General features: G+C 41.9%; 1 protein-coding gene across 4 annotated transcripts; it reads right to left on the reverse strand.

The window, feature by feature from the left end:
- Positions 1-1,460: 1,460 nt before the first annotated feature.
- Positions 1,461-59,230, reverse strand: PHF10 (PHD finger protein 10). 4 transcript variants are annotated; one of them, XM_040351042.1, is made up of 13 exons: positions 59,064-59,228; positions 56,994-57,121; positions 53,050-53,180; positions 50,778-50,861; positions 47,057-47,190; positions 41,475-41,528; positions 41,237-41,404; positions 34,853-34,962; positions 32,045-32,204; positions 29,794-29,946; positions 16,437-16,545; positions 10,691-10,879; positions 1,461-2,334 (listed from the first exon to the last, which is right to left on the reverse strand). In XM_040351042.1, the coding sequence occupies exons 1-13, from the start codon at positions 59,136-59,138 to the stop codon at positions 2,249-2,251; spliced, it is 1,581 nt and encodes a 526-aa protein (XP_040206976.1). In that variant the 5' UTR covers positions 59,139-59,228; the 3' UTR covers positions 1,461-2,248. The 4 variants fall into 4 exon arrangements, with proteins under 4 accessions (XP_040206976.1, XP_040206978.1, XP_040206979.1 ...); XM_040351044.1 differs by having other exon boundaries at positions 41,237-41,386; positions 59,064-59,227; XM_040351045.1 differs by lacking the exon at positions 41,475-41,528 and having other exon boundaries at positions 41,237-41,386; positions 59,064-59,227.
- Between the last annotated feature and the right edge of the window lie 12,859 nt (positions 59,231-72,089).

Here is a 72,089-nt window from a genome sequence, read left to right on the forward strand (position 1 = left end):
CGTCCGTTTTCCAGGTGTGTAAGGTGGCGACTTTGTCGTCCGTTCACACTTTCACTAAATTTTACAAGGTTGATGCGAGTGCATCTGCAGATGCTTCCTTCCGCCGCAAGGTGTAATTTATGTCCCTAGAAAACCTGATGGTGCTTCCTGCGTGATGGGCCTCTGTATATGGCCAGGCTGTGTAAAAGTCTCACACATGTGGTGTCGCCATACTCGGGAGTGGTAGAATGTGTGTTGGGATGTAGTTGCAAGTATGCATATGCCGTGTGTGAGAAATAATCGTTAATATGACAAATTTGTGGAAAAAAAATAAACAAAATCTTTATTTTGCAAAGAATTGTGGGGAAAAAATTACAACTGCAAAAATAAAAAAAACTTGCCACACCTCTTACTAAATACCTTGGGATGTCTACTTTCCAAAAAGTATTTGTAATTTTCTGGCTCGTTCGTGTCTCAAGAAATTAGATAGGCTATCAGTACACCAGGTGTGATCAATTTTCAGGAGATGGGCACCAAAGCTTGGTGATTTCGGTTATTTTTGCCAAAGAGATGTAGCAATATAAATTTGGGCCAAAATTTATGAAGAAAAATTACAACATTTGCAAAATGTTATAAACAAAGAAAAGTGCATATTTTTTTTTTTTTTTTAACAACATTTTCTGTCTTTTTATTTATAATCACAAAAAAAAAAGGAAAGAAAAAAAAAACAGTGGTGATTAAATACCACCAAAGCTCTGTGTGAGAAAAAATAAATAAATAAATAAATTTCATATGGGTACAATGTTGCATGACTGAGCAATTGTCATTCAAAATGTGAGAGCACTGAAAGCTAAAAATTGGTCTGGTTAGGAAGGGGATTTAAGTGCCCAGTGGGTAAGTGGTTAAACACACAGCCCCATGTAATCCAAAGCCAAGTTTTGAAGGCAAGACAACCTAACTACTTGTGGGTTTTTGGAGAAACTACGATTCTGAATTATGTGTATCCATTTGCTCTTCAGGAAGTCATGCGGTTGACGAACCCAGCCAGTTTGTATTAATGACCTGCATGCATCCATATTGCAAGTCAGCATGCACATATTTAGGATCATCAATTGCCAGAAATAATCAGATTTGCTCCTCTCTGGCTAGGCTTGCTAAATTACAGGATCCCTAAAGGGTTTGAACCTAATGTATAGTTATAATGCCTCAATAACCAGGGTAAAAAGTCAAGCGTATCTAGTGACTGCTCAATATTACTACTTGTTAAGCTCAAACTAGAGCTTTTGAGGTTTCCAATCTGAGAGGGCAGCCTGAACTCTCACTAGACCGTTATGCTGGAAAAAAAAAAACCTAAGCAGTATATGTGCCTTTTTATCAAGTGTTTGCCATGTGTTAGCACCCAAGATCCTATATCCAATTAGCTGGATCTGTACAATTTGACAACCACAAATAAATAATAAAAAAATAAAACTCAAGACAGCTTAGTATTTAAAATGTATCACTTTAGTTATGGTTTTAAAAGTTATCGTTGACTTTCAAGCAGCAGAAATTGATAGAATTGATTGACTGAAAAAAATCAAATAAAGAAAAAAAGATGGTTCCATTGAGTCCATATATAAAAGCCCTTGATTTCACAACATTCACACCTCTTAAAACTCCTGTGGTCATATTTTGTCACAGTGTAATGCTTCTGGGCTTTAAGCAGCTTTGAGGTTTCACTATATCTACAACAGCTCCCACAAATGCAAGGTAAGCACAGCACAGTACTTGCAGTTGACAACACCGTATTCAAAAAGTCAAACATACAAGAATAAAAAAATTCAATGACATACAAACATGGTCTACCAATACATCACATATGGATTCGTCTGTGTGACCATTAACTCCCAAAACTAGTTGTAAAGAAAGTTAACAAGTGAATTACAGAGAAAAGGCCAACATTTAAAAAGGGAATAATATTTAACATTTGCAGCACATGGGTATTATTCAGTGCATGTGTATAGTTCCTTTCTTCCCAAGCTCATTGGTATGAGGTATATATTTATATATGCATTTGTATTTTTTGTTAAAATGTTGAATAAAAAAAGCAAACTTTACAAAAATGATGTATTCATCAAGTCCCAGGACAGTAAGAAAGATTAATTAAATTCCAATCTGTGTTTTTATTTAGTTTATAAATATGAAAAAGTGTCATGTAATTGAGATTTTAAGATAATTTTGTTGCGTAGCACCATTTTCAAAGGTTTTGTACAATATGAATACACGTAGTTTATCCTTCTTTACTGTTTTTTCCTCTTTTAACTCCTTTTTTTGGCGTGGGAGGAACATTCTGACAGCAGTCACATATCCAGGGACCTTTAAAATGAAAACAAGAATGTTAATTTATTAAAAAATATATAATAATCAAAAGCAGTGTTCTTATATACACATATTCGTAATCAAAAAACTGTCACCAGTTCTCTGCTCAGGGAGAACTGAGAACCAAGTGATCGGCGGTGTTTGATCACTTGGTTCTCAGTCCAAGACCCCTTTCACACTGAGGCGGTTTTCAAGCGTTTTAGCAGTAGAAATGGCCTCTAAATAGCACCTGAAAACCACCTCCCATTCATTTCAGCACGCTTGTGGGAAGTTAGGAAAAGTCCTGCAAGCAGCATCTTTGGGGCAGTTTGGGAGCGCTGTATTTAGTGCTCCCAAAACGCCCTGCCCATTGAAAATGAATGGGTAGCTTTTCTTTAGGCTGCATTCACACCTAAGCGACAAAACGCCCGACGCGGGACGCTTCTGTCGCTAGAGGGGAGAATTCCCATTGCCGTCTATGGAGATGGTTCACATCTCATAGACGCGCAACGCCTGTCGCCTGAAAAAAAGTCCCGGACCCTTTTTTTCACGCGACAGGCGCGTTTTCCCATAGACAGCAATGGGAATACTTTAGAAAAAAAAAAGATACATTTGTAATCGCGGCAAATCTGCCGCTACACGCGTACGCGGCTGTCGCTTAGGTGTGAATGCAGCCTTAGGGTTAAAAGCCCCCGGCTAGCAGCTGGAGCGTGCTGCTTAAACAGCGGTAAAGTGCCTCTAAACAGAGCGCTTTAGCGCCAACACCGATCCTGCTGGAAGGGGCCTTAGAGCCGGTGCGATTACAGATGCAGCATCAAACTGATGCTGCATCCATCTAGGCAAGTAGGGACTATAAGTAGAAAAAAAGGCAAAAAAAAAATTAAAACAAAAGACAATTCTCATACTTCTCTTTTAAGCTAACCTGGCTACTGCTCCCTTATTTTAATTACTATATATATATATATATATATATATATATATATATATATATATATATATATATATATATATATATATATATATATATATATATATATATATATATACTGTCAAACGATTAAAATTTTTAATCGCGATTAATCGCATTAATGTCATAGTTAACTCACGATTAATCGCTCTAATTTATGACGAATTTCCCCACAAATATCGCACAATTCTGCAAGTGATTATAATTTATTATCGCTGTTTTCTAGCTGATCTAAAACCATTTTTGACATAAAGGGACACTTTTGGACAATCTACAGTTTTTCAGGCAGTAAGAATAGTTTTTATTTTATAAAAGAACATGTAGGACACTGGGCAGACCACTAGGGACAAGGGGGGTGTGTATTTTTTACATACATTACAGTATACTGTGTGTCGTAACGTCGCAGGGAACGGAGCTCGGCGGCACACAGGCACTGTGAATCGAGCGAGGAGGACCCGCCGAGCGAGGAGGACCCGCCAAGCAAGGAGGACCCGCCAAGCAAGGAGGACCCGCCAAGCAAGGAGGACCCGCCAAGCAAGGAGGACCCGCCAAGCAAGGAGGACCCGCCAAGCAAGGAGGACCCGCCAAGCAAGGAGGACCCGCCAAGCAAGGAGGACCCGCCAAGCAAGGAGGACCCGCCAAGCAAGGAGGACCCGCTCGATCACACAGCGGGGTGGCATCGCTGGATCCAGGGACAAGGTGAGTAACTTGCCTGTGAATCCAGCGAGAAGGTAAGCCGCGCCGCTGCACACTCTGCATGTCCACCCCGAGGCTCCTGCGTTAATCGCGCGATAAAAATATTGACGGCGTTAACATGGGTTTGCGTTAACGCCATTAATATCGCGTTTAACGCACAGCCATATATATATATATATATATATATATATATATATATATATATATATATATATATATATATATATATATATATATTATATATATATATATATATATATATATATAAAAACATTGCTAAATTAATTTAATACTTCAGTCCCCAAAGCTTCCTAAAAAGAGAATACATTTTTAAATTGTGAACCCTATATCACACACCATGCCTCCATGTAATGACCCCTAAACAGTAGGCACCCTAGACTAATAAGGACTGCAGCCTATACAGAGTTGGATGCTCCTCCATACCCACTACCAAGCTTGATGTTCTGCATACATGTGGCCACAGACCTACCAGAAAGGGATGGCAAAGGTTTTATTGAGAAAACAAAATCAGTATGCTGGCAGCCCACTGGAGATTAGGACAAAGCCAAGACCCACATGAACCCTGTGACCCCCTGCAGGGGCCTATTGATATGAGGAGTTTAGTTGGCACTATAGTTGGCATGGGGAGGGTGAGGGGGAGCAGTCAGGCTCATGTTTTAGGTCCCATTCACACTTTGACGTTACTTGAAGCAATGCCCGTGTAATCGTAAGGTCTATGGACCTGAAGTCGCATCAAAGTCGGACCAAAATCATGAGGTACGCAGGACAAGTCGCCCGAGTGTGAATGGGGCGTTATAAAAAAAAAACAAAAGTATGGTTACCTTTTAATCTTAGCTTCTCTTAAGCAAGCAATATATAATTATCAGTGATCTATTGCTGAAGATGTGACAATTGGATCAGGTCCTTCCTACCTGTTCTACCCCTCCCTCTCCCATTGAAAAAAGGAAAAAAGTGAAAATGTGGAAAAACAAAACCTACATAAAAACAGAATACCCCTCTTAACAAATATGAGAAATTACTATTACCGTTTCCTCAAAATACTGACCGACCCTTTCTCTTCAGTATTTGGAGTCATTGACTAAAAAAATGTGTGTGCTGATCTGCATGAACACCAAGCAACTAGTATTTTCAGGAGAGGTCATCAACTGCAGCCTCTGTTCTTCTCTTTTAAGCAACACAGAACCTGCAGTCACAAAGCTATGGAAATTTGTCCAGTGCATTTTTAAAATAAGTCAGCAATGTGAGCCCACATATTACTACCCTTCTTTTTAAAAGGGTCTGGATGCAGTTTTGCTGAAACCAAAAATAACGGCATTTACTAAAAGTGTACACAAATTTAGTAGTATAAAAGTAAAATTTCAGTACTAAATCACACCATACAATAATATGTGACATTGTATGCAACTGTCTGGGATGGGCAATGAACATTGTGCTGGGTTTTCCAGGAAATCCCCCTGCTGTCAAGCAACATATGTAATGCAAAAGATATACTCTGTGTATATAAAGGGTTGATAAAATGTATATAAAAGGTTGATAAAATGGAGCCAAAAACACATTTATGGACTGGGTATTACCCCACTTTCCCCCCCAATCATAAAATGTAGTAATCAACTCCTAGTAGCTCTGAACAGGATTGGGCCTCAAAAAGAATGTCTAAAATGATTTGGGGCAAGATGATTCCTAAAAGGTGCCATTTTCTTAAAGAGGAGGTCCAGCCCCCACCAAGAAAAAAAAAATAAAAGTCAGCAGGTACAAATACTGTAGCTGCCGACTTTAAGATCCCTTTTAAACTGGGGTGCTTTTCAGGCATTTTAGTGCTATAAATACAGCCTGTAAAGCACCTCTTAAGCCACCCCAGTGTCAAAGGGGCGGACAGGCAAAAAAGTCCTGCAAGCAGCGTCTTTGAGGTGGTGTCGAAGTGCGACAACACAGGCGCTATTAACCCTTTCTTCAGCCACTAGTGGGGTTAAAAACACCTTGCTAGTGGTCGAAAAAGTGCCGCTATAACCAACAGCAGCGCTTTACCGCTGACGCCTGGACCGCCCCAGTGTGAAAGGGGTCTTAATTTTAGGACACTCGCCTGTCCTGAGTTCCAGCAGTGTCTGCACTCCAGCCAATGTTTCCATTGGCTCTCAGGTGCTGGCGCCACCACTGTCTGTAAGGTTCCGGTTCCCTACTGCGCATGTGCAAAGTGCGCTGCCCTTTGTGAATGGCCCAGCAGCAGGGGAAGGATGAGAGGGGTTGAACTTACGGGGGAACTCACCGCAGCCAGGTCTCGCGGAAGTGGGGACGGATACCTGTCAAACCTCCTTTAGTTTGTTGGGATGTCTACACCAACTTTGCTCATATAGACTTTGCAATATTTGCCCTCTGCTCAAGTTCAGTTAAATTTGATGGTGACCATTTGTAGACTGCAGTCTTCAAGTCATTCAACCGATTTTCAATGGGGTTTAAGTCTGGGCTCTGACTAGGCCGTGCAAGGACATTCACCTTTTTCCTCCAAGCTGTGTGCTTTGGGTCATTGTCATGTTGGAAGGAAAACAGTCTTCCCATTGACAACTGTCTGGCAGAGGGCAGCAGATATTCCTCAAGAATCTGACGGTATTTTGACCCGTTTGTTTTTCCTTCTATCCTGACAAGTGCTCCAGTCCCTGCTGCAGAGAAACAGAACAGCATATTATCACCTCCATGCTTGACTGTAGGAATGGTGTTATTTGGATGGTGAACTGTATTGTATTTACACCAGACATATTGTTTGTTGTTGAGGCCAAAAAATCTATTTTAGTCTCATCTAACCAGATTATCTTTTTTCATGAGGTTTTAGAATCTTCAAGGTGCTTTTTGGCAAAGCTCAGTGGCAACTGCATGTGACCTTTGAGTGGCTTTTTTCTTGCAACCCTCCCATACAAGCCACATTTGTGGATAATTTATGATATTGTTGTCACCTGCACACAATGACCACTCTTTGCCAAAGTCCTGCAACCGCTTCAGATTCCAGTAGGCCTCTTGGTAGCCTCTGACCAGTTTCTTCCTGGTTCTTTCATCCAGTTTGAAGAGACGTCCTGATCCAGCAATACCTCCCACTTCAAAAAATACTTCACTTGTGCTTTTAGGCATTGATAAAAGCCTTTGATGTTTTTTGTATCCATCTCCTGACTTGTGCCTGTACACAGCTTTATCCCGGAGATCTTTTGAGAGTGCCTTGCCAACCATACTTAGTCAATTGCTTCAGTTGCACTACCAGGGACTGAAATGCCCCAGGAAAGCTCTTTTCATGCTGGAGCTAATCAAATGTCATTAGGAAGGTGATCAGCTACACCTGATTGAGTTTACAAGTCATTTTTAGGAGGGGGGTGATCCAGTTTTTGAAGTTTTTCTGACATGTTGGTGTTATATTTTTCACTTGAATGACTTTCCTAATGGGTTCAAAAGATGATTTCTGCAGGGCAGAGAGCCAAAATGTAAACCCCAAAGCAGCATATGGGTTGAAAAGCCTTGGTTTCACGAATTGCCTTTTTTTGACTCAGTAAGTTGGAACCCCCCGTCCTTCATGACCTGGGTTTCAACAGCAATGGCGTCTAAACCATGGCTGAGAACCTGAATGGAACAGGTGGCATTGAGACAGTAAGCCTGGCCTGTCAAGAGGCCTGGGGATGTCTCCTAAAAGTTTGAGTATAACAGTGTACCAGGGACTTTTGAGCCAGTTTAGTGCAATGAGTCATTGATTTATTCTCCCCTATTTTGCAGAGCAGGCCAGGAACAATCTGCACTGGAGAAATGGGATATTAACCTGAAAAGAGGTCAGAGGATTACCAGGGCACCGAATCCTAGTGCTTGATCAATGGCACTGGCCACAAAAAAAAAAAAGTGGGGGGTAACTTGTTGAACCCAGACACCATGATGTCCACATTTCTGAAATAGTAGATTGAAAATGTCGGGAGATAGGTACTAGAGCTGCATGATACTGGCCAAAATGAGAATCACAATTTTTTTGCTTAGAATAAAGATCACGATTCTCACGGCGTAAAATCTTTTACAATTATACAAAATAAAATGGAGGCAACTTTACTGGTTCGTTTTTTTAAATTCATTTAAAAGTATTTTTTTCCCCAAAAAAAAGCATTTGAAAGACCGCTGCGCAAATACACTGCGACGTAAAATATTGCAACAACCGCCATTTTATTCTCTAAGGTCTCTACTAAAAATATATATATATAATGTTTGGGGGTTCCAAGTAATTTTCTAGCAAAAAAAAAGAGATTTTAACTTAAAAGGAGCTGTCAGAAAAAGGCTTGGTGTTTAACCACTTAACCCCCGGACCATATTGCTGGTCAAAGACCAGAGCACTTTTTGCGATTCGGCACTGTGTCGCTTTAACTGACAATTGCGCGGTCGTGCGATGTGGCTCCCAAACAAAATTGGCGTCCTTTTTTCCCCACAAATAGAGCTTTCTTTTGGTGGTATTTGATCACCTCTGCGGTTTTTAGTTTTTGCGCTGTAAACAAAAATATAGCGACAATTTCAAAAAAAATTATATTTTTTTAGTTTTTGCTATAATAAATATCCCCCAAAAATATATATATAAAAAAAAAAAAATGTTCCTCAGTTTAGGCCGATACGTATTCTTCTACATATGTTTCATAAAAAAATAAATCGCAATAAGCGTTTATTGATTGGTTTGCGCAAAAGTTATAGCGTTTACAAAATAGGGGGTATTTTTTGGCATTTTTATTAATATATATATATTTTTTTTTTTTTTACTAGTAATGGCGGCGATCAGCGATTTTTTTTTCAGTATTGCAACATTATGGCGGACACTTGACACATTTTTGGGCCCATTGGCATTTTTATAGCGATCAGTGCTATAAAAATGCATTGGATTACTATAAAAATGCCACTGGCAGTGAAGGGGTTAACACTAGGGGGTGGGGAAGGGGTTAAGTATGTTACCTGGGTGTGTTCTAACTGTGGGGGGGTGGACTGACTGGGGGAAATGACTGATCTCTGTTCATACATTGTATGAACAGAAGATCAGCTTTTCTTTCCCTGACAGGACCGGGAGCTGTGTGTTTACACACACACAGCTCCCGGTCCTCACTCTGTAACGAGCGATCGCGTGTGCCCGGCGGCAGTCTATTCCAGAAGTCTATTCCCTTGATGTAAAGTCAAATTGATACAATGTTTAGACTTAACATTCCACTGATAAAGAATGTTTTCAAAACTTGGCAGACTGCCCAGACTTTGACTTTGGGCTGAGAGGAAATTATTTGCATACCAAAGTGCAAAGAGAAAATTTTTTGCATACCCTGTGAAACCCTGTGTCAAGATCGCAATGGAAAAAAAATCACGACAACGATTCTTGATTAATCGTGCAGCTCTAATAGGTATCATTCCACCTAGTCCAGGTGGGGACAACTGAGGAAATCTGCCTGCCAGAATAGCAGGAGGCTGCTTGACAGTGGTTCTGAAACCATTAGAGAATGAGGTTGCCCGACTCCTAGCACTCCCTAATGTCTGATAGGCCATTTGTGTAGAACTGTCTGACTGCAACCTGATCGGGTGTCCCTGAAGGATGGGAATTGAGTGACTCGTATTTTTGCTCCAAGTTCCAGGACATTGATAGGGAGCCTTGTTTTCATTGGGGCCCAGTTCCTTCTATCATGAGAGATGGAATACTCCTCCCCAGCCTGTGAAGCTGACATCTTACCACCCTTCATCAGTATTGCAGAAAATACTTTCCACACATCCAAGGCTGGAGCTCCTTGCTTGACTGGAGAGAAACAAAAGAGCAAGAGTAATAACATGTTTGTTCAGGCCAACAGAATGTGTTGTAGAACCCTTAAGTGGAACTGAGTGAAAAGATTAGACTTGAATGAGACTACCAAAAAAGGGACAGGACCCTCATGAAGAATTTTACTGTGACATGTCTGATCTTAAGGTCTTAGCATTGGATTGTAAGGAGGAAAGTTTGTTTGCTGGAAGGAAATTTTTTGTCTGGGACATGTCTAGAATGGGGACCAGAGCTGGTAGATCTACTGATGAGGGTAGAGAAAGAGGGCACAGAAAAAGCCTGGTGCTTTTGAGCTCTAAACAGTGATGGTTTTATTAAGGCCGTTAGCTGTCATCATTGTAGAGAAATCTGCATTTGTCAGATAGGTTCCTTTTTGCGTTTCTGAGATATAGCTAGAATCAGATGCAGAGACTGATGTTAAAATAGGGTCTGGCTCTGGTGCAAGGAAACATCATCACTCTGGGCAGTTTGAGTGTCTTGTGAACCGTGTTTGAGTTTTGCTACGGGTTCCTTTTGCACGGTTACTACCGCTAAGGGTGTTGCCCTGTGGGGTATCCACTAAGTAGGGTGCAGAAATGGGGTAAGAGTGTCTGTAGAAAGCAACAGAAAACCAGACGTACATCATCCTGTAGAGAAGTCCTGGTGGAAAAAGGGTGGGAGGAAGTGCTATGGGAAACTTTTACTGCCAGTTATGAAAGTTGAATACTTTATAAGTGAATAAACTCAAAACACATTCCCTGCTTGTCTCACATCACACTTCAGTAAATCAGGCTCACGATTTCCAAAAATTGTGAAGTTACCATTCACATTTTCATGTATCCTGTGCATGGTACAAAGTTTGTTTACATAATTGTCATGTAATGTGTTTTATACGACTTTGCACACATCAGTAAACATACCTGATGGAAGAACACCAAGTCCGACACAAAAAGTATGATAGCCACGGTCACAGTGGTCACAGAACATCATATCCTCTTCATGGTGAGGCTGGCTACATATGATACATGTTTTGCACTCCATACATTGCCAGGGGTATTTTTTTATTACTGCAATCAATTCTGGTACCATATCCAAGCATGAAGGATGACCTAAAGAGATACAATATACAGAAAATAATCAACCATTATTCTTACTGCTGTCAAAGTAGTAATATGTAACCATATCACATGCAAAAAAGTTTTAACCCGTTTATCACTACACATTATGGGTTTCTGATAGAGAGCACAGCAGAATCTGCTTGTTTTCAGACTCCCTCTTATTGAAGCTACCTATGGTCCCCTCTGCAGTGAGGGAGTTACTACAGTGACTCATTCAACTGTGTACAAATTTCAGCTTAGGCTATGGATTCATAAAAAAGAAAAAAAAATAGTAAAAAATGTACCTAGAGCTCCATATACTGGATGAATATTGAAATGTAAAATATTTAGGCTTACACGACTGATTAGAAGAAAAAAAAAAAAAGTGCATCAGTCCCCTAGAAAAAAAAAATGTGCTGCTCTCTAGGCGTAGGAATGCTACAAAATCAGTGCAAGGGCATTCCATACCATCCTTTAAAAAGTACTCACAGAGTGATAAGCCAAGGACATGCAGCCAACTATTTTACTAGATAGCATCTGTGTCTACCATCAAACGAAATACGCAACATACAAGTCTTCTTTCTAATGGGCGCTGGCATCCATATTACATACAGGAGGAGTTTGTTATGGCGCCTGCATCAGTCTCCAGCTGCGCGAATGCAACCTATAGTAGTGGGTGCAGAGAGAGTAACTGCACAAACAACTGCATGTGAAAAATGTAAACACCAGCACAAACCGGGCGCTGGATTCAGATTTTCTTTAAGGGTCGCTGAAATTGGAACTGGGCAGTTCGGCAGCACATAAAGCGGAGCTCCACCCAAAAGGAGAAGCTCTGCTTATTTGCCTACCAAACCCCCCCCCCCCCCAACCCAACGCCACATCTGGCACCTTTCAGGGGGAGTTGGTAACTGGTTTTGACAGGTACCCGCTCCCAATTACAGCTGACTTTGCAGCAGCAAACTCATCCGGAAGTTCGGCCCCCTCCCTCTGCCACTGGGCCATTCACAGAGCGCCGCAGGGCTTCACTTCCAGTTTCCCTTAGTCGAGATGGCGGTGGCAGCAGCACCAGAGAGCCGACTGAAAAATTGGCTTGGGTGAAGACTGGATTCAGGGACAGGTAAGTGTCCTTATATTAAAAGTCAGCAGCTACAGTATGTGGAGCTGCTGGCAAAATAATTTCTGAAGGAGCCTGGAGCTCCGCTTTAACAAAAAAATGGGGAAAACCCTCAGGAATAGGGAAAGAACCCAGAGTTTAGAATCCACACAAACAAAACGTCCAAGAGGCCAAAAGGTAATTTAATGATAAAATAGATTTATAGCAGAATAAAAGCCAAAGCATTTCGGGGGCATTGGCTTTATTGAGGGTTAATGGCTAACCTCTGAAGGTTCAGCATCCAACTAACTCTTTCCAGGATCAGCACCATCAGACAGATATTTGATGTCAAGGTTTGAGAAAAATGCTCCTGGAGAATCAGGTCATCTAGATACCCGACTATAAGAATACTTTAGGTCTTTAACAAGCTAAGAAACAAAGCTGGCATCTTGGTCTGCCTCACGCCCCCCCCCCCCAACTCTACTCAGTGCCATGGCTTGCTGAGGTAATAGACCTGTATCCCACCCACTATGGGAGCGGTCCTCAGCTAGGAAGTGTGTCTGAGAAGACCAAAGATGACACATATGGCGCCACGCAAAACCTCCTGTATACCATCCCACCAGCTCTTTCTCTATTTCAGGTGCTGGTCCTTCAAGGAGCATGTCCTGCTTCATCCATCACAATACAAAGCCTGGGGTGGGTACACTCTGAATATATCAACCATGTCTCAAAGTGAAAGCAAAAGCTTCAGCTGCAGTCCCTGCCTATTGGCTACGCCCTACTGACACATTTTACCCCAATTGTGTTCAGTTGTGGAAGTCTTTGAAACTTTCTGAATACACGTGTATTTCAATCTGCCAGACTTAAGCCAGTGCCAGATGCCCCACACGCATTGAGCATCCAGGTCCCGCATTTCTCAAACACCACTACTGCTGTAAAGCACACATATTGGCAGTGAAGCACAGCCACCCCACAACAGATTAGCATATACTGGCTAGCACACAGGGGGCATCCAGGGATTACCAGAATTACACTCAACATTTGGTTGCAAAACTTCACACATCACGGTGGGCACACTCAAAAGTCACTTCCCCACAGGACATCACTACCCTGGACCTGTACAGCACCCTACCAGCAAGCCCGGATGGTCCAGTGCTGAACAGCAACCTTACAGACTGTCCCAACTTTCTATAGCGGGGTCCAGGTACCGTCTATCTAGGCCCCCAGCACCATAGGCAACTGATGTGAATAATGTCCTTCCCTTGCAGAGTAGGTAGGAAAAAGACCAGGTAAAAACATCCCAGAAAGGAATCTTCATAAGGACTTCAGAAGCATGCATCAGCTAAGGACATTAGCACAAAACTGAGACCTGTTGATGTGGGAAGAATTACACCTGGGTGGGAAAACCGGCTTTTTATTTTTGGGTGAAGAAAAGCTGTGCCAATGCTTAAATTGAATACTTGCCCTTTTCTCATAAGACATTTGGTAATATAAAAAGTTTTTGTTAAATAATGCTGTCTTTAACACTTTTTTTGTTAGAAATTATTAGGGTGGGCAGTTGTTAAAGGCCTATGTTGTCCATTTGTCCCAGAGACATGACAAGACCTAGAAATCTGCCCAAAGAATCAGAAAATACTTACTGTCATTCGAGATCCTCTCGAACCCTCTTTTGGGAACAACTACAACATTTTAGATTTACTTTCTGTATGGGTGATACTTGGCACTGCAGCATATCTGAGGAGATCTCTGCAATGGGAATTCACAGCAAAAAAAAAAACCTAAGAGGTTCTAACCTTCTTACACTACCCAAATGATGAAAAGCAGTTGTACTTTAACCACTTCAGCTCCGTAAAGGCTTTACCGACTTCCTGACCAGGCATTTTTTTTGTGACACGGCACTGCATCAATTTAACTGACAATTGCACGGTCGTGCGATGCTGTACCCAAATAAAATTGATGTCCACACACACACACACACACACACACACACACAGCTTTCTTTTGGTGGCATTAGATCGCTTCTACACTTTTTTTTTTGCTATAATACACACACACACACACAATATATATATATATATATATATATATATATATATATATATATATATATATATATATATATATATATATAAAAATTATATATTGATTGATTTGCACAAAAGTTATATAGAGTCTACAAACTAGGGGATAAATTTAGGGACTTTTTTTTTTACTGGTAATGGTGGCGATCTGCGATTTTAAGCGAAACTGCGACATTGCATCCGACAAATCTGACACGAGTGACACTTTTTGGGGACCAGTGACACGTGCTATAAAAATGCACCGATTACTGTATAAATGGCACTGGCAGGGAAGGGGTTAACACTAGGGGTGATCAAAGGGTTAAATGTTCCCCAGGGAGGAGCATATTGTGTGGGGCAGTGTCACACTGAAGGAAGAGAGATCTGTGAATCAGCTTGGCCGAGTCACAAGATCTCTTTCCCTTCCTGACACATCCGCTGTTTGCCTTGTTTACGAACGATTTGCGGTTTGCCGCGTTTGGCTCCCGCTGTGTCCAATTACAGCGGGAGAGGCGCGCCCCCTAAACCGAGTGCACAAAATCACGTAAAGGTATGCTATTTTGCGCACCCGGGCTGTCCTGCCGCGGTAAATGTACGTGTGGTGGTCTGAAAGTGGTTTAAGCTGGAACCAAATTTAAAAGAAACATTCATTCAAAAATAAAAAAAAATATACCCAAATATACAAACCTAAAAATGATTGTGAAGTTGATTTTTTTTTTAAAACCACAAACATATTTATATATTTACCTGCTCTGTGCAATGGTTTTGCACAGAACAGCCCTGATCCTCCTCTTCTCAGATCCCCCACTGGTGATCATGTGCCATCATAAGAAAAGCCTCTATAGACATACACAGCAAGGCTTGATTCCACCCTAGCTCCCTTTTCACAGGATTTAATTGACAGCAATAGGAGCCAATAGCTCCTGCTGCCTCCATGTTCAACGAGGAGATAAAGAAGCTTAGCTGCTCTCGGGCGCAGTGCTTAATTGAGATCGGGCTCAGGTAAGTATTTAGGGGGACTGGGAGGGAGATGAACATAGGAAAAGAGAATGGCATTAGGGTAAAAACCTTAAGCCTTTACGAACACTTTGACCACTTCCAGCCCAAGGCCATCATATGACGTCCTTGACTTTCAGTGGGAATATCTGAATGATGCCTGCAGCTACAGGCATCATTCAGATATCCTTGTTTTCAGCCGGCAAATCTGTGCACCATAAGAATGATCATAGCGGCAGTTCTGCCGCTTGATCGTTCTTACAGGCGACGGGAGGGGACACCCCCCTCCTGCCACCATCTGGTGCTTCTCCGGGCTCTCCCGTGCAATCAGGGACCCGGAGAAAGAATCCGCTGCCGCCAAATGACGACCGCAGAGATGTTTGGTGACCAGATGGTTGCCAGTCATCTCTATGACCCTCGGAGGCCTGGGTGTGACGTTATGACATCACGTCCGAGCCACGGATGTAAACAAAGATCGTGGCTGGCAAGCATGAGATCATTGACTTTTTTTCACAATCTCATGCTTTCCAGCCTGGAGAGATGCGGGGTCTTATTGACTTTGCATCTCTCCATAAAGAGGACCTGTCACAAACCATTCCTATTACAATTTTTGTTGTAACAAAAATTGTTACGTAAATACCGTGCAAGATAAAAAGTTGCAACGACTGCCATTTTATTCCCTAGGGTGTCTGCTAAAAAACATATATAATATTTGAGGGTTCTGAGTAATTTTCTACCAAAATAAATAATGATTTTTACATGTAGGGAGTGGAGTGCCAGAATAGGCCTGGTATGGAAGTGGTTAAATTAAGAAGGTCTCAAAAAGCAGGTCTACTCACAGCAAAGAGTATATTCTGAACTAAAAGGGGAAGCTGGGTATGCCTGATCACAAAGGCAAAATACATTTTTGTGTCCAAAATAAGCACATCAATTTTAACAGCCCTTGATTTACAAGAAATCTTTAGGCAATTGCTCACAAACTTTTCTGATTCGCCTAACCAATACCAGTAACACTGAAAGGATTGTTAACATAAAAAAAGATTAAAGTGTATCCAAACCCAAGAACATAAATGCATATATTGCATCTTGCAATGCTTTAGCTAGGAAAAAAGCAGCATAGTCACCCTAGAGGAGGAGGAAGTGTTTTAGGATTACAGAACTCCTCATCTCCATAACATGGGGGGTAATTTGTAGATCAGAGAGAAAACTGTGAACAATGCCAACATAATAGTCAGCAGAGGAAAACAGCAAAGATTATTGGCTCACTAGACTTTTAGCACCATCAACCGGTATTTTATTTGCAATTACTGAAAAGATAAAACACTTTAACCATATATGTAACAGACCAAAAAGGAAGCAAAAACAAGAAAAATTGTGAGGGTTTATATGCATTTAAAAATCTGCGAAATTAATAACTTACCACTATTCTCACACTGGGAGCAGTGTATAAGCTTCTCGGCTCTTCCCTTCTTGTTGACATCCTTACCCTTCAGACAAATTCCACAAACAGCATTTGGGACGGACTTTGGCTAGAAGGGTAGAAAAGGGCAGCAATGTCATGTCATAAGAACCCAATGTGTGGGCTCATTCAAAAAAAATTCTAACATGCATCTAGCAAGGCCGACAAAAAGTAATGAAAATTGAAACATTGATACATGTTACCGAAACCTAGACCCGACCTCAAATAAAAAAAAACAAACAAACACAAGAAGAAATCAAAACCACCATTCAGCCTCCATGTTTGCTGTACCATTAAACATTTGGTTATTGGCAACTGCATTTACCATTAGCTGTGGAAAATAAATTGCTTGCAGCAGATATTAAAAACCATAACACAAGAAACCTCATAAAGCTTTTCAAAGCCCAGATACCATCATGGCCAAGATTAAGAATAACTTTGCCTGCGAGTTAGAGCTGCACAATTAATCGTCAAGAATCGTTATCGCAATCTTTTTCCCGTTGCAATTCTTGACACAGGGTTCCGCAATCTTTGACATGAAAATAATTTTCTCTCTGCACTTCGGTATGCAAAGAATTTCCTGTCTGCTCTCAGCCAAAAGTCAAAGTCTGGGCAATCTGCCAAGTCTGGGCAATCTGCCAAGTCTGGGCAATCTGCCAAGTTTTAAAAACATTCTTTATCAGTGGAAAGTTAAATATAAACATTGTATCATTTCATAGGAATAAACTTCTGTATGTAAATTAGGGAAGTTTAACCACTTAAACACTAAACCTTTTTCTGACAGCTCTTTTCAAGTTAAAATCACTATTTTTTTTTGCTAGAAAATTACTTAGAACCCCCAAACATTATATATTTTTTTAGTAGAGACCCTAGAGCAGGGATATGCAATTAGCGGACCTCCAGCTGTTGCCAAACTACAAGTCCCATGAGGCATAGCGAGACTCTGACAGCATCAAGCATGACACCCAGAGGCAGAGGCATGATGGGACTTGTAGTTTGGCAACAGCTGGAGGTCCGCTAATTGCATATCCCTGCCCTAGAGAATAAAATGGCGGTTGTTGCAATATTTTATGTTGCACTGTATTTGCGCAGCAGTCTTTTTAAATGCTATTTTTTTGGAAAAAATTACTTTAATGAATTAAAAAAAAAATAGCCAGTAAAGTTGGCCCATTTTTTTTTTTTTTTTTTTGTATAAATGTAAAAGATTTTACGCCGTGAGAATCGTGAGAGAATCGTGATCTTCATTCCAAGCAAAAAAATCGTGATTCTCTATTTGGCCAGAATCGTGCAGCTCTACTGCGAGTCCATTTTAGCCATAAAAGTTGAAATCCTCCATCAAGGCTTGTCCACAACAGCCATGGCATTGACACAACTGCTGGTGTATCGTGCAATCTGGCCAGACTAGCATTGTACTGTCTACTTTTAACAAACTTTATGGAAATGTCAGTGCCATTTCATAGAGCTCTATAAGCCGGGGGGTATTGTCCCACACTGCACTGGATAAAAGTACTGCATGCGGTCTTTTTTACCAGCGCACACAGTCTGTACACCACCGCCATGCAAGGGTGTGAACCAGCTGCATAACCTAAAAAAAGACACCCATTGTACCACATCTATCATTTCTAAACCAACCCTGATAGAACATTTCTGCTGCTGAAAAAAAAAAAAAAAAAAAGAAGAAGTACTACCACAAGGCCGATACATTTCCCATTAAAACCAATAACCATTTTTTTAAGATAAGCATAGGCAGCTTTAAAAAGGGAAGAACGCCCTGTTATTTATCTTAAGACATAACCAGAATATTGTAAAAAAATAAATTTAAATAAAAAAATAATGGTCGATTATTGGTTTCCCTGAGGTGTTCAATCCCAAAATTATGAACGTTGTACATTTGTTCTATATAGGATTGTACATGTCTTTAGCCCGCTTAGGGGTCCTATATGGATTTAAAAAAAATCTCTCTCTATCCATCTCTTTATGGGGAGGTTATCGGCCTCATGGTGTAACCTTAAAATCGGATGCTGTAGAGCAGTGGTCTCCAAACTGCAGCCCGAGGGCCCTTTGCTTGCCTTTATCTGGCCCTCAGGGCAGTGTTCCCTTCACTTGTACAAGACACTATCACCCACTGACACCAACAATAGGGCACCATTCCTCCCACTGACACAAATGATGGGGTGCGATTCCTCCCACCACCATTGACGGGACACCATTACCCCCACTGACACCAACAATGGTGTACTATTCCTCCCACTGACACCAATGATGGGGTGCGATTCCTCCCACCACCATTGACGGGACACCATTCCTCCCACTGACACCAAGGATGGGGTACCATTCCTCCCACTGACACCAAGGATGGGGTACCATTCCTCCCACTGACACCAACCATTAGGCATTATTCCTCCCACCGACACTGATGTCCGTCCCCAATAAAGTCTGAAGAACAGTAAACTGGCCCTTTGTTTAGAAAGTTTAGAGACTCCTGCTGTAGAGCAACAGACATGTTTCTCTGTTTGAGGGTTGGCTGTAATCCGGCCGCACTGAAGACAACCTTGTTTTTCAGTGGAGGTACATGACACTGTGCTGTAATACCCACCCAATACAGTCCCACCAAGCCTGGTGTGAATGGACCCTCGGTTCCATTTTGAAAAAAAAATTGCCTTGTAAAAGGGGTGCTATACTGTATATTTACAAATGACAAGTCAGTGTTTTGTATTAAGTTATACTTGTACTGCTCAACTGTACATGGAACGATCCAGTCTCTATTCTTTGAGCAAGAGGCAACTAAATGCTTTAGTATGAATACGAAAGTGTGCTTTAAAATCGCTCTATCCTGCAAGTCAAGAAAGTGACGCATGTATAAATGCTTTGGTGACCATATAGATAAATTTACCAATACAGTATAAAAATAAGACAATATGTTCAGTGAGCAATTATACCATTATTAGACCAACATAGGCAATGTTTTATCGGTTAAGAACAGTTTTCATTTTTGACAATAAAAATTGTTTATAAATATATATGTGTTGAATTTTATTACTACAGGTAAACCCCAGGTCTTTCCGGTGGTATTCTTTAACTACATGGTTTCACCGTAGCTAAAAAGCTGAAAGCAAAAATTGTTCCTAAAGCCACCTTCTCAATCAAATAAGGCTGCAGCTATATAAACCTAACCTTACTGTTCCTGCCCTATCCTGACCACATTTTCTGCCTCCAAGGAGTCCGTGGCCACTGTAATAGTGCACATGTACTCACACCAAACCACTCACCTAGTGGAAGATTTCCCCTCTCGTGCTGATGACAACTTTAAAATGTTGAATTTCTCATCACTTCTGGCCCAGTGACCACGACCTGTGGCACTGAGCGTAGTTGATCAAGCAGCAGGGTTCATATGCATATACAGTACAGTAAAGAGGCAAAGCTAAAGCTCAAGACCAAAATGTGGGCTGAGAGAATGAGAAACAGTGGAACTTTAGCCAAAGAGCTAAATACAGAACTCCCTTTAAATATCTGCAAGTTAGTTTATTGGGCCACTCTTGTGATTTACAATCTCCTGACACACCACAAAGACAGAAGGTGAAACTAGTACTTTGATCTTAAAGCTCTTCTCTTCCCTGGGTAGGTAGTCTCCAGCCTCCTCACCCTATTGGAGACTGTGCTTCCTCACCCCTTCAGCAAACCATGACTTGCACCTCTAGTTCCTAATTCTTGAAACATGTCAGGGTGCCAACAATAGGCAAAAGGACTTTACTGGCTGGATTTGGCAATACCTTTCTTAGACTGGTTTCCGGTGGGGGTTATGGGAATTTGCTATAAAGATAGATGACAGGTAATTACACCAGGTGTATTAAAATACATCTTAACTATATCAACATCTTAGGGTCCATTCATACGCATGTTGCAGTGATGCACCATATGTATGTTAATTCATCTCCACTATGTGAAGACTGCAATGTTAGCCATTCAAATTTGAATGTACTACAGTGCTAAAATCTAAACTTAAACATGTTTACAAGAGACACTAGTGCAAAAAGAGATAGATCTAATCTTCTAAGCAGCAGGCTGGTGTTCGTACTTGGTCAAGTTGTACTGCTTTATCTGCATTAAAAGTGGACTGAGGTCAAGAACCTGGTTATGCTACATAAGCTGGCCATAGATAGGGAGAAATTCGAATAAAAATTCTTAGGAAAATAAAAATTTATAATATTAATGGGTAAAATTAACATTCATTTTCAACGGCAACAATGAGAAAATTTAAAGGAGTGAGATCGAAAAAAATCTTGAACAGTTTTAAGTTTGTGGTTGTCATTTGGTAAAGTCCATTTATTCCAAAATCAAACGCTAAAAGAAAATAGAAGGTTTTGAATATTAAAATGTTCTGGAGAATTTTTGTATACATTTTCCTAAGACTTTTCGTTTGAAATTCTATACATCTATGGCCAGCTTTAGCAAAGATGCTTGGATCACAAGAGTGGATTAGATGCTTGGATCACAAGAGTGGATTAGAACTACCGGTATGTTAGCATTAAGGCCACTTTCACACTGGAAAGATGCTTTACAAGCGCTATAGCACTAAAAATAGTACCTGTAAAGCGCCTCGGCTTTCACACTGGAGCGGTGCCGCTTGCAGGATGTTGAAGGAAAAAAAATAAATGCAAGCAGCATCGTTGAGACGCTTTAGGAGCGGTGTATTCACCGCTCCTAAAGCGCCCCTGCCCATTGCCATCGTTTTCAGCCAGAGGCGGGGGTTAAAAACATTCCGCTAGCAGCAGGAAAAAAGCACTGCTAAAAATAGCGCCACTTTACTGCCAATGCCCCAACACCCCAGTGTGAAAGTGCCCTAAAAACAGTTCACATCTGTTTATTTTCATAAATTTGTATTTAGCCTTTTAGTGATCATCATCATCATCTATAAATGGTATTTGGGTGAATATCAGTGGGTTCAACCAAACACTAGATGCACAAGTGAAGAGTTCTGCATATTAGGGTTCCCAGCCCCGCCCATTATGCAGCCTGCAAAAACGTTAAAAATGTAAAACAGAACATTCAGAACCAATGACTTTTCACAATGCATGCGATAGGGGAGCAGAACTTAAAAACACTGATGCAAAGATCTTCCCATTGAAACCATAGTCGCTAAAAGGTCGATACACTTTGTCTGTTAATCTTTAAAAGATGACAGAAGCTTTTATGACATTTTTGCCATTTATTTAAAAATAAAAGCATGGTAAACCTCTTATATACACAATAAAAACAGACATAAATGTGAAGTATTCACGTCTACAAAATAAATATAGCTGTATTAAATTGAACAATACATTACACAAGACAAATTTGTCTATAACAAGCAGTATTTACACTTCTAAAAATCTATCATCTCTGTAGAATATATTTTATCTGAAGAAGGAACCTTTGGCTTACTATGCTAACTGATAGGTGGACTTTTAAATACTGATCTCTGGTTCAAAGTGAAACATGTGAAATTCAAGAATAAACTTAAACCATTCAACAGTTGTACAATTCTGAGTTTAATATCTTGTGAAACACATTTCAAATATCAAACCTAACCTAAATCCAAAACCAGCAATGAATACATTTAAAAGTAAACCCGTCATAGTAGAAATATGGTGGCAGACGCTGGTTTCCCGTTTCTAAAAGGGTCTCATTATGCTAGTCAGCATGAGGACCAAAAGGCAAAGGTTCAAACCATAAAAATACAGAAAGGAGTGCCAGACCAAACATCGGATATAATTTGCATGGACTCAAAACGGTGACTTCACAGATCTATATCAGAACCAGTATAAAGCTCTCCCCGCATGGAAGAAAAACTTGACAGTAGTTGCCAGATCTGTAAAGTCGCCATTTTCTCTGAGTCCATCCAAGTTTTATCCTGTGTTGAGCCCTGACGAAGGGGGTGGTGTTCCCCCCAAAATGCATTTTTGCATTTTTTATCAGGATTTGGTCTGGCACTCCTTTCTGTAGTTTCAGCTACTGTTGGGTGCCCATCAAGGGAAGCCTTGCGGTGTGGGAGCAAGTTTACCAGTGCTATTAAGCTTGTTTGAAGTTCTTTTAACAGACTACACTTGCAAAGCTAAATGTTCCAAGTGCCTCAGAGTGTGTTCTGAAGAAGCAAAGGATTCCAGATCAATGACGCAATGGTTGAAGAGAGTCAGCATGACACCATGCAATCAGCGCTTTTAGGAGAAGAAAAGCAATGGCAACCTACATGTTGCTCTTGTAACCATTTCTTTCAAAGTGGAAATACAGCCAAAATATTTTTAGTATATGATAGTGAAAAGATGGACTAGAATTTGAGGTTATTGTTAGGTTGCTGTTTGCTAAAAAAAACTTCTAAGCCTTCCTCACATGGTTATTGCTGTTTGTATCCCAGTTGGCAAAATTATCCCTTCACTTTACCATCAGAACAGGAAGCAAGAGAAAACCTCCCTAAAGCCGGGTACACAGGGGCCAAATGTCAGTTTATAAACAAAAACACACCAGCGTGTATGTTGGACTGTCCGAAAGAAGACGGCCGTTTGGCCAACTTCTGACGTGAAGAAAAAAAGAAACGGCTGCACATCCAGAGGTACCAATTGCCTTTTTATTGATCAACGCAGAAAAACACCAAAACAAAGTCAAATAGACGCGTTTCACACATTCATCCTTTAGATTCTGTCAGACGTGCATGCCAAAAAAACAGCAGCCGTCCGACTCCCGATCAGTGCTCTCAGCCAACGCCAAAGTTGGAGTGTTCTAACAGGGGGCCGGCCCCCTGTCAGAACACAAAAGCTCAGCAGGGGAGATCGCTGAACTAACCTTGCATGGTTAGTACAATGGCTCTGACCGGAGTGTGTACCTGGCTTTATACACATACAGTACCAAAACCCAGTATTTCCCCATCTTAAAATGAAAACAAAATCTAATAAAAAAGTGTATTTAATTAAGAAAATATGCAATTAGCAATGTTTTTGGAAGACTTTCTTAAAGGGATTTTCAATAAATATTTGTAGGGGCCCATTTGTGTAGCAAGACTGGTGCTCTTCTCCCCGAAGTGCATCTATATGCAAAACTGAGACCCAAGCCTCACCGTCATACTGCCTCTATACTGGACCAATACTGCCTAAAACGCAAGGTAATTTTCTAACAATTTCAGCCACTTAACTAGCTTTTTAATGCTATAATATTTGAAAAGTCAAAGCAAACTACCCCCCAACAGTTTATATAGTCATAAAATAGTTAGGCCACCTTAATACGTTACAATAAAAATCCATCTAAAATTTGTAGAAAATTGCACACATATATGGCCAAGTATTAAGCCAGCCAAGCTATAAAATCTAAACATACTTGATATATTTTACCTGCGGATGGGGACAGATGTACATTGAAAAAGTTAAATACTTTATCAATAACCCTTGTGGAACGTTAAAAAGATCTGCAACTGCGATACATAGCATGCTATATACAGTAACAAGGGGTACATATGTTCCGTTGAGCTGATGCTGAATGAGCAAGAACAGCCCAAAATTAGAACCATGTATGGGCAGGCTGATTGTATGATTGATTTATCAACTTGGGTACCACAAGCCTTCTGTATTTTACATGCGATTATTGCAAGCGGTTGTTATAGCCCTAGCAATAATCACTGTGTTCTGCTGGTGGGAGGGATTTCCCTGTCAACTGTCCCTGATAATGTGGGAATCAAGTCACAATTCTCTCCATCTATAGCCGGCCTAAGAACGTGCATGAGTATGCACTTTGCAGATTCCATCGACAATGCTGTTAGATTAGCAATCGTCTAGGAAAATCCAAGGTGCATTTTAATAATAAAAAAATAAAAAAATCTTATATTTGTTTTTCGTCCATTGAGGGACATAGGAAGTCCTTCACCTTCGGGACATTCATAATCAATCCGCCCGAAGACTGGGCAACACAGCAAACAAAATCTAACCGGATGAATAAAAACAGAGGACTGTGGACTGCCTGCAGCTCAAAGAGTGGTTTTAAGGACCTTACACCCGAAGCTGGCATCAGATAAGGCCACAACAATCACCTGGTAGTACTTTGAGAACATGTGAACAGAAGACTAGGTGGCAGTTGTTGATGCCAAAAACCCCAAGAAGCATTCACAGATGTAGTAGAGAATGCCTTGGTAAGAAAGGGGTTGAGACAAAATGCTTAAATGATGGTCTGTCTGAGCCATCTAGAAACGGTGCAACAGGAAGTTTGTGTACCCTTAAGGTGATAATCAACACAGAAATTTAGGGTGGACATATCTCACAGCTCCAATCACATAGACAATTGTCCTTTAGGTAAGCCAAACAAAGGAACAGAAAAACAATGGATGAGCTAAAGAAAGTAGTTAACCTGGGCTGACCTACAGTTTTTTTTTGCAAAAAAAAAAAAAAAAAAAAACCCACAGGATTGGGAAACCCAGCCAAGAATAATCTAAACCTATACTCCTCTGGTGCCCATCCTGCCACCTTTTGTGGCACCTCAGGGTTCCCTGCAGACACATATCTTTTTCCCTATTGTCCCGTTATAGTAGTGATTTCTAGCAGTCTCACAATGTATCACCAGTCAACGACTGTCTCAGAAATTCTAAGCATGTTCACAGTCTGACTATCTCTTGTAGACTGTTTAGTCTTGGACCATCACTTGCATCAGGTCTGTGGTTTCTGATCATCTCTTGTATAATATCCACAGTCTCTGACCATCTCCTATAGTATGTTTGCAATCTCTGACAATTTCCTGTATCATGCCATTAGTCTTTGACTAAATCCTTTTGGGTCTGTTATCTCCAACACTCATATTAAATATTAATATTCATTGAATGTTATGTGCGGCCCTTGGCAATGTCGGGGGCCATACTTGAGGCATCATTTTAATAAATTTGACCAGTACTGCTCTACTCTCACAAGTTAAAGTTTAGAGCAAGGCTGCATAAGGAGGTAAAAATAAGCTACACAATTTGTATAGCGAATAAACTGCCCATCATGACACCTCCCCATTTCAAATTAGAAAATATATTGAAAACGAGCTGCCCGAGTTAAAGCTGAACGCCAGACAAGAAGCTGAATACACATTAAATATGCACATATTGGAACAGTTTTACCTGCATTTCTGTGCAGCTACTCTTGCGATTCGGGTACCTGTCAGTTCTTCAACCTCCACTGTAACCGGTCGGCTTGGGCAAGAAGACTGGGCCAAACCACACTCCTTACTGTCAGCTTGGCATTAGTTCATCAGCATATGAATAAGGTACTCTACTCTCCTGTTCACTGACAGAACATGCACCATACATGCAGCAGGCCCTGACTGGTTCAAAGTGCCTGTTCTCCCGTCTGATTGCTGCTGGGGATATATATTTCCAAACGACTATACAGCCACGTTACTTGCTGCATATTTTATATAACTGGACTGTTAGAGGGGAGATTTCCTCCCTCTCTGTGCTTGGGGTTAAAATAGTTTTTTGTAAAAAGTGTGAAAACCCTTATGCATGGGCAGCCCCTTTAGTGTTTTAATACTTAACTTTTATTATATTTATATTAATAAAACACTCATTTCAAAAAAACTGTTTTTTTACTTTACACTTCGACAATCAGAGCCTACTGTTATCTCAAAAAAATATTAGGGGTGCATCATATATCAAATTTTACTATTTGCCATCTATTTCTGCCTTTATACTTTAAAGATATACTCCAGGAAGATATAGAAAAAAACATTAAATGCTGCAGTTAAGTGGTCTTTGAAATGTCAAACTAATGTATGTTTAAATGCAGCTTGTGTAAACACCTAAACTGCCTTTGTATCATTCTCCTGTTATCTCCTTTACAGAAGCACTTAGACTGCAAAACAAAGAGGCAGTGCTCTAAGCCAAATCATCAGTATTCATCAGTATTCTGTTGCTCTTTTATTATTCAATTGCAGGCTGGAGGAGGGCAATTAACCTGTTGGATTACTTAACCTCAGCAGAGAAAAATCAGGGCCCAAGTCTATGTGGTTGGGTTTTGTACATTTCAGAACTGAATGGACAGACAAATTACATACTTTGCAGGTTAAAACAGCAATTTTTTTCATATTTCAAATTATGTATTTTTTTTTTCCATCCTAAAAAGCTGATTCTATTGAACAGCGTGGTACACACAGATCGAAATATGGACAGTTCGTGCTGGTTCACACAGGAGCAACTTCAAAGTCGTCCGACTCTGAAGTCGCCCCGTACAGCGCGACTTCAGCATGGCTTGCAAAATTACTTCTGTATAGAAGTTAATGCAAGCTGCTCTGAAGTTGCCCCAAAGTAGTACAGAAAACTTTTTCTAAGTCGGAGCGACTTGAGTTGCTCCTATTAGAATGGTTCCATTGCAATGCATGGATGCATGCATTTCCTTCTGCACTCATGCAACTCGTTTTTAGCCAATGGAGGGCTAAAAGTCCGCTGTCAGACAATTTCGGGATCCACCCAAATGCTTGGACTGATGTTGGCGCAGCGAGACAGAGCTAGCCGCTGCCACCACCACAGCACTCCAGCGAGTGCAAGAGGGGCAGAACAGAGAGCCAGTAACTGACAGTCTCCTATTTGCTTAGAGGGGAGAACCGAGTGATCAGTGGTGTTTGATTGCTTAGTTCTCAGTGCAGAGCCGGCGGGAGACAGATGCAGCATTGGAGCAATGCTGTATCCACATAGGCGAATATAAATTATACCCCATACTTCTCTTTTCAATGTTTACTCAGGCATTAACATTTATCCAGAAAGCAGGACATGGTTGAACAATGCATGTATGTCTACCCACCCTCTGAAATCTATATATTAAAAAAAAAAAAAACCCACACACTAAAAGAATGTCAACATCCTAACAATACAATCTCCGTTTATTACCAAATAAAAAAAATAAGATGAAAGTAAACAGCTATGATAAATTAAACAATACAATTCTGAGTTTAAATGTTGCAGTTAACAAATAAAGTCAGTATTTTTCACACCAAATAAATAAAACAAAAAGGGGAGACAATTGGTACATAATAATACAGACTAGCTCCTTACAACAGTACAACTGTACAACTTACCAAAGGTTTTCCTGTACCAAGTCAGTAGGGATGAGCTCGGATTTGGCTCTTACTTGGGTTGGACCAAACCCAGAAAGAAGTGGTCATTCCCACAGGAAATTGCTGGCTGCTGTTGAGTGGCAGTGGTTGGGAGCGACAGCTTCCTTTTAGGTTTGGCCTGAACCCAAGTTCAAACCAAACTGAATTCCATCCCCATTTGTCAGCCAATTTGACCCCCTAAGGTTTTGCAACATGTAGGAGTCACAACCTTGGATTCTTTGGAAATGGAACCACCTGCTGGAGGAACCTGCCATCACTGTTCCTAAAGCCAGATAATCATTTACCAGTAGAAAGGAAGAGGAAAAAAAAAAAAAAAAAAAAAACACAAACCCGATGGAGATTATCAAAGGCTAAAAAAATAAAAATAAAAAATAAAAGAGACCTCTGCAGGCTCTGAAATAAACTGGACTGTGGTTATATAACGGAACAGAATCTTGTTTTCCTAACGGAAATAACTAGAAAGTGCCAACGTAAAAAATACAAGAACAGCAACCTAGGCAATACAAAAAGTTACAAAAATTTGTTTTCCTATTCTTACATTTCAGCTCTCCATCTTACAATTCTTAAAGCTTCACACTGTTTCAATGCGTTACCAAATGTGTTACATTACGGCAGCGTATGCATTTTAAATGGTCTGCCAAGCACCACAATAGGCATTTAAAACAGAAATGCTATTTTTTTGCAGCACACCACAACAAATGACTTCTATCTGTGCATTTTGGTATGTCGACAAAAAAATTACAGCATCAGAGCCAATACCTTGCATTTTTGTAAAATGTGTATTTACCACACATTAACACAATTACACAGATGTGAATCCAGCCTAAGAATTATGCAAAACAGACATGTTTCCTTTCAAAAATTTTGTATCATGCCATCATGAAGAGCATACGCATCACTAGATGCAAGCTTTTTTCATTTTCTTTTAAAGGTGCATTTGTGCTCAAGGTCAGTTCCTTGAAGCATTCATAACATAATGAGCTCACCAAAGAGGATTGTCTGGCTAACTGATGTACAGGTGCCTTTCTTTAAGAAACAGAACTGCTGACACGCCACAATAAGCATTTTCCCAGCGGTAAATATCGAACAAGCTGATGGGAAAGATACATTAGACATCTCTTCAGTTTTATAGATGCAACAACCCTGATGGTGTATTCAGTCAAACCTCTCCAAGCTGTAAATTCAGGAAAAAGAGACTGTTACCAAGGTCCCCCCGATACAAGTTCTCTAGCATCGTGCCCATCTTTGTCATACAACTTTTGGGTGTATGCTTTATTGAAATAGAATTCACACATGTTAAAGAGATTAATGGTTTAGCTAGCTTAAATGTTTTTTTTTTGTTGTTTTCACTGTTTTAGCCATTTAAAAAAGCATATTCAAAAACCTGTATAACACCGATGGACAAACTAAAGTAGGATTTAGTGACTAGTCACCAACATGAGTTCCAACAAGCCAAAAGGACTTGCATTTCTATCAACAAAATGCCAGCTATGATTTTTTTTTATTTTAGGTTCTTTGGCAACCTGGCTCCTGTTGGTTGTCTGGCTGCACAGCATAGAACTATTCGTTCAGCACACTACAAAGCAGGATAAAATGTATCCTATGACTACAGAGCCGTTTTTTTAAACCTGCATGACATTAAAAAAAACAGAAAACTATAGTCAAAAAGATGTCCTGCATAATGATGATTTTCTGGGTTAAAGCAAACACATGCAGTATGTAAACCAGTATATTTTTGCAGCAACAATTGTTACTGGACCGTCATATTTATACGATTACTGGCAATTCAGTGTTATGGTCCTGGGAGAAAGTTAGAGTAGACATTAGTACCACAAAAATATTAAGTTTGGAATATTAACGAGATACATTTACAGCTGGACTGGACTCTGTTCTGAAAAGTCCAGCAAGAATGAGTTCAGTATCTACTCCAAAGAAAATAATTATTGAAAGGCCCCAAGTGAAGTAAAGCAGAGAGGGAGAAAAAAAATGGAACAGATGAAAGACAGGCAAGTATGTTGGGAGGAAAAAACAAACAAAAAAACTAAATCAATTATACAAGACAAGGGAGGAAAAGTCAATTCAAACTGGGAAAAAGAAGATAAAAAAAAAACTGAAGAAATGTAAAAGAAAAAATTGAAAAGTGAAAAGGCAAGAGCATTTGAGGTGGAAAAGGCTGGTCATTAAAGAAGCCGACTCATGGGCTTTTGTCTTCTACCTTGTACCCAGAGCTGGATTTGGACCCTACAGAACGTTTGGTGCTCTCCTTTTTGGGGGTTGGTTTTTCTTTCGCTTTTGGTTTTGCGGGAAGAGTATCGTCCTGAGTATCCTGTGCATTTTCTCCATCAGACAAGTTCCCAGATGAACTGCCCTTAAACAGAAAAGTACACATGAAAACTATTAGCTAAACCAAACTCATTTATAACCAAGTTACATTAGGACTGGAAACAGAATAAGAGTTAAAAGCTTCGGTGCATGGAGAGAACTCGGATTTATTGAGTATTAATGAATCTTGGCTTCCTTCTTCACACGATTGGACTATTAATATTCCTGGACATGGTCTCTTTTGGAGCGACAGGGTAGAAAAGAAAGGTGGCGTTTGTCTAAATGTGAAAAGTGATCTTAAATCAAGTGTGAAAGAGGACCTTGTTGATGGAGAGTGTGATGCTCAAGCATTATGGGTCTGCATACTAAAGTTAATTATTGGTGTTTGTTGTTACAGGCAACCCAGTGTCAATGAGGTGGTGGAGACTCAACCCCTTGCACAGATAGAAAGGGCTGCAAAGACTGGGAAAATGATCATAATGGGGGATTTTTCCTATCATAAAATAAGTGGAGTAATGGCACTGCTGGAATAGTAAAAAGGGTTGAAATTCATAAACTTATTACAGGACAATTTTATGGTACAGTTCATAGAGGCCTCGACTAGGAATGATGGGCTACTGGACCTAATATTTTCCAACCATGTGGCGTTTATTATTAATCTTCATATAAAAACATCTTAGTAGCAGTGACCAGAACATAATTTCATTCAATGTTAGCTGTAAACAAACACATACTGGAAAGATAAAAAAACACTTTGGGTTGTAAAGGTAAAAGTTTTTTCACCTTAATGCATTCTATGCATTAAGGTGAAAACATCTGTGGATTAGAGGCCCCCAGAACCCCCCCTTTACTTACCTGACCCTTCGAAAGTCCTGCGCCGCAAACTTGCAGGCTTCTCAGCCGTCATTTCGGCTCATTCGTTGGTTGTTTGAAAACAGCGCAGCCATTGGCTTGCGCTGCTGTCAATCACATCCAATGACGCGGGGGGCGGGGCCGAGTGATACAGTCGGCGGCCATGGCTGCTGGCTGTATCACGGGAGCGTGCCCGCAAGAACTCAACACCATGCGAGCTTACTCGCATTAAGGTGTTGAGTCCTTGCGGGGGGAGCCGAGACAGCCGCCGAGGGACCCCAGAAGACCAGGTTCGTGGCCACTCTGTGCAAAACGAGCTGCACATTGGAGGAAAGTATAACATGTGTGTTATAAAAACATTTTTTTTAACTTTAGTGATCCTTTAATGTTCAGTGAGCAAATTTTCCAAGGCTGAGGGCTGCTCTCTAAGACTTAGACTAGGTTCACACTTGCGCAGGTAGTTGCGGGACAGCTTGTAATTGGCACCTGTTCCCACACCCAAACCGTGCTGCTTCTTTGCAAATGCACAAGCCGTCATTCATTCCCAATTGCACCCCCACGCATCTGAAACGGCAGCACATTTTCAGTTGCAGAAAATCGCATGGCAGGACACAGAACAGAAATGGGAATACTTCAAATTGACTATGCAAACACACTGCAAAATATATTTCCATGGGCAAAAAGTTTAAACGGCTCAAAATAAAACCAATGCGGCTCACATCCAAAGTTAAAATAGTAAGAAAAAAGCATTTCAAAATTTATAAAAAAAAATACAAAATAATCTGTAAAAAAGGTAATCGAGGCTGCAAAAACGGAAAACGATTGTCGGGTTGCAAAATAAAATCAGAACAAACCCAATGGCGCCAACCGCTATCTGAGAGGAGGGGGAAGGAGAAAGGGAGGGGAAAAAAAAGGGAGGGAGAGGTGCTCTCAGGCACAGCACAGGATTGAGATCAGGCTCAGGCAAGTATTTAAGGTGGGCTAGGGTGTGAACAAAACCTCAAAAGTTTTTTTTACCTTAATGCAGAGAATCAAAAAATCATCTTTAGCCTTTACAACCACTTTAGTATATGAGGGTAGTGGAAGCTCTCCTGACTGCTCATCATCCAATCAAAGTGAAGCTTCACCTCATTTACTAAGCTCTGGAGCCACTGCACAATCTATTAAAATCAAACCCAGTACCTTTTACCATGTCCTGTAAAATGCTCTGAGTTCTAAGGAAGGTTCACACTATAAAATCATCACCATTTCCCGTTTCTTTTGCATTATGTATTGAGAGAGAACAGACTTACTGAGGAGCCTTTGATCTTTTTCTTCTCACTGCGTCCTTCCTCAACCTCATCAGAATCACCATCACTGTCAATTGCCAAGTGTTCGGGATCAAGGGGGTCCAATGGAGGCTCATACAAAGCCGTGTTTAATGGCAAGTACCGGAGCTCATTGGGAGAATACCTGTAAAGTAATAGACATTTTGCAAATTTCTATAGTTGGGAGCCTAAATTGGTGTTCAGAAGACACAAAGAAGCTAGAATATTTCGTAATCAACACAATTCCTTTTCAATGTTTTAAGGCACTTATCAAAAATAATATCACAGGAGGGAGTTTGAATACAAGATCACACAGGGAACAAAAAGGAGACACAAATCCTGTGATTCCGTCTCCTGCTATACTATATATAGGCAGTTAGCAGCTATACATTTAAGGGCTACCTATTGGTGAAATTTCCCTCGACTACTTGCCCTAGAGAAGCATGTAAAAATCTCCCCAAAGAGAAGGCATTTCCCACCTCTGACACTGTCTTGACTGAAAGTTTTTGCCCCTGCTCTTGTTTAGGGGGGACACTTGCTAATTTTTTGGATACCACCCAATTTTGGTCTTAAAAACAACGATGATTAATAGAACAAACAGTGAATGCAAACCACAATGGGCACACACAGAGCAATGAAACCAAATAGAGTGTGGACAGGTTAAAACCTCCCTCATAAACTAAAAAAAAAAGGAACTTGAGTACTACTCATACTTTACAGGCAGGTAAACCTTTAAATACACCTTAAAGAACAAGGTCAAATTGAACAACACGAGTGCATACAAAATCCAGCTATAGCCTCAGATCAGTAAGCAAAGGCCAGGTCATACATAAACCCCTGACTGTTGGGCATTCTGCCATCTAGTGGTATGAGGAGGGCAATGCAAGTTATTTTCTGCATCATCTGCTTGCGCACACCAACAATCCCTGTTCCTGCAGATGAGCATTTGGATACATAAACGGCCAACGCTGCTTAAGCCACGTTACAAAGTTAATTGCTCCTCTGCCGGACCAGTAATTTTTTTTATGTGGTGGAGTGGAAACCCACAGACTGTGTTGATGCGGGAATACCATTCACCTGGCAGGTATGGCTTCCACAGACCGTGATTATTGCCAGCGGCTTTAGCCGCCACTAGCAGTAATCCCAGGTAAACCCCAGCATGTTAGTTGTACCAAAGTTGATCAATTAAGCAACTTGGTACATTCAGCTTGCCAATACACGGTTCGAAATTTGGCCTGTTCCTGCTGAACTGGCCGAAATTCGAACCGTGTATGGCCTGCCTTACAGGATCCTTTCCCCTATCACATTTCAGAAGAGATGGCAGTTCCATACAATCACATCTGCCAATTAAGAAAATCCCTTATCACTGGGGATATCCTTTAAAACTGAGCATAGTGAAAGTGTATGCACCATGCTTTTGGATAGTTAACGGCCCCCATTTACTAAAGGACCTGGGCCTGCTAAACACCCCAGAAAACCGTCCATCCATTTTCACTCATCGGCCAACTGTCAGAACATTGTGGTTGCCAGAGAGTAATGGATGCCCATGCCAGATCACCTATCTCCAGACACTGTTTTTGGATTAAGCAAATGTCAGTTTGGTCGCTTACCAGTTACCATTTGTGGACGATTGTGTTTGTATAACCCTCAATGGGGCGAGGTGGAAAACCCATGTTCTTCATTCTGACCATGTTCCTCACTCCACGGTGCATTCTGAGGCACTGCTTTTGGGACCCAAAAAAGTGAATGGTTTCAGTTGACCATTTGTTTTTCATCCATCTCTTTTCTTATTCTGCCTTGTTCCTACTTACGCTACTTAAAGGGGTTGTAAAAGGTTTTTTCCCCCTAAATAGCTTCCTTTACCTTCGTAAACACAGTAATGCAATACTTTCTCCCTGTTGTGGAGAAAGCCTCTTGAGGGGTCAAGCAGGAGTGTCAGGACGCCCACTAACACACAGCTCCTTTCTCTATCTGCAAAGTAGATAGCATCCTGACCCTCCTGCTCGCCCCCTCCCCCCTCAAGAGGCTTTCTCCACATCAGGGAGAAAGTGTCGCATTAATGTGTTTAGTTACAGACAGAAAAACAGGAAGTGAGTATTTCTCAGAAGAAATAAGGACATTTAAAAGCAAAATTGAAGGATGAGGTACGTGTAGGAGGACTGCATTAAGATAAAGGAAGCTATTTAGGGAATTTTGTTTTTACCTTTACAACCCCTTTAAGCTCTTATCTCTCGTTTTATTCCCCTCTCATCCACTCTTCCTGGGGTGGACCAGATATTAAGCCGTATAAATCCTATGCCCCCCTAAAGGATAAATTCACCTTTGGGAACATGTTGTTCCACCTGATTTTAGGGTGAAATATGCAACATGTTCCCAGTGCTGCAGGAAACCTGCCCTCCCTGTGGCAGCATTATGGGGAGAAGTTCCTTGTACTAGCTGTCACCGTTTGAAAACGGCGTGGTTGTGTGGGGCTCACCGCACATGGCTGCATCATTCATATGCACAGCTCTATGGGTGCAGTGCTGTGATAGTTCCTGGAGTCTTCCTGTCAGTATCGACTTCCCGTGCGGGATGTACTAGTAAGAAAATACACCGAAAGTGTGCAGGATACCTGCATGGCATCAGTGATCTCATGATTGCTGGTACAATGCTTTACAGGCTCCTGCAGACTGCAGCACTCAAAGATTGCAGTCTTTGTTCGGTTTTTACTGCACCCTCCCCTCATACGGTTTAGCATTTTGCTAATGTCAATACATATGCTATTATACATAATATGAAACAAGAAAAACAGACCTTTTGTAATATTCTTGAAACTGTCCAGGTATGAGAGAAACAGGATAAGGACTCACTTTCGTAATTTCAGTAGGCAGGATTTTGTACTTTCCCTGAGGTACCTGTATTACCTATTCAATAAATAAAAAAAATAAAAAAAACGTAATTAAAACATACGCTAATAGTTCCTTTAAAAACAGATAACCAGAAATCCTCTTATTTACAGTACATTAAAGTAGAACTATTGGCAACACTTTTTGTATTCATTTTGGTCAGATTTTTTGACATGTCTGTCACATTCAGGAAAAAGAAATCTCGCGCCAAATGAATTACACTAAATTATATACTTGATAAATCAAGTGACTAACTGAGTGAAGCTGCTCCCAAATAAAATCAGGTGACTGACTTGCATATATTGTATAGTGAGGTGAGGGGCGCTATATCAAAATAGTGGATGCGTGTCACAATGTGCGTTTGAGTAGTACACAGTGTAACTGTGTACCCAAATCTATGTGAAAAACCAGACAGATTATAGTCTAAACTCTATAAGTACAATAGTGCCAAATGCTGTGAAAAAAAAAAAAAAAAATTAAAAGAATGTCCAGCAAATAAATAGTTAAGTGCAAAATGGATCCAGTGTTGTATCAAGTCCAGGTGCAAAATGCAAATAATCCAATCCCAAATCGCAGGGAAAAGTGCAAATGCTAAAGTGCTTGTGAATCTTCAAAATAGCCAAAGTGCGAGAAAGAAGTGATCCGCCTTCACCTATAGGTCACCAGAATAATAATGGATGGCTCCTTACCACACGGTGTTGACCAGATTACTTAAAATATGGTCGATCAGGCTTGTTTTAAATGAGGATCAGCAGGGTCTCATTGGGTTCCAATGTCAGCGATTGCAGCAAATGGTGTACCTCGACGTCACGTTTCAGTTAAACCGCTTCCTGAAGACGGTTTAACTGAAACGTGACGTCGAGGCAGTATCCGAGCGCACACGCATAGCCACGCACTTCCGGTCTCACTGGTTGATGGACAACTAGCGGTGGAACGCACGCTAGTGGACCAGGACGCGGCCATCTCTTATCTTGTCTTACTATCCCCACCACCTACAGCCTCAGTGCCGGGAACGGGCACCAGCAACAGTAAGAGGCCATTTGGCATTGTAATTTTAACTTTTGTATATTAAATGGTTTTACACTATGGTGGTATCTCTTCTCCTTCCTTGGTACACCATTTGCTGCAATCGCTGACATTGGAACCCAATGAGACCCTGCTGATCCTCATTTAAAACAAGCCTGATCGACCATATTTTAAGTAATCTGGTCAACACCGTGTGGTAAGGAGCCATCCATTATTATTCTGGTGACCTATAGGTGAAGGCGGATCACTTCTTTCTCGCACTTTGGCTATTTTGAAGATTCACAAGCACTTTAGCATTTGCACTTTTCCCTGCGATTTGGGATTGGATTATTTGCATTTTGCACCTGGACTTGATACAACACTGGATCCATTTTGCACTTAACTATTTATTTGCTGGACATTCTTTTAATTTTTTTTTTTTTTTTTTTTTCACAGCATTTGGCACTATTGTACTTATAGAGTTTAGACTTTAATCTGTCTGTTTTTTCACATAGATTTGGGTACACAGTTACACTGTGTACTACTCAAACGCACATTGTGACACGCATCCACTATTTTGATATAGCGCCCCTCACCTCACTATACAATGTCTGTCACATTGCAGAGATTTCCCTTCACTTCCTGCCCCATTGCCAAATAGAAAGTGAGGCGAAAATCCAAGCAAATTCCTTGGGGACCCCCCGATCACCAAAATTAGTGTCCCCATTGGAAGATCCCCCTCTTTTTTGGAGGCAACCCAAAAATTGAGATTTTTATTTTATTTTCAAATGATAAATGGTACACAAAACAAATAGGAGGTTGAACCTCCTCAAATCTCCACTCTAGCCAAAACTAAAAAATAAAGATGAATTCCAAGCAAAGATATTTCAAAGTTAATATTGTTCCAGCTTGGATGTAGCTATGCAAACACCATATCTGGCCTATCCCCCTGGAAGCTAGAAACACTGCTACTACAGTGATCTCCAATAGCTTCCAGATCCTGCTGCATTGTGAACACAGGAGGCTACTCGGTCCACACAGGCACCAGAGAACACTTTGCATTGTCTTAATGAATGCAAAGCATTCTCTAGGTGACGTGATTTTATTTCCCTACCTCATCCAATCAGAACGCTTTGCATCCATTGAAAACAAAATGTAAAGTGTTTTCTGAATGGCACCCATGCCAAGCGGCTGACCTTCTGTTTTCCATAAGCAGCAGAGCCATCCCCTAATACAGGGCCCAGAAGCTAGTGGAGATCACTGTAGTTGCAGTGCCTTCTATCTATATTCAAAATTAGATCAAATGCATATTTTCAAATTGTGCCTAAAAAGAAAAATCTAAAAGGTAGCCAGGCAACAAACGTTTTTAGTACGTCAGCAGCAGTAGTCATTTATTTTAACCACTTGCTGCCCGCCATATAGCAAAATGATCGGCGGCAAAGTGGTTTCAATATCCTGACTGGACTTCATATGATGTCTTCAGGATATTGACCCGGGCGCGCATTGCGGCGATCGTTGCTGCGGGGTGTTAGTCTGACACCCCGCAACACCGATCCAGGTAGAGTCTCCGTCAGAGACGGCTGATCACGATGTAAACAGGAAAAGTTGGTAATCGGCTTTTCCTCACTCGCGTCTGTCAGACGCGTGTAGAGGAGAGCTAACTGGCTGCTCCTTTGACAGGGGGGTTTGTGCTGATCGATTATCAGCGCATCCCCGAGGATGCCCACACTGGACCACCAGGGATGCCACAAGACCACCAAGGATGCCCACCACAGGTATGCCACCCTAGACTACCAGGGATGCCAATCAGAAATGTATAATGGATGCCAATCAGTGACCACAATGGATGCCAATCAGTGCCCACAATGGGCATCACTGATTGGCATCCATTAGTACAACACATCAGTGCCTCCTTATCAGTGCAGTACCATCAGTGAAGGAGAAAATGTACTTATTTACAATGTTTTGGAACTGAAGCAAAAGAAAATATGTTTTTTTTTTTCAAAATTTTCAGTAATTGTTTTATTTATTTTAGCAGAAAATAAAAATCCCAGAGGTGATCAAATACCATCAAAATAAAGCTCTATTTGTGGGAACAAAACGATAAAAATTTAGTTTGGGTACAGTGTAGCATGACTGCGCAGTTGTCATTCAAAGTGCAACAACGCTGAAATCTGAAAATTGGTCTGGGCGGGAGGGTGTATAATAAGTGCCTGGTATGGAAGTGGTTAAAAAAGGTCTCAAGCGACACCAGAAGAGGTAAAGCAGCTTACAGAACTTGTGTTCACTATACAAGAACACATTCTCTTTACATATAGAAACTATAGTAAATTAAAGCAGTGAAGCACAATGAAAGAACCAGTATACTGTGCATTACAGAGGTGGTTTTCTACCCAGAGTTTGAGATAGATAGATAGATAGATAGATAGATAGATAGATAGATAGATAGATAGATAGATAGATAGATAGATAGATAGATAGATAGATAGATAGATAGATAGATAGATAGAAATTTCAGTAGAGGGCAACATTGGATCAGCTTTTTAAGAAAACCTGAAGAAAATAAGGGGCCGGCACTGCCAACATCCATGCCTGGTTAATATGCGGATTTTCTTTACGAGCCGTTTTACCAGGAACGTGTGCGATTGGAATATGGACTAGACTGGTTAATATGCTGATCCACTGCTTCCCGTTGTGTCATTGACTTAAATGGTGAAATCAGAAATCCTAACCTGCATGATTATTCCAGAACAGCCATACAAGTATAACTAACCACCTATAGGTTTAGCTTAGGCTGCATTCACACCTAAGAGGTTCCCAGAACGCAAGCGGAAATGCAGTAGAAATGCGCATTACACTTGTGGTGCCATTATTTCTTAGAGGTAGAAGTCTGCATTTTGCCATGCACCACAACTCACCTGGTTCAGTGCCAAAAAAAAGGGTACTTGGAATATTTTGGCATGTGTAGGGAAGCCCATTTAAAGTGGAACAATATTCATAACATAACAAAAATAATGTTCTTTAGCTAGGAACGAATGTTGCACATTAATATTTATGCTACCAAAATTGATATGTGCCATAAATTGCCTCCAGCATTGTTCCGGCTTCTTGCTGGAGGCTTGAATTTTACTGACGCCTAGAGCCCCAGCAGTAGAAAATCTTTAGGCTGTCAGTCTGCCCTCTAGTGGCTTTGATTTCCAGCACAGTGCCTAAAAATACAGGACAACTGGGCATGTGCAAAGAGGGATGAGACGATTTCTGAATTTTACACAGTATAGGCACTTATTTTAGGCCCTTTTATATGTTTTACTATGCTACACCTGCGAAAAGGGCCAGCATAAAGTGATCTAGCAAGACTTAAAGTGTCACTAAACCCACATCATAAAAAACGATCAAATGGTGTATTACATGCTGTTCATACTCCGTCACTATGAGATTTGTTTTCTGCATTCTGCAAACAACCTGGTTGATCCTGCTGCTCTCTCTCTCTCTACCTTCTGTTCATGTCACCAATTCAGCTAGGGATTTTTCAGCTGTAGTGCAACTTTGCACATGCTCAGTTTTCAGAGAGTTTCTATGCTGAGCATTTCCTCCCTATTACATCTGAGCAGCCCATGTGACCGACTATAGAATCACACAAGGGGGCATATACACAGTGAAAAATGACAGCCCACTCCCTCCCTCCTCCATGCCCACTAACCAGCTAAACACAATGGGGACGGGATATTACATGTAGATTAATGGTGGCTTAACCTCCCTCTTATTCTAAGACATAGGGTCGAGGAGCTTAACACAGCCTGCTACTAGCAGAAATCCACCCACACCATGTTAGTTCCACAATATAATAAAGATCGGATTTCAAATATATAATTTGTATGACAAATTTAAAACCGTTTATTGAAATTATTGTTTTTTGTTCTGTATTCCGAAGGCTGTTTTTTTTTTTAACACGTGACCAGCAGCAGAGGACTAGAAGCTCCTGCAGACAGGCTGAAAGAGAGCTGGGTCAGGTGACAGCTGCATATCGATTTGGATTTTTTTTTAAATAAATACAAAAATACTTACAGTACTATAGTCTATATACATAAATAGAAGGGACAATGTAAATGAAACGCTTAAATACCAGGCATTTTCACCCCCTTCCTGCCCAGGCCAATTTTCTGCGCTGTTACACTTTGAGAATTGCGCGGTCATGCAACGCTGTACCCAGGTGATATTTTTATAATTTTCTTCCCACTAGAGCTTTTTTTGGTGGTATTTAATCACTGCTGGGTTTTTCATTTTTTGCAAAAAAAAAAAGTTTTTGTTTTAGTCAGTAAATTTTGTAAATAAATAATTTTTCTCAATCACTGATGTGCACTAATGAGGGGGAAACAGATTGGTGACACTGATGGGCACTGATGATCAGTGCCCCGATTATCTGTACGGTCTCCCCGTGAATTCAAGACGCTCTGCCTCGCCCACAAATGTATGCAGGGGAAGGCTCCCCAATACTTAAGCGAGAAAATAAAACCGTACGTCACCAAGCGCGTGCTCCGGTCAACCAACCAAAACCTTCCTCAAATTCCTAAATCCCGCTACAAATCCAAGGGAGAACGAAGATTTTTGGTCCAAGGACCACGGCTCTGGAATGCTCTACCCATCACCATCCGCTTAGAGGAAAACCATCGGGCATTTAGCAAAAAACTAAAGACCCACCTCTTCTGAAAGACCGGTACGACGCTGGACTCCAAGCGCCTTGAGGCGATTAAGTTCGCAATTGCTGCGCTATACAAGTCACTCACTCACTTCCCTGCGAGGAGATGTTGCCGATTGGCTCCGATACACGACAATTCCGTGTTTACATTGATTGGACACAGCCGACCACATGGGTAAAGAGCTGTGTCATTGGTTCTTTACCATGATCAGGGTCGCGCCCTGTCCCTAGGTCCCCCATGGGAGCGCAAGAGTGGTGACACTGGGTCAACGTACTATGACGTTGTCCCAGAACGCGAGGGGATCCCGCCTGCCATCATTTTACTATACGGCAAAACGGGAGGTAGTTAAACAGTGTGTTTAGTATCACTTTATTTTCTTGACTGGCCTGTCCATGATGTATGGAAATATGCAAAAAAAAAAAAACACGTTTGGGAATGCACATTCCCACTATGCCTAGTGTGGATGGGGCCTTAAAGTGATTGCACTGCTGTACACTGAAGGTTTTTTATCTTGATGCACAGAATGCGTTAAGATAAAAAGCCTTCTGCCTTAAACACTTTAATGCCGTTGATAAAATGCTGCGACTTACATGAGTCTGGAGGTCAAAATACGCTCTCCTCTCTTCCATCCTTTCACGGTTTAAATTGCTGTTAAATTCTGCAGCTTTTTTGGCAGCTTTCTTAATGTACTCTGGAACTTTGCTTGCTTCCACTTTCTGTGTATTTTGTTGCTGCTGTTGCTGTAAAAACATAATATTCTAGTTAGAGATAACAGGCAAGTCATTTAGTCTAATAATAAATATAATTTGACAGTAAAACTGTGTTTACTTTCCCTGTTTCATCCTGATCACATACGTCATTCTGATTATCTTCAGTAGTCATCTGTTGCAGAAAAATATTAGTATAAAAAGCAGTTTGTGCTCTGGTTCTTAAAAAGCCACTTAATGTATTCTTTAAACCCAACACAACCATTATGAGCACTCCAAACTTTTTTTTAAAAGAATGTTGTGTAAAATTTAATACAGCTGAACAGCATTTATGGTACAAATATTTGAAAAGAGGTTTGTAACTATGCCAACTATGGCAGATTAATTAAAGACAACCTCTGGTCCAAACAGAAACCTTTGTTATATAGTTTGTAATAGAGCCATTTAAATTTCTAAATGTGACCTACTTATACTGTCTCGGTTTCTGAATTTGCAAGGTCAGCTAAATTCATATACACAGATAGCCTAAACTAGACATCTGGAGAACTTGAAGATCATATGGCCAACAGGAGCCATATTGTATAAGCCTGCCCACAGGATTACACCATTATGACTGGAGCATGAATACTAAAAGCCCCCTTTCACACAGCGCTCTACCGTTGTTTTTGCAGGAAGTATTCGGCCGCTAGCGGGGCGCTTTTAACTCCCACTAGCAGCCGAGAAAGGGTTAAAAACACTGCAAAGCGCTGCAGCAGTGCTTTGCCGGTAGTATAGCAGCTGTGCCCATTGATTTCAATGGACAGGAGCGGTGGAGGAGCGGTATACACACCACTGCAAATATGCTGCTAGCAAGACTTTTTTTTACTGTCCTGCTAGCGCACCGCTCCAGTGTGAAAGCCCTCGGGGCTTTCACACTGGAGAGAGAACAGCGGCTCTTTCAGGGTGCTTTGAAAGCGCAATTTTTAGCGTTATAGTGCCTGCAAAGCGCCCCAGTGTGAAAGGGGTCGAAGAAACAAAAAGGGAAGACTTAAACATAGAAGGAAGCTGCAGGTATGTACACAAGCGCTCACAGGTTCTACAACTAGCTGAATTACAGGCAAGATACATATTGCCATGATGATACATAAATTAATATGAAGCTGCTCAAAATGTATATTGTGATGTTTGTGATAGATCTCTGTAACCTTTGCCCTTTTTCTCCTGAAGCATGATGGGGGGGGGGGGGAGCTGTACCAGGAAGTCAGACAGTGTGTGTGGGGAACTGGACGCAGGCACATGAGGCTGAGAAGGGATTACATCTGATATAAAAAAAAAAAAAAAGAAAGCACTGCTGATGTGAGGTGTAGTACGTGTCAGCGTCCCCTTGTTCTGGCCTTCCTGGTTGACGCAGCCCAGATACCTCCTCTCCTTCAAATTGGAGGGGGGGCTGGTGGGAGTGCAGCGTTAAAGCAAAGCCAAACATTCCTGTCTGTGCCAGTGAATAAGGCTTCATGCACACTGGACATTTTTACAGCAGCTGTTTTTGGCTGTAGATGTTTTTTATTATAGTCATTCAACTCTCCATCATGTTATCCTAGGTGTCCATACACACACTGGGTTTTATCAGCAGTTTTGGGCAGTGGCGTTTTTGAACAATAAAAAAAAAAAAAAAACACACACCACACACAACTAGTGAGCTCAGAGACGTTTTTCAGCTGCAAAAAACGCTCCGATGATAAAACTCTGATAAACTCTAAAAACTAATAATAATAATAATAATAATAATAATAATAATAATAATAATAATAATAAATATATATATACACACACACACACACACACACACGTGGAAAAACACTATTGCAACGTTGAAAAAAGTTGCAAAGCTACTGGCGTTTTTATAACGTTATTTTAACGTTCAGTGTGCATGAGGCCTTAGAGGAGTATACCCACAAGAATGATGCTGCTGGAGTGGAGACCAACAAATCCAATGCTAATCCACCTTCCCTTCCAGTGATCTCTTCTAGGCTCAGTTTCATGGGGTCAGAAATTATCCCAAAAGTCAACTGTATGTGCACGTTGATGCAACAAAGGATATTTTGTCAACAAGGCACTACTTGCCTAACTGACGTTCATTCAGTACTGAATTTGAGCATTTATCAATAAGTAACTGGCTTACAAAATGACACAGAAAGTAGAAAAATAAGCCAAAAACACACGGACAAAAAACAGGATTCATAAAATTTGGCTTTATGTTAATAGCTATTTTTTTTTAAATGCATTCCATAATTAAAAGTACTTCAAAATATTCTTTTAAATGTGTTACTGCTACTGGAATTGTGCTTGTTAAACATATTCTGAAGAAACTGTTCTTGCATACTTGCAAATTAGGATTCCTCTCTAAGAAAATGCATTAGCAATTTTAATGCATGCATGGACAGCAACAAGCACGTTTGAAATTAATCTCATCCTTCTCTTTTTTTTTTTTTTTTCACAAAGAACAAGGAAAGGCCCATGTCAAAGTAAGTTTTTTTTATATTATTCAGGGCCTGGTTGTACGTACAATGCACTGAGACTAGCTCTTTTGAAACTTCTCCAGATAGGTTCTAAAAATATATATTCAAATTTTTAATTCTGTTGGCTCTGCTGTTTGAGACCTGAACATCCAACTTTTGCCAGTTGTCCTCCACATTCCTTAACCACTTAAGCCCCGGACCTTTAGGCAGCTAAATGCCCAGGCCAGGTTTTGCGATTCGGCACTGCGTCGCTTTAACAGACAATTGCGCGGTCGTGCGACGTGGCTCCCAAACAAAATTGACGTCCTTTTTTCCCCACAAATAGAGCTTTCTTTTGGTGGTATTTGATCACCTCTGCGGTTTTTATTTTTTGCTCTATAAACAAAAATAGAGCGACAATTTTTTAAAAAAATTCAATATTTTTTACTTTTTGCTATAATAAATATCCCCCAAAAACATATATAACAATTTTTTTTTTCCCTCAGTTTAGGCCGATACGTATTCTTCTACCTATTTTTTTTTTTTTTTACCAAAAATATCGCAATAAGCGTTTATCGGTTGGTTTGCGCAAAATTTATAGCGTTTACAAAATAGGGGATAGTTTTATTGCATTTTAGAACATTGAGTGATGCCAAAAAAAGCTTTTCCTTTCAGGCAGCATTGGTGCTGTATTTACTACTCGTGGTATCACCTACCACGTCACCAACAGGTAGTACATGGACCACACTTGAACGAGGGTCCAACAGCATTAAAAAACACAAACAGCACTAACAATGGCACACAATAAAACCTCACGAAGGTAGTTTTCAAAAACTGACCCTTAATAGGTCACGTCTCCCACAAAACAATAATAGGACCTGCTCTCTGCTCATCTATTTTAGCAAGCTCCCCGGACAGAAGATTCAGGCTGCTTTTGTCTAAAAAGTCTGAGAATTTGTCAGGAGTCATCAGGCTGATAACAGAGGAACAGTTCAGGAGAGAGCTATGGGACTTGGCTCATTGAAGAGAGATAAGAAAATACTGCAGATATATGTGCCCAGCTCAAATTTCATGAATCTGGTTTACGTACACTTTAACCTTATGGCTGAACTCACACCTGAGCGTTTTTTAGTGCGATTTGCACTTTTTTTTTTCTTTTTTCCCCAATAGTGTTTTTTTTTTTTTTCAGTATTTTTATTGAATATTTTCAAAAGTAAACAAGGTATACAGAGGAAAGTGATATACACATCTTTCAAAATTCATCAAATATGTCGAAACACATAAGAAATAGTAAGATAATAACAATATCATTCAATACTTTACAGGCGTTTGGGCCAGATAGACCAACATTTGTCAAACTTTTCACATCTCACGTTATTAATGGCTATAAGTCTTTCAAACGTGTAGTTCTTATGGATCCCCAGTGTGACATCTGAAATATTAATAGCCTTGCTGGACTTCCAGTGTTGTAGAATCATGGAACGTGTTTCTAAAAGTATGTGTGTGATGGCTGGCCACACAGTGTGTGGGAACCTGTCTATGTTTAAATGAAGAAGAGCTAAAGCCGGATCAGGAGTCGTGAGCACACCCGTTATGGATGAAATTAATTGGAAAACCTGATTCCAGAGGCTTTTTATGTTCGGGCAATGCCATAACATGTGTAAGAGATTCCCTACCTGTCCACATGCTCTCCAGCAGCCACCCAATAGCGTTTTTGAGCTTTGGATTTTTTTTATTAGCCAACAGAAAACTAGTCATCCGTTACATAATTTGTTGCTAGGAAAGGTTTTAGGATGGAAAATACATTTCCCACTACTGTATGTATAAATGTTGCTTACATGCAAATTATGGAAGCAAAAGAAGTACATTTATGCTCTGTGCTTTTCTAAATTTGAAACTTGGAATCGCCCAAATTCCCACTATGACCTGGCCTGGTATTTTGAAGTGTTACTAAACCCAGGACCCTGCATTCACTATATCTGGTCTCCCACAGTACACAGAACATGAAAATGCAATGGTTTTCGTAAATATAAAATGCTAAATACCTTTTTTCATCAGCAGTTAGAGCAGTCCTGTGACTTTGATCAGCGTCTGGCTGATTGCTGGTTAAAGTGATTGTAAAGCTTCGCTTTTCTTTTTTTCTTTTTTTTTTAATACTGTTTAATACTGCACAGAGCAGTCCTGGTCCTCCTCTTCTGGGGTCCCCCCACAGCGCTCCTGGCTACTCCTCTTCTCGAATTCCCCCCGAAGAGATGCATTCCATGGGGGGACTTGTGGGGGCAGGCTCCCAAGTCCTGCTGCTGCATCCATTGACACAGACAGCAGGACTTGGCCCCACCCACATCACTGGATTTAATTGACAGCAGCAGGAGCCAATGGTTCCTGCTGCTATCAATCTTTCCAATGAAGAGCTGAGACAGTGGCTGGAGCTGCTGTGCTCGCCCCTGTTGCTGGAACTATTGGGTTCAGGTAAGTAAAAGAAGGGCTCTGGGTAGCTGCTGCACTACAGTTTTTTTCACCTTAATGCACAGAATGCATTAAGGTAAAAAACTAGGGTTTACAACTCCTTTTAAGCTTGTAGAATGAGTTTTTATTCTCCCTGCAGGACCCCTGACCCACTGTTTAAACAGTGCTATTCACATGCACCCTCCCAAGAGAAAAAATAAAAACCCTCTCTAGCAATACACCTAAAAACCTCTCCAGCAGTTCTACCAGGACATGGTTTGGGGACTGTGGAAGAAGAGGATCAGAGAAGACCGGATCATATAGCCTTTTTACCAAATGCAGGGGACTAACCTTTAGGTTCCACAGTGAGTATAAATAGCATGCTTTACTGCATACACAGACTGATTTTACTGTTGTGGGTCTAGTAACACTTTAATTGTACTGAGCCAGGTTTCGTGCATTTCTACTGCAGAAATAAGTAAATGTAAAGTAATGTCAAACATATGGAAGTTAGACAGTGTAGGAAAGAATTTTTTCAACCAAAAATGTAACCAAGAACCAACTTTGATTTAGGGGAAGCAAGTTAACAATCATAGTCCCATATATGCTTTCCACATGTGTGAAACATGGTTTGCATTGTAGGAACACAAAAGGAGTAGATGGAGATTAAATGAAAAAGGTGTATTTAAAGAAATACTCAGGTTGCCATTGCTGAACAATTGATCAAGATACTTAGAAGAATATTAAGCATTGAATATAGTTTTTAATTGCACAGTTTACTTACCGAGTACTCTTTGTAATGGTCTGTAATGCGCTGGCGCTCTTTTTCTTGAAGAATGACCGAGTACTCTGCATGCTTGGTTGGGTATTCCTTCATCATAAGGTCAATTACTTCATCACTTCGTAAAGCTGTCAGACCTTTAAAAATGGCAAGGGGAGAGGAGTCTAATGTTCTAATAGTCCACCCAGCATGAAAAAAATTTGATTTTAGAATTCCAAGAGTGCGAGGCAAGGGTCCACTGAAAATCAGTCTAAAGAGCTTTAAAATGAAATTATATTTTGCCCAAGCAGAGCAAAGCGACAGGTTCGTGTTCAAACCAGCCCCTGCAGCATCTTAGAACTTTCCTTCCTTCAATCCCCCACTCTCAATTTGAGGTTCCATAAGGAGAAAAAGCCCTCCATCAGCTTCAAGACAATTTCAGTTAGAGCTTTTAATAGGCAGGCAAGTCTCTCCCTGCCTCATGTGACGGCACTGGTTATTAACTAGCCAATTGTCAAGCAGGGATGTCACATTGAAGGAAGGGAGTCACACAATCTATTAAACCTGGAAGAACCTGGCGTTACTATTTGCTTCCAGCATTAAACAGTGGGGGTAGCAAATTAACGCAAGTTAGGAAAGCAGGAGGGAGGACCGGGCATTAAAATAAACCTGTTGCTTTGTTCTGCACAACCATAGCAAAAGGCACACACACTCTAAACATTCTGACTTGTTAAAGGTAAAGAAGAACTCCAGTCTAAACAATAGACCCCATTTTGATTTATAAATCGGTAGAGAAGTTAGGTTTTTCAAAACATAACCTATTTATAATTTTCTCCCTTTTTCTTAAATCACAATGAAAATGGAATGATTTTCTCTTGAATCAAACCAACCAGAATGTGTCTGTACCAAGCCCACCACTGACAACCATGTCAATCTAAAAAGAGGAAGATTACCTGCACACAGCCTAACCAAACCTAAAGTTTGTTGCATTGACTGTTTGAAAAATGGCAACCTGCTGTGTTTCTGTAGAAAAAGTTGTTTTTGGATCACGTGGTTATATCTAACTTACAATTAAAAAAAAAAAAAACACAGTTGAGCACTGTCTATCTCTCTATCTAACTTACAATTAAAAAAAAAAAAACACAGTTGAGCACTCTCTCTCTCTCTCTATATATATATATATATATATATATATATATATATATATATATATATATATATATATATATATATATATAGAGAGAGTGATGAAGTAAACATGGCCTTGGTTTCGATAAGAAGTAGTTTACTGGGTGACAAGCAAAAGAATGGCAAGTGGTTGACGAATAGTGGGGAATAGTGGGATAAAAACACTTCTCTTGTTAGAAGACAAATTACGCCTTTATGTTTAGTGCTACTATAGAATGAAAAAAATATGTAGATTGACAGAAAGTATCAAAATGATAAAGAAACAAGTATTAGGCCTCTTTCACATGGGTGAACCGATCGGGTCCGTCTGTTGTTTCTTTAGGCAGACCCGATTGGACCATCCATTGCCCTCTATGGAGTTGCGGGTGTCACCTTCTTACATCTGATCCTGTCTGCTAAAAACAGACTAGCACAGTGGTCATCAACCCTGTCCTCAGGACCCACTAACAGGCCAGATTTTATGCATTACCTTGGGGAGATACAGAACTAGAATACTGAAATCACTGAGCAGCAAATTATATCACCTGTGATGTATTTCAGTTATCTTGCAAACCTGGCCTGTTAGTGGGCCCTGAGGACAGAGTTGATGACCACTGGTCCAGCGGATCAGATAGTCAGTTGTAAACAGACAGGCGGTCGGTTTACATTTGGCCGCCTATAGAGGACAGCGGGCTGTGTCTGCTCTGCATAAGCGGAGCGGACACACCATCCGCCTGCTCAGTGGACATATTCCCCGCTGAGCACATGTCCACAACCAAAAAGTATATAGTGTAAAAACACATGCTCCAAATCAAAGTATACAAAAATAATATATATGTATTTTGTATTAGTTTATCTGTGGAAATGCCATTCAAAAATACCAGCAGGATTTTGAAGGCGCCTGCATTTTACACTTGAACTTTATTGGTTTGTCAGGACAGTTTTGTAAAAAATTCTATATTTTACACACACAGCCATTTTTTATTAAAGGGAAGCAAAAAATTAAATGCATAAAATAGTATTTATACAGTAGCAAAGGTACTTCAGCATTTAAAAAAAAAAATCCTACAATTCAACTGAATCATCACCTATCCCCTACAGATGAGTTTTAGCTCTCTACTATGCTGCTTGTGTAATTTTTTTTTTAAATCAATATAAAAAAGGTAGCTTTATGCTGGGCAGAGGGGAGAAGAAAAAGATAATTGTTTTTCCTATTTACATCCACACCTCTTAAAGCAACCTTGTAAGGAGTTAAAAGAAAATTAAACTGGCAATTTGCAAAAAAAGCAAACAGCGTTAATACATAACCACCAAACTCCACTACATTGATGTGGGAATCTTGCTCAAATATCTTCAGCACTTGGCACACTTCAGGATGTGTGGGATGATGGACAAAAAAATAAAAAATAAAAAAAGATCAGGGTGCACATATCAGTATATGTCCACTTGGTACTCCTTACATATGAATTTTAAGTTACAGATCTGAGCAGTAAAACCCCATATAAGAATCCTTGCTTTACAAGTAGACGTTTGGCAGGTTAAAATCTGCCATATAACACTGCATAATGCAATTCGATATTTATTACTGAATTGTATTTTTTTCTAGTTCCCCTTTAAAACCACTTGTGTTATTTAAAATTGCCTCAAATTTTTTTTATTCAGCTTACACTTTCCTTTCCTGCAACTAGCCCCACCTGTGCAGTAGACACTTCTAACTTTATATAGCGCTGTTTCCCAATGCTGGAGTGGATGGTGCTATACAATTCTGTGAAGGCTCACTATTCGCAAAGGCTAGCTGTAGAATTTAAAGTATCAGAGCAGGCAGTGTCTTTCCTACTCAGGTTAGTAAGCAGCTTGGGAAGAGCTAAGGGAGGTTGGGCAGTTTAGCTCAGAATGCTAAGAAAGCTGGGCAAGTTGTTATTTGAAACTACACTTACCATTTAAAAAGGAGGCAGAAAATCTGTCTATCAAATGGCAACTAAAGAAATCACGACAGCCGACAAAAAGATATTTGATACATTTCAGCTTTTTTTTTAATTTTCTGATTTTTCTTATAGTGATCTAGGACCGTAAATACGATTTAGTTTGGCCATCCTGTGTGTTGGTGTATTTCCAGTTGTGTTCTGTAAATACAATTTGAAAAAGAACCCAATACGCAGGAAAAGAATTGTCATCTTCAACTAATTCCTGACAAAGATTCTCATGTTTGTGGGCCAACTAACTTGTTGCTTTATTGGATTATGACTTTTCTTGCACCATTATAGGCCTTTGTATAGCACTGACAATTTACATGCTGCACATTCACATTAGCCATCAAGAATCATACAATCTAAAATCCCTCTCTCACATGCATACACACATAATAGGGCCAAAATAGATACAAGCCAATTAACCTGCCAGAATGTTTTTGGAGTGAAAGCACAAGGAGGACATGTAAATAGTGTCCTAGTTGAGATTCTAAATGAGGACCCCAGCGCTTAAAATGCTAGCCACTGTGCTACTCACTAATAAAACATTCCATGTTCAAGAATGACTCTGCTGACAGCTGAGCTTATAACTATAGTAGCTTTATAGTTACCTAAAGTACACTGAGTTTCCGTAATGACATTTTGTTCTCGCAGATACAACTTCTCCTTGTGCGATAGGTCTCTTCGTTCTAAATCTTTTAGGGAAAAAAAGGAAGAATTCTTGTTAAAAAGCTGTTCCAGGCAACAAATAAAAGCATTTCATGAGATACAAAGGCCATTAAGTAAACACAGCAATTGTGCTAAAGTCGAAAGGTTCACCTTATTTGTTATTTCACCCAATTCACACTATGGGGTGCAATGTGTTAAAATATGTTACTGCACATTGACGTGTGCTGCATTAAGGCTAGCAACGCATCTTATTGCATGTAAGAAACAAACACATGCTGGATATATAGATAGGATTACACACACACAATGTAATAGATTTGTTTTTCACTCATAGAAGGACACTAGAAGTTAACTAACTTTAGGAGGACAGGACATGGGCATCCATAAAAAAAATCTTTTTTTTTCTATTTTCCTTACACGTGATTGGGTACTCTTTGTGAAGTGGAAAGTTCGCTGATTCACCAAGCTCTGAGGAAAATTATCTTGCAAAGTGTAACTTTCAATGCAAAGCGAACAGCCTAGATGCCTTTAGTAAATCAACCCAATGTGTTGTTGAGACCCAGGATTTGTACAAGGCAGTTTCTGCCTTTCACCTCCATCAGGACATTGGGGTAAATTTACTAAAACTGGAAAGTGCAGAATCTGGTGCTGCTGTGTACGGTAGCCAATGAGCTTCTAACTTCAGCTTGACAATAAAACCCGGAAGCCGATTGGTTTCTATGCAGAGCTTCACCAGATTTTGCACTCTCCAGTTTTACTAAATCAACCTCATTGTTCTTATGTCCCTCTGTTCATCTCTAGTTCATAAAAAGTAAGTCTCCTTCCAGTGTATGGATGTGGTTTGGTCTGAGAGTTTAAGTTCTTTTGGGAAGACCAATTCCATTTTTGTTATCCTGGTAGGGATCCCCAGAGCACCAGCTTCCTGATGCACCATACTATGCAGCGCATACTAGCTCATTATAAAATACCTCAGAACGAAGCCCCTGTATCGGAGCACGTTCCACGCCAAGGGAGCTGACATCTTGCCCTCGTGTTTCTTGCCGATTTGCTGGAGTTTTCTTCCCGGCAACGTTGCCGGACCTTAAGCTGGGACATTCAGAGCGCATGCACCGCTGACGTCAGCGGCTGCATGCATAGGGAATATCTCCTAAACCGTACAGGTTGAGGAGATATTAATTTTACCTACAGGTAAACCTTATTATAGGCTTACCTGTAGGTAAAAGTGTAAAATTTGGGTATACAACCGCTTTAAAGTTCATCCTGGCTGATTAAAGGGACCCTAGCCTTGAACTTTTATCATTTCCAAGGACCATGGCAAGTAGTGAGAGTTTGTTCATAAGAGTTGATGGTAGTGCAGTGAACACGTTTGCACCTTTATGCATGCTGGATGTTCACTATTAAAAAAAAAAAGAAGACTTGCTGAAAAGGACTCCATTTGATTTTCTATTAATTTTCTGTTATTTTACCACTTATTTGCATTGCAATTATTTTATTGTAGATATTGTGTTTAAATACGTTTAGCTCATGTTTTTGAGCACATTGGTTTCAACAATGAATAGTATTTTGCAGTGCAGTACCACAATTGAGGGGCATAGATCATCTCTTAGTACTGCTTTGCTACAAAACTAAAAAAACATGCTGGTAGCGGGAGTTGTTATTCTGGCCTGATCTACAGTCTTTTTTTTGTTTGCCACTGTCCAATTCTCCTATAGGTGGCAGTATAACCTGAAGGTTTAAGACATCCCGTGTCCTTTATTGGACTACAAAAAAAGAATTTAAAAGAGATTACATTCAATTTTACAAATTGTACAATGACATTAGCACACAATATTTATTACAAGCTATTTACGCAACTATTTTAAAAACACTGAAATCATGAAAAACATAAAAAAAGACTGAACAACTTCTTCAGCCCCCATTCACATTGAAGCGACTTTTCATGTGATTTGACAGGTCAAGTCACATCCAATTACTGGCAATGGCACTGTTCAATATCAGTGCAATGCCAACTTTGCGCCCTGCGACATCGATTTTTCAATTGTGTGAATTGAATAGACATCTGTGCATGAAGCTGCACAGATGTCTTCAAAGTCGCACAGACACGCAGCTCTGAAATCATGTGATTTCAGATGAAGTCGCACTATTTCAAAGCCGCAGTCAATGCAAACGAGGGCTCAAACATTACTTTCCTTCCACAGGATCACAATTCATTACCTGGGTATTTGCGTTTAAATGAAGTGACACCCAAATATTCACTGACTTGCTCTTGTAACATATAATATTCCCCCGTTTCATCTGATGGCCATTTGTATTCAACTAGATTTTCTGCTGGGAAATAGCTGGAGCTGATGGGGGAAAACAAAAAAAAACAAAAAAAAAAAAAGAAAGACACTGTTTAATGATTCAAGTTATTTTAATTAAATGAAAAAAAAACAAATGAGCACAGATATTAATGCCCAACCACAGCCAATGCATCTCAGAAGATTTGTATTGCTCTATATGTCCCACAGTCACTATGACAGAAAGTGAGAAACCAAGCAGACATCAACTTTCCTCTGGTCCCCTCTAACCCATCCTCATATCAAAATACAAAAACTGATTGGATGCAGTTACTGTTCAGACCACAAATTTCCACCTGGCTTCTGCACTTTTAAAGTTGAAGTTAGCCAAGCTGGGTGCTGTTGACAGGACCACCCAGAGCTCAAATATTGCCCAATTCAGCAGGTTGAAATCAGTCCGGACATCTATCGAGAGTACTAAAGTGAAAGCTGTTTTTCAAAGCTCATATGGACGTTCCCAAACAACTCAGAATATATAAATAACTCTCAGCTGTAGGCAAAGTTTTGCAAATGACCAAGTGGGGAGGAGGAGGAGACACCACCAGTCCCCATGTTTAACAGATATGCAGCAGTGATCAGTAACCAAGAATGTTACAAGTAGCATTAAAGACTACCAAAACCACAAAAAATAAAAAAAGGACCAAAAGCAGAGTAGAACATAAGAAATGTTATTCAAACTGAAGAATCCATGTTCACAAGTCATGTGGCAAACTTCAGGACCAGGTTTTGTGATGGAAATATTAACCACTTCAAGCCCAGAAGATTTTACCCCCTTCCTGAACAGAGCATTTTTTACAATTTGACTGACAATTGCGCGGTCATGCGACGGTGTACCGAAACAAAATTTGCGTCCTTTTCCCCCACAGAGCTTTCTTTTGGTGGTATTTAATCACCTCTGCGCTATAAAAAAAAAAAAGTCTTCTTCAGTTTAGGTCAATATGTATTCTACATATTTTTGTTATATATATAGTCCCGATACCACTTTTTTAGGACCGAGTACAAGTACCGATACTTTTTTTTCCAAGTACTCGCCGATACCGAATACCGATACTTTTTTTTAAATGTGTCCCCAAATGCAGCCATGTCCCCCCCCATATCCCCCATACCTAAATGCTGCCACACCGCCGCCACTTCGTTAATACGGGCGGGGAACATTACAGCTTTCATTTGAATAGCTGTAGTGTTTCCCGCCGCGCATAGACACTCCCCCTTGCTCGGGATTGGACAGATCACCCGAGCAAGGGAGAGTGTCTATACGCGGCACGGCGGGAAACACTACAGCTATTCAAATGAAAGCTGTAATGTTCCCCGCCCGTATTAACCAAGCGGCGGCGGCAGCGGGGATGCAGCGTGGCGGCTGAGTATTCCCGCGGGAGTGGGCGTTCCCAAGCACTGCCTGTGATTGACAGGCTTCCGAACGGCGCATACTGCGCGTCACAGGTTGCCGGAAAAACCCGAACGTCGGTGCGGCTCTATACGGCGCATGCGCACCGACGTTCGGGTTATGTCGGCAACCTGTGACGCGCAGTATGCGCCGTTTAGAAGCCTGTCAATCACAGGCAGTGCTTGGGAACGCCCACTCCCGCGGGATCGCCGTCAGGTGAAAATCGGGATTAAGAGGTACGTTATTCATTTATTTAAATTATATATATATATATATATATATATATATATATATATATATACACACACATACATACATACATACACACACACACACACACACACACACACACGATTATTATAGCGTCTACAAAATAAGGGATAGATTTATAAAAAAAAAATTAAAATGTTTTATATTAGTAATGGTGGTGATCTGAGATTTTTATCAGGATTGCGGCTGACAGATCAGACACTTTTGACACTATTTTGGAACCACTGACATTTATACAGCAATTAGAGCTAAAAATAGCCACTGATTACTGTATAAATTTCACTGGCAGGAAAAGGGTTAAACACTAGGGGGCGATCAAGATGTTAAGCGTGTTCCCTCAGCATGTTCTAACTGTAGGGGGATGGGCTACCACTTACATGACAGATCAATGTTCCTGATGACAGGGAACAGAAGATCTGTGTCACGTTACTAGGCAGAACAGGGTAATGCACTGTTTACATAGGCAGTTCCCCGTTCTGCCTCTCCTCACTGGGATCGTGGGCTGCCGGTGGACATCGAGTAGACAGGACCCGCAGGCACATTTTCGCGGCGAGCGTGCCCGTTACCTTGCTTTTGCGGACTGACGTACAGGTACATCAGTTTGGCAGGAGTGCCATTCTACCAAGGTATATCGGCCCGAGTCGGACGGCAAGCGGTTAAAGGTGTTATCCACTTTTCTAATAGTTTTTGTTTACAATCAGTATTTTTTGCTAGAAAATTACTTATAACCCCCAAAAATTATAAAAAACAAGTTTTTTTTTTATCAGAGACCCTAGGAAATAAAAAGGCGATCATTGCAGTTTATGTCACATGGGATTTGAGCAGTGTTTTTTTGGGAAAAAAAATTATATGAAAGATTACATTATGCTTGGTGAATAGATACCTAAAATGTTTACCCCCCTTTTTGAATAGGCCATTTTTGCAATATGGCACTGCGTAACTTAACTGACAATTGCGCGGTCATGTGATACTGTACCCAAATATAGTTTTTGTCCTTTTCTTCTCACAAATAGAGCTTGCTTTTGGTGGTATTTGATCACCTCTGCCGTTATTATTTTTTGCGCTATAAATAAACAAAAAAAGGCAGACAATTCTGAAAACAAAAAAACAATATTTTTTACTTTCTGCTATAAAACATATCCGATAAAAAAAAAATATATATTTTTTCATAAATTTAGGCCAATATGTATTCTGCTATACATTTTTGGTAAAAAATCCCAATAAGTGTATATTGATTGGTTTGCGCAAAAGTTATAGCATCTACACACTATGGGATATTTTTTTATTTAATATATTTTTTTTTATTTATGTTTTACTAGTAAAGGCAGCGATCAGTGACTTATAGTGGGACTGCAATATCGCGTGGGACAAATCGGACACCTGACACTTTTTGGGGACCAGTGACACCAATACAGAGATCAATGCTAAAAAATACGCCGTCTCTGTACTGAAGACACTGGCTAGGAAGGGGTGAGCATATGGTGAGATCAAATGGTTAAGTGTGTGCCTATGTTTATTCACCATGTGGGAGGGGCTTCGACTACGTGATGGGAAAGATCCATGTCCCTGCTTAGCAAAAACACAGGATCAATACCATCCCTTCTGACAGAATGACAATCTGCCTTGTTTACACGTGTCTTGTGTAAACGATGGACATAAAGTCCACTGTACCCACCGCTGGGCTCCTGCTGGGTGTGATCACAGCAGATCCATGGCGGCATACGTGTGCCCACTAGACCCAAAAGTGTCTGAACGGCATTAAAAACAAACAAAAATAAAAAATAAACAGGATTATGGCTGACAGCTTTAGTCATAACCACTTGCAGGCCGCAACGTATATATGCGTATGGCGGTTGGCAAGTGGGTAAATAATGGTTTTAAAATCTTTAATGTTGTAGCTCCAAAGAGTGAGATGGGATGGGCACATCTTTAAAAAGTTACATCAGGAAAACTGGTCCTGAAAAAGCAGATTGCCAAAGGACACATCGACAGGGGGGTCTTTAATTGCAGATGTAAACATTCTACCATTACTACCAATCCAGCCAGTACACCGGTCAAGTATGTATATGTACACTATGACAATAGATTCTGTACCCCCAACCCCCCCCCCCCCCCTCCCATTCCGTTTTCATAGTTGCATTAGTTGGCATATGAAAAGAACTTACCCAAAATCTTGATTTGAATTTTCACAACTTGGAGAACTTTCACCGGACGCCGTTCTTCTCCTCTTCGATTGTTGACTTCCATCATTAGAATTTTCCTCTGTGTCTCTGCCATCGTTGGAATTATCTTCCTGAAGTACACAAAAAAAAAAAAAAAAACTATAAGGATCAAATATGCACATAAAATAAACACCGTTCATCACAGGGAGAGTGCTGAAAAGTAACTCTAAGGCACCAATCACATCTCTCATAGCGAGAATAGGCATTCCTCCTACGCGATTTTCAGCTCAATTGTCATGTGATTCCGTGTGTCGCATAGGCTCAGGCCATTCAAAACTAGTAAGGGCCTATTTACATACAGAGGCTTTCCCTTCAATTGTTACTAAACCCAGGTCCCTGCATTCTCTATATCTGGTCTCCACAGAACATAGAAATTCAAATATTATAGTAAATATAAGCTACTAAATACCTTTCCTCATCAGCACTATATAGCAGTCTTATGACTTCTATCAGTGTCTGATTAAAGCTTGTAGGAGGAGTTTTCATTCTCCTCTGACTGTCCTATCAGGCTGTGTGACCCATGACCTTCTGTCTGGACAGTGCCGATTGGCCCTGTGCTGATCAAATGGGTTATGACTAAGGCCTTATAGGCTGAAATGCGTCAACCTTTCCTATTGCGTTTGTCTTCTGTGGCTTGTCAATAAATACGTCTATTATTTAAGAGCAACGACCGGAGTGAGGATCATCTTTTTTCTCATTATTCTACGCAGCCAGCGACTGTGGATCGAGCACCTGGGAGCTCTGCTTTTCATGTGATGGGTAGTACCACTTAACCTCTCAAGTTCCATGGCGAGCATAACAAGCATACTTCAGGCTCCATTCACATTGACATCGTCCTGCACTGGCCAAAACGGTTGAAGACCAGCACCTGAAAGAACCCAGGAAGAAGATGCCAGTGAGAAAGGTCACGGGCGTTAGAGCATAGGCGAGTACATGTGCCTTTAGTTCCACTTCAGAGCTACATTAAGGTTGGCATTTTGCATGACAGGAGGGTGTGCCTGGCTCTCAATGGAGCCGGTTCACACATCTCTGTGACGGCTGCGGTCTGCACTGTAAAAGGGTCCTGTGCGTTTTTTGCTCCGTTTCGGGTCCGAATTCAGCCAAAAATTCGGACCTGATACGCACCTGAAATGGATAACAGGGACGCACCAGACCCCCTGATGTGAGCCACAGCTAGTGTGAACTCAGCCTCAGATAGGCGATTAGCGCACCCTGAGAACTCCTTTATCATGAACAACAGGTGTGTGTGTAAAAAGATGCAGCAGCTCAACCCATGCTTACACCTGGTTCACAGTATTGTGGGTGGTTGCAAGACTCGGACATGGTCCTGCGGCCAAAAACGCACTGCTGTGTTAAAAAAAAAAAGAAAAGGGTGCAGGACTGCCATTCATTCTTGATTATACCCCAACAAAACGCAAGCGCCTTTGTGGGTGTGGGAAGCACTGGGAAATCGCATAGTGCCATGCGATTGCCTGGCTGCTGCATTTTAAAAATAGTGCAGGATCCCTTTTGCTGCCTGAAACACAGACTGAATGAATGAATGAACGAAGGCCAGCAGGAGTAAACAGTGCTGTCAGTGGGAGGAATAGCGCCCCCCAAGGGCCACATAAAGGCAAGCAGCAAGCCACATCTGGATTGCAGTTTGGAAACAGCTGATCTACGCCAACCAAACACCGTACAGCAGATACGGTGTAAACAAGCCCGGAAAAAGAAAAAAAAAAAACACAAATAAGATGGTAACTTTTTAGTTACCAAAGCACAAATTGCCCTTTCCATACAATATAATGTACAGCGCTGCAGACACTGTTGGTGCCATATCAAGCCTGTATCATAGTGATGGAAAGGACATAGATCAGAGTTATGTGAGCCGACATACACACAGCTCACATTTATTCCCCTAGAGAAGTCACTGACATATACACAGGAGAGTCAGCTGTGAATAGTGTACAGAACACAGGGAGTGTTCCACAGTCAGCTCCATGCACCGCACACTCACACACACTGCTCTCTCACCTTCAGGGAGGGGGGGGCCGGAGTGGACGGCTCACTATCGCACGGAGGCCCCATTAACGTCAACACAGCGGCCATATTGGATTCAGCACATGAAAACACAACAACGGGAGCACGGCAGAACGTTGGCCCCGCCCCTAGCACGTATTCCCACCTATCTCGAACAAAAGCCACACCCGCTATGCCTTAGTCACCACAGCGCAAGAATCCTCCTAAGACACGCCTCATTCAACTAAGCACCGCCCACTGGCAGTGTACCGTGAGCAACTGAGCATAAGCACTAGCAGTAGCAGTCGCAGCGCCCGCCATTTTCCTAGTATATGTGTATGAGGGGAGAGAGGAGAAAGAGCGACCAATGCTTTTTTCACACACTTGCGGGTAATTTCAGTAGCTTGCAATGTGTAACTAAAGAGAGGGGAATTTACCTATACAATAAGGCCTCATGTACACTGTAGCTGATAAACTGAACTTTAGGAGAGGTTGGGGTGTTTTTTTCAGCAGCCCCCGGACTCTCCTCTGTTATGTGTACATGTACACTAAAGGCCGTAAACACGATACGAAAATCGGAAGTAAAATTTCGTCCGACAAACTATCTGCCGATTTTTGTTCCGACGAACGATCATTAGTATGGTCCTTTCGACAACCGATTCCAGTTTTTCGTCCGTCAAAGGCTGGATTGGCAGACTATAAAAAAAATTCATACGTGAACTCAATGTCCGGTTTTCGTTTAACTACTTAAAGGGGTTGTAAAAGTACAATTTTTTTCCCTAAATCGCTTCCTTTACCTTAGTGCAGTCCTTCACTTACCTCATCCTTCGATTTTGCTTTTAAATGTCTTTATTTCTTCTGAGAAATCCTCACTTCCTGTTCTTCTGTCTGTAACTCCACACAGTAATGCAAGGCTTTCTCCCTGGTGTGGAGTGTTGTGCTCGCCCCCTCCTATGGACTACAGGAGAGTCAGAACGCTCTCTAGGTTGCAGATAGAGAAAGGAGCTGTGTGTTAGTGGGCGTCCTGACTCTCCTGTAGACCAAGGGAGGGGGCGAGCACAACACTCCACACCAGGGAGAAAGCCTCGCATTACTGTGTGGAGTTACAGACAGAAGAACAGGAAGTGAGGATTTCTCAGAAGAAATAAGGACATTTAAAAGCAAAATCGAAGGATGAGGTAAGTGAAGGAGGACTGCACTAAGGTAAAGGAAGCTATTTAGGGGAAAAAAAATTGTACCTTTACAATTCCTTTAAGTATCAGGCCTTTTTTTCAGACTCTGTGTTTACAAGTTAAAATCTTTTTGCTCGAAAACTATTTAGAACCCTAGAGAATAAAATGGCGGTCATTGCAATACTTTTTTTTGTCACACCGTATTAGCACAGCATTCTCACAAGTGCAATTTTTTGGGGAAGAAATACACCTTTTTTTAATAAAAAAAATAAGAGAACAGTAAAGTTAGCCCATTTTTTTATATTCTGAAAGTTAATGTTACGCTAAGTAAATTGATACCCAACATGTCATGCTTCAAAATTGCGCCCACTTGTGGAATGGCGACAAACTTTTACCCTGAACAATCTCCATAGGCAACGTTTAAAAATGTCTATAGGTTAGCAGTTTTGAGTTACAGTGGAGGTCTAATGCTAAAATTATTGCTCTCGCTCTAACGTTCGTGGTAGGGTTGTCCCGATACCAGTATCGGTATCGGGACCGATACCGAGTATTTGCGGGAGTACTCGTACTTCCGCAAATACCCCCGATACTGAAATAGAATACTTGTTCCCCCCGTCGCCGCAAAGCCGCCGCCGTTAATCAGCGTGCAGGGAACATTACAGCTTTCGTTTGAATAGCTGTATCCCCGCCGCGTATAAACACTCCCCCTTGCGCGGGATTGGACGGATGATCTGTCCAATCCCGCGCAAGGGGGAGTGTCTATACGCGGCGGGGATACAGCTATTCAAACGAAAGCTGTAATGTTCCCCGCACGCTGATTAACGGCGGCACGTGTGGCATCATCAAGGTATGTAGGACATGGCTGCATTATGTGGGGGACATGGCTGCATTATGTGGGAGGCATGGCTGCATTATGTGGGGGACATGGCTGCATTATGTGGGGGACATGGCTGGAATATGTGGGGGACATGGCTGCAATATGTGGGGGACAGGGCTGCAATATGTGGGGGACATGGCTGGAATATGTGGGGGACATGACTGGAATATGTGGGGGACATGGCTGCATTATGTGGGGGACATGGCTGTAATATGTGGGGGACATGGCTGCATTATGTGGGGGACATGGCTGGAATATGTGGGGGACATGGCTGGAATATGTGGGGGACATGGCTGGAATATGTGGGGGACATGGCTGGAATATGTGGGGGACATGGCTGCATATGTGGGGGGACATGGCTGCATTTCGGGACACATTTAAAAAAAGTATCGGTATTCGGTATCGGCGAGTACATAAAAAAAAGTATCGGTACTTGTACTCAGTCCTAAAAAAGTGGTATCGGGACAACCCTAGTTCGTGGCGATGCCTCATATGTGTGGTTTGAACACTGTTTTCATATGCAGGTGCGACTTATGTATGCGTTCGCTTCTGCGCGTGAGCTCGGCAGGACGGGCCGTGTGACGGTAGGGCCCGTGGAACCCAGAGTTCCTTGGAGTGGTTGGGAAATCCTTGTTTCAGCTCCCCATGCACCCTGCTATGTCTAAGTTACCCTGTGTCTAGTTAGGGGCACAGGGTAACTGAGAAACTGTGGCTTGGATTACTTAAAATGGAACAGTAATATTTATCCACAATACAGTATCTCCCAGGATATATATAAAGACTATTCCCGGTTTGTTTGATTCTGAACTCAACATGTCAATTGAAAGAGCTGATCACATTGGCCTCTGTACAATATAGGAGATAAATAGTCTGCTACTGGAAGCTCCTGCTATTGGGAGAAGATGTCCTGTGTTTATATTTATGATAATGTGTATTGTATAGTCAGTGAGCTAGGAGACGACAAGGCTGACTTGAAAGGTCATATCTCTGAGTCATCTAGTCTGGTTAAATGATTAGTTAATTAACTCAATAGATACGCCAGCGTAACTCGATCGTGAATCTGGCCCATATTGTCCAGATCAGCACAGACAGATGGCTCAGCCTATGAGGATTAGGGATGAGCTTCGAGTTCAAGTCGATCGTAAATTCGACGCGAACATTGGCCGTTCGTCGAATTACGAACTTTATGGGCCGTTTGCGCCAAATTTGAGTGGCGCATCACGGCCCATAATTCACTGCGGCATCGCAGTGCATTGCTGGCTGATGATTGGCCAAGCATGTACTATGACTCGCATGCTTGGCTAATCACAGCGCCGTCTGTACAGAGAGCCATAATTGGCCAAAGCCAGGGTGGCTTTGGCCAATTATGTCTCAGGGGGCATAGTACACGCCCCACACTATATAAGGCCGCCTGTGTGGCGGCCTTGTGTAGTGTGTTGCGGCGGTGGTTAAAGACAGACAAAGAGAGAGACAGTGGGCTGGATTCAAGAAGCAATTGCGTCTGTGTAACCATAGTTACACAGCGCAATTGCTTACTTGCCCCAGCGTAACGAATGCTCCTGATTCAAATTGCATACTAACGCCGATTCACAACGTTACGCGAGCCCTGCGTACGCAGTTTACGTTGTTTCCGTACGGCAGTTTTCGCGTAAGGCTGCCCCTGCTATGTTTACGTATACCCGTCGTTCCCGCGTCGCAAAATTTCAAATTTACGTAGTTTGCGTAAGTGATTCGTGAATGGCGCTGGACGTCATTCACGTTCACTTTGAAGCAAATGACGTCCTTGCGACGTCATTTGCCGCAATGCACGTCGGGAAAGTTTCCCGACGGAGCATGCGCTCTACGATCGGCGCGGGAACGTGCCTAATTTAAATGATTCCCGCCCCCTACGGGATCATTTTGCGCGCGCTTACGCCGGGCATTTTGCCGGCGCGCCCACGCAATTTACGGAGCTACTGCTCCGTGAATCAAGGGCAGCGCAGTAAATTTGCAGGGGGCGCAGGGCAAAAACGTTGCCCTGCGCCTCCGTAAAAAAAGCGCAAATCTACCTGAATCCAGCCCAGTGTCATTTAATTTGAGTTAGATAGAGCAGGCAGGCGAGTCAGTTAGCTTCAGTTACAGTGTGTAGAGGATATATATGCATCCCAAGTGTTGTATATATATTTATACACTGTATTCAGTCTAGCTAGATCTGTTCCTGTATTCTCTTCCTAATATACTGACAGGCAGGCAGGTGATTGTGCTAGCTGCAGTATTTTCACTTAGTGTACTGTGTCCTTTGCACAATTGCTGGTGTTCTCATACAAATCCAGGCAGGGACCTGCAGTATTTTGATTTAGTGTATTTTGCACAGTGTGCACCTAAAGCTTACCTGAATACAATTGCTGGTGTTCTTATACAAATTCAGGCAGGGACCTGCAGTATTTTGATTTAGTGTCCTTTGCAAAGTGTGCACCTAAAGCTTACCTGAATACAATTGCTGTTGTTCTCATACAAATGCAGGCAGGGACATGCCGTATTTTAATTTAGTGTGCACCTATTGCTTACCTGAATACAATTGCTGGTGTTCTCATACAAATGCAGGCAGGGACCTGCAGTATTATGATTTAGTGTCCTTTGCACAGTGTGCACCTAAAGCTTACCTGAATACAATTGGTGGTGTTCCCATACTAATACCACAGGCAGGGAGCTGCAGTATTTTCAGGTTGGTGTACTGTGTCCTCTGCACAGTGTGCAACTAAAGCTAACTGAAGAAAATTGATGGTGTTCTCATACTAATAATACTACAGGCAGGCAGTTGATTCTGCTAACTGTAGTATAATCAGTATATATATACATCCCAGCTTTGTGCAGCTACATCTCCCTGCAGGCCATTAGTATGTCTGGAAGGACAACAAAGAGAGGCAGACAGTCACAAGCCAATAAAACAGGGCAAGCAGGCTCTGTGTCTAGAGGCAACAGTGCTGGTCTTGGACACGGTGCATCCTCATCAGCACGTGGCCGTGGGACACCCTTGTCCTTTTTTTTCGGCAGCTGGCCGTGTTGAGCCGCAACATGCCGAAGACTTGGTAGAGTGGATGACCAAGCCGTCCTCATCCTCTCTTACCCAGGCTCAGGGTACTTTGTCTGGCAAAGCAGGTGCCAACGCGGCCTCTTCCCTCGGCTCAATGGCATCAGTCACTCCTTCCCTAGCCCCACCATGTCCTCCTGAGGAGTCCTCCGAACTGTTTGACCACAGTGTTGGGCACATGCTGCAGGAGGATGTGCAGCGTTTTGAAGGCTCTGATGATGGTACCCAGCTAGAGGAAGGCAGTAACGTGAGCCCAGAGAGAGGGGGTGCCCAAGAAGGACAGCAATTTGGCAGTCATGTTCCCCCAGCTGCCGCATACTGCCAGGTTTGCTCTAGTGATGGGGAGGGAGGTAATGATGAGGTCACTGACTCTACATGGGTTCCTGATAGGAGAGAGGAGGAGGCACATCTCCAACGAGGCAGAATGCCCTCCAGGGGCCAGCTTAAAGCGGTTGTAAACCGCATAAACATTTTTTTTTCAAACCTGCAAGGCAAAAGGCATAATCAGCTAGTATGCACCGCATACTGGCTGATTATGAAATACTTACCTCGGAACGAGGTGAAGAACACTTACCTGGTTCACGCCGAGCGAGATGTCATCTTGCTCCGGCGTGTCTTCCGGGTATCGGCGCTCCAGCGCTGTGATTGGCTGGAGCGGCGATGACGTCACTCCCGCGCGTGCGCGTGGGAGATTTAAATTCGGCAAGGTCCGGCGGCTGCTGGTCCTTTCGCCGTGGATTCCCCCCTGCGCATGTGCCGCTGCAATCAGCGGCGCATTGCGAGGGGAATATCTCCTAAACTGTACAGGTTTAGGAGATATTCTTTATACCTACAGGTAAGCCTTATTATAGGCTTACCTGTAGGTAAAAGTGAAAAAAGTGGGTTTACAACCACTTTAAGGGCAGCACACCTACTGCATCACACCGCAGAGCTCCGCATGTGCAGGGCGCTGCTGTATCTCTGCGTTATTCCAAAAGTTCTTTGGTGTTCTTTTGAGACGAGTGCATCAGATCGCACCGCTGCTATTTGCAACATATGTCTTAAGCATATCTCGCGTGGCCAAAACATCACCTGCTTGGGCACCACATGCTTGACCAGACATATGTCGACCTGCCATGCAGTTTGTTGGCAAGCGTACCTAAAAGACCCACACCAAAGAACAAAGCGGACCTCTCCTTGCTCCTCATCAGCTGGGATCTCCAACCCCACTTTACCTTCAGTCCTCTCTGAAACCTGCACTGAGAGGAATGAAGGTGTAGAATTAGGTGTGTCACAGCCAAGTACTTGCGGGCAATCTGCTATCGGTACACCGACGTCAGATTGTACCAGGCAAATTTCCCTGCCCCAGCTGCTGCAGCGCCAAAAGAAGTTCGCTCCCAGACATCCACATTCCCAGCGGTTGAATGCTAGATTGGCTAAATTGCTAGCACTTCAACTGCTGCCTTTTCAGTTGGTAGACTCTGCCCCCTTCCGTGAGTTTGTGGAATGTGCGGTTCCTCAGTGGCAGGTTCCCAAACGCAACTTTTTCTCATGGAAGGCGATTCCAATGTCTTGGCCTCACTGGACAGGGCGGTCAGTGGTAAGGTGCATATTACCGCTGACTCATGGTCCAGCAGTCATGGACAGGGACGTTACCTATCTTTCATGGCGCATTGGGTGACTCTGCTGGCAGGACAAGGTGCAATAGTGTTGGAGGCTGTTCCGCCACCACGCCTCCAAAATGCTACTACTGGTGATTGTGACACACCTCTCTCCTCCACCCCCTCTTCTTCTTCCTCCATGGCTTCTTCCTGTGCTTTGTCTATGTAACCAGCGGTGCTCCATAGCCGTTCAAGGGGCTATGTAAGTACGCAGGCAAAGAGATGCCATGCGGTGCTTCAGCTGGTGTGCTTGGGGGACAGGAGCCACACTGGGGCAGAGGTTCTGTCAGCTCTGCAGGGGCAGGCTCAGAGGTGGTTAATGCCATGCCAGCTTAAGCCAGGAAAGGTGGTTTGCGACAATGGCACCAACCTCCTCTCTGCCCTCCGACAGGGACAACTGACCCATGTGCCCTGTTTGGCTCACGTCCCTAACTTTGTGGTGCAGTGGTTCTTGGGCAGGTACCCGGGCTTACAGGAGGTCCTGAGGCAGGCCAAGAAACTGTGTGCATTTCCGCCGGTCATATAATGCTCGGCTGGCTGACCTTCAAATGGAATACAACCTGCCCAAGAACCGCCTAATCTGTGACATGCCCACCAGGTGGAACTCTACGTTGGCTATGCTGCAGAGGCTGCACACGCAAAAGAGGGCCATCAATGAGTATCTGTGCCAATATGGCACCAGGACAGGGTCAGGAGAGCTTGTTTTTTCCCCCCACGCCAGTGGGCCATGATCAGGGATGCATGCACTGTCCTGTCACCATTTGAGGAGGCCACGAGAATGGTGAGCAGTGACAGTGCATGCAGCAACCATCACCAGCGTCTGTTTTACATGGTGCAGGAATACCTAGGGGCAAAATCAGACTTGGACACCTTTCCCACCGAAAATCCTCTGGGTTACTGGGTCTTGAGAATTGATCACTGGCCAGAGCTTACACAGTATGCAATTGAGCTGCTGGTCTGTCCTGCATCCAGCGTTCTTTCGGAACGCACATTCAGTGCTGCTGGAGGCTTTGTAACCGATCACAGGGTGCACCTGTCCACCGACTCGGTCGATCGACTGACCTTCATAAAAATGAATCAGTCTTGGATCACCACCAGCTACCAAGCACCTGATGTAACTGAATAATTTTTTTTGAAATGTCAGATCCCTTCAAGACTGCCTATGGTGATGCTGAGTGACTATCCTCTTCCTCCTCAATGATCATGCTGATAGTTTGTAAGAACATTTTTGGTTCTGGGCACCGCCACCAGTGGCTAAGGCCCAATTTTTCTGCCCCTGTTTAACAGGGGCGTGTAATAAAAAATTTGGATGCAATACTTTTCAGCAGGGCTCATTCCTGCGCTCTTATCTATAGTATCTGTGAGGGGTTGCAGTGTTGTGGCACCAGCACCAGTGCCTAAGGCCCAATTTTTCTGGCCCTGTTTAACAGGGGCGTGTAATTACGATTTTTGATGCAATACTTTGCAGCAGGGCTCATTCCTGCACTCCAACTAGAGTATCTGTGAGGGGTTGCAGTGTTGTGGCACCAGTGCCTAAGGCCCAATTTTTCTGCCCCTGTTCAACAGGGGCGTGTAATTACAATTCTTGATCTAATATTTCACAGCAGGGCCCATTCCTACGCCCACCAAGAGTAACTGTGAGGGCTTACAGTGTTGTAGCAACATCACCTAAGGCCCAATTTTTCTGCCCCTGTTCAACAGGTGCATGTAATTACAATTCTTGATCTAATATTTCACAGCAGGGCATGTTCCAGTGCCCACCTAGAGTAACTGTGAGGACTTACAGTGTTGTGGCACCAGCACCACCACCAACAAAGGCCCAATTTTTCTGCCCCTGTTCAACAGGGGCATGTAATTACAATTCTTGATCTAATATTTCACAGCAGGGCCCATTCCTGCACCCACCAAGAGTAACTGTGAGGACTTACAGGGGCAGATTCAGATAGAGATACGCCGGCGGATCTCCTGATCCGCCGTCGTATCTGTGAGACCCGACGGTCGGATCTGTGAGATCCCACCGTCGGAGCTATGCGACTGATTCATAAGAATCAGTTCCGCATAGATCTTCCTTGGATTGGATCCGACTGGTGTAAGTGACTTACACCAGTCGAATCTTAGGCTGTAATCTCCCGCCGGCCGCTAGGTGTCGTCGCGATTTTTTACCCGTTGCATATGCAAATGAGGAAAACCGTCGATTCACGTCCGTACGCCCGCCCGTCGCTCGTTTTCTACGTCGTTTGCGTTCGGGTTTTTCCGGCGGATAGCTACCCCTGCTTCTATGAGGGGTAGCTAATGTTAAGTATGGCCGACGTTCCCGCGCCGATTTTTAAATTTTCTACGTCGTTTGCGTACCGCGATCGGGAATACCGATGGCCGCAAACGACGTACCCGCCGCAAACAATGACGTCGTAGCGACGTCATTTGGAGCATGCGCACTGGGCTTTTTCGCCCCGGCGCATGCGCAGTTAAATCGACGCGGGAACGCGCCTGATTTAAATTGTACACTCCCCCTAGCCGCGGAATTTGCATTCCGCCGGGGGGAGTTAGGATCCGACGGTGCAGTTTGCGAGGTAAGTGCTTTATGAATCATGCACTTGCCTCGCTAAATTGCACCGGCGGATCGTAAACCAGGTAGATCTAGCGGATCTAAAGATCCGCAGATCTATCTGAATCTGCCCCACAGTGTTGTGGCACCAGCACCACCACCAATTTTTCTACCACTGTTCAACAATGGCATGTAATTACAATTCTTAATATAATAGTTCACAGCAGGGCGTTCCAGCACCCACCAAGACTAACTGTGAGGGCTTACAGTATTGTGGCAACACCAACACCTAAGGCCCAAATTTCTGCAGAGTATATACAGCAGGCCCCTACTTTCAAACATCCAACTTACAAACGACTCCTACTTGCAAACGGAAGGAGACAACAGGAAGTGAGAGGAAATCTACCCCTAGGAAGGGAAATTCTCTTGTGTAAGAAGTGTCTCCTCTCCACTGATGTTTTATCACCAATCCTTGTTTCACTAAAAACCCCAAATTTAAAAAAAACATTTGTCATTGGGACAGAAAGTGAGGTGACATCTTCTGAACAGGTGCACAGACAGCAAAACAAATGCTACAGGGGTGATAACCCTTCCCTATGTTTTCCAAAAAGCTTAAAAATAGATTTTTTGGCTGGAGTTACACTTTAAAAATGTAACAATTCAAAATTACAAACAGATTCTACTTAACAACAAACCTACAGTCCCTGTCTTGTTTGTACCGCCTGTATACTGCTGTTCAGAATACATAGGGCCTGGGGGCCCCACGCCTTTCCTTTTTTTAATTTGGGTGCAGGGTTCCCCTTAATATCCATACAAGACCCATGCCATTTTCTTAATGATTTTCATCCATATTGCCAGGACCAGACATTACATTGAGGCCTCGTACACACGACCGAACATGTCTGCTGAAACTGGTCCGCGGACATGTCCGACCGTGTGTACGGCCTAGCGGACCGGATTCCTGGGCTAGCAGACAGGTTTCTAGCGGACAAAATTTTCTTAGCATGCTAAGAAACATTTCCGCTGAAAGCCTGTCCATCGGACATGTCCGATGGTTAATACGACTCATCGGACATGTCCGCTGGGCCGAAATCCCGCGCATGCGTCGAAGTGATTCGACGCATGCGTGGAAGCATTGAACTTCCTGGGTCACGCACGTCGCCGCCACGTCACCGCATATTCTGTCCGCGGGGAATTTGGTCTGATGGTGTGCGGACCGTTTTCATCGGACATGTCTGGTCGTGTGTACGAGGCCTAAAGCCGCAAGCAGTTTTAGATGACTTTTTTTCCTATATTAATGTCGTTTTGTGCAGGGACAGTTCTAAACACAGGAAACACGTGCCACTTCACAGGCATACTATAGATATTTACGGTACGATATTTAAAGGAATATATTTTTTTTCACTTTAAAGCGGGGGTTCACCCTAAAAACGATTTTCTAACATTACATCCAGCTCACTCTCTACATTGACAGTAGATATGTGCATTCCCGTTCGTACGAATGTTATTTTCGTACGAAAATGTTAATTTTCGTATGAAAATGTTAATTTTCGTACCCGCAGAATAATGTGTACATACGAAAAAATTAAAGCACCAAAATACGAAAACGACGGGATTACGAATGAGCCGCATAACGAACAACTGCAAATACGAACGAACGATCTGATGAAAATACGACAAAACGAAAACGGCAAAAGAACGAAAATTACATCTATAACAAAAGATTTGCATTCTGTATCCTGTTGCAAATATGCTCATATGACATCCACAACAAAAGACCCACACTCTGCATTTTGTTTGAATCCTTTCCCTGTCCGCATCCCCAGTCGCATGCTCACACGACATCCACAACAAAAGATTTGCATTCTGTATCCTGTTTGAATCCCTTCTCTGTTCGCACCCTCAGTCGTATGCTCACACGACATCCACAACAAAAGACCCACACTCTGTATTTTGAATTCCTTTTTTCTGTTCCTATTTTGGATTCAACAGAATGCAAATCTTTTGCCACAGATGTCACACGAACATACGACCGAAAACACCAAAGGAAAAAGGACCCAAAACACAGAATGCAAATCCCTTGCCACAGATGTAATTTTCGGGGTTTTTTTAATGGGCAGTGAGTGTATTTAGTAAAGCAGCTTCTCTTTTGTGCTGAGTAGTACAGTAAAGCCAAATAAACTTTTCTGTGGATTTTCATCTGAAGGGAGATCAGTTGGCCAGACTTTTGAACCCAAAAATGGTTTTCTGATGGAGTTTAAAAACGAACAAATTTTCTGAGAACGAACGGAAAACTATCGTTTTTATGTTTGTTGTTAAAAAAGTCTGACCAAGTGTATGGGGCTTAACAATAGTTAATATGGATGAGCCGCGTGTTGAAAGTGTCGCGAATCCCGCGATATATTTACGAAAGTACAAAATGACGAAAATCCTTTTTCTGTTCGTATCTTCAGTCGCATGCCCACATGACATATTGTCATAGATGTCACACGAACACACGACCGAAAATACGAACAGAAAAAGGAATCCAAAACACAGAATGCAAATCATTGACGAAAATTCACAAAAATTATTGTCTAACAAGTAATGAACATGAATTAAACAAAATAACGAACCATCCCGCATGTACGAACATAAAACGGTAAAGAAAATACGAAACGATCGGAATACGGAAAAAAATCGTCGTACGAAAAACGAACGGGAACGAACAGGAAAACGTGCGTCTTACGAAAAACGAACGGGAACGAACCTACGGAACGATACGAAACAGAACAAAAAAAAACGAAAAAAAATTCTGTGCACATGTCTAATTGACAGTATGCAGTTTTTTTTTGCTGTACATACCTCGTACAGCTATTTTCTTCCCCAGCTTCCGGGTAGGGCCTCCCGCGGGAGTGGGCGTTCCTATCCAGCAGATGATTGACGTGATGACAAAAACTACCTCCCCCTGACGCATAAGGAGCGTCACGAGTTGCCGAAAGAAGCCGAACGTCGGTGCGCAGGCGCCGTATAGCGCCGACTCGCCGTTCGGCTTCTTTCGGCAACTCGTGACGCTCCTTATGCGACGGGGGGAGGTCGTTTTTGTCATCACGTCAATCACCTGCTGGATAGGAACGCCCACTCCCGCGGTAGGCCCTACCCGGAAGCCAGTGAAGAAAATAGCTGTACGAGGTATGTACAGCAAAAAAACAAACGGCATACTGTCAATGTAGAGAGGGTGAACCCCCGCTTTAAGCATCATTAAAATCACTGCCATTTTTAAAACTTTTTTTTGCATTGATACATGTTTCCTGGGGCAGGACTCGGGTCCGAAAACCCTTTTTAGGACAATAACTTGCATATTAACCTACCACTTTTGATTTCGAACGTTCGAGTCTCATAGACTTTTAACAGGGTTCCAAAGTTTGTGCGAACTTTCGGTCCGTTCGAAGGTTCTGATGCAAACCGAACCGGGGGGTGTTCGGCTCATCCCTAGTGAGGATGTAGCAGCTGGGAGCTGCAGGAGAAACAGTCAAGCTGACAATGGTACAGCGTTTTGTGCACAAGCACTGTATTTGATGATTTGGAGGACCAAGGCATGAGACCTGAGCAGTGAAGCTGCAAAGAGAGCCACAAGGCTGAATTCTATGTTTTGTTGTATTGATGGTCAGAAACCCCTGCGTGGCAAACGATTCAATGGTGAACTTGTTGTTTTGTTTAAATTAAAAGTGTGCAGAAAAAGCTCTGAAACGTACTTC

The sequence above is a fragment of the Rana temporaria genome, chromosome 4 (genome assembly GCF_905171775.1).
Source record: "Rana temporaria chromosome 4, aRanTem1.1, whole genome shotgun sequence".
NCBI lineage: Eukaryota > Metazoa > Chordata > Amphibia > Anura > Ranidae > Rana > Rana temporaria.

Bases quoted from the DNA above. Each gene is read 5' to 3' on its own strand.
- PHF10 (XM_040351042.1), bottom strand. From the start codon at position 59,138: ATGGCCGCTGTGTTGACGTTAATGGGGCCTCCGTGCGATAGTGAGCCG. The intron at 41,529-47,056 runs GTAAGTAAACTG...TTTCTGCAACAG, and splicing joins ACCATTACAAAGAGTACTCG to ATGACTACTGAAGATAATCA. The intron at 16,546-29,793 runs GTAGAAGACAAA...CTACCCTTCTAG, and splicing joins AATCCAGCTCTGGGTACAAG to CCAAAGTCCGTCCCAAATGC.